The following is a 72089-nucleotide window of genomic DNA, read 5'->3' on the forward strand; positions in this document are numbered from 1 at the left end:
TAGCGATGGCGAGCGAGGAGAGCTAGAGAGATGTGCGAGCTCGGGTAGTGGAGGAAGAGAGGAGAGGGTGTCGGTTCCCTTTTATAGAGAGAGGAAGGGGAGATGGAGGGTCGGCCAGGGAGGTCATGGGGGCGCCACCGGGTCTTCATGGAGGACTTTAATGGTGCTGTCGTTTCCTGCTCGTAATGGGGAGAGGAGGAATGAGGGGAGGAATAAACGGACGCCTTGAACTTCATTAATGCGGTGGCGAACGGACGGCGAGCTTGGTCACGCGGCTGTGCATGGCGCGGGTCGGACTCGGTCTGGGCTCGCTCGGTGCGCGGCGGCTCTTGGTCGGTTGCTCGTCTCGGGGCAGGGCTCGGCCGGGGTCGCGTCTGGTGCGTGGGGAGGCCGGGGCAGGGCGCGGCTGTGTGAGTTGCAGACGCAGGGGCCACGGGCGTCGTGGCCTGGGAGGCGGTCGGGCCTTGGCGCGAGCGTGAGAGAGAGGAGAGAGAGGGGAGAGAGATGAGAGGAGAGAGAGATAGGATAGAGGAGGGGGTCACAGCAGGGAGTGGCGGTGGCTGGGAACTGGGAGCCAGGCGCGCGCGTAGGGTAGAATAGATAGGCCCCTAGTGGGCCGGTTAGGGTTAGGAAATTTGTTTTTTTTAATTGCAAAACTGAATTTCTAGAGGCTCAAAAATTTCCTAAAAATTCACCAAAGTTATTTATAAATACAATATTTATTTTTAGACTAATAATTTTTATATTATTTAATTATTATATTATTTACTAGGATTTTCTTTTAAAAAGAATTGATATTAAACATCTGATACTCAATCATGCGCATACAAAGAAAAATGATCAAAATACAAATAAATAATTATACACTTAAAAAAATGATTACCATATTTAATATAATAACCTAAATTTATTATTTGTTGTTGATGGCTTTATGGTGTTACAATTGGTTGCAATTTTACCCCCAGGAGTGGCTATCATGAATGACCCTTTTGTATGATAGAAAGGCAGTTGACATTTAGCACTGAACTTCTGGCTAATGAAACTATGAGATGCACCAGAATCAAACAGAATTAATGTAGGGTGATTAAAAACTAAAAAGATACCAGTCATGATAGGGGCTCTCTCAGGTAACTCCTCTAGAGTAGTGAAGTTGAGTTTCCCCTGCCTGACTTGCACCTTCTGCTTTCTTCCCTTGTCTTGATTTGGTGCTGGCATCTGCCTCTGCTGATTTCTTGGGCAATTCTTGGCATAGTGGCCCACATTGCCACAAGTGAAGCACTTGTTCCCATTGCCCTGGTGGAACTACTGCTGCTGTGGAGGCTGATTGTTCCTTGGAGTGGGAGCTGGAAAACGAGTGGGTGCCGGCTGCTGCTGCTGAGGTGGCCTGATCACCCATCTACCTGCCTGCTGCTGAAATCCCCTGCTCTTATTGTGAGAAACAATCCTGAACCTCTAGGCCTAAGCGGATGGTGCTGCCATTGGTGTCTTTCTCTTCTTCTCTGCCCGGTGAGCTACAATACAGTCCTCCTGGGAGATGGACAGGTTGACCAACTCATTGAAGCTATTAGCCCGGACAGTGTTGAGATGTTCCCGCAGCTTGGTATTGAGACCTCTGCAGAAGCGGCCTCTCTTCTTCTCGTCGGAATCAGCATGATAACATGCGTACTGGCACAGGTCGTTGAAGGCCTGAGCGTACTGCAATACCGTGCGGGTTCCCTTATTGAGTGCCAGAAACTCGTTCAGCTTGTGATCAAGAATTCCAGCTGGGATGTGGTGCCCTCTGAATGCAGTCTTAAATTCCTCCCAAGACACTTCATGACCATCAGGTAGCATAGCACGGAAGTGGTCCCACCAAGTCCGAGCAGGGCCACGAAGCTGCTGCGCGGTGAAGCGAGCCTTGGTATTATCAGGGCAGTCTCCCGCGAGGAGGGGAAACTTGGATTCCACGACTCGTAGCCACACGTCGGCATCCAACGGGTCCTCTACCTTGGTGAACAAGGGCGACTGCGTACTCAGGAACTCCTGGTAGGTAGCCGCTGTCGGAGGTCGCTGCAGCTGGCCTCCACCATACTGTAGAGGGTGGGGCTAGCGCTGCAAGAGCTGTCGCAGAATCTCGTTCTATTGGGCCATCAGCTCCTGCACTGTGAGAGCTGGAGGAGGTGGCGGGGGAACTTGCTCGTTTTTCCCGCGACGCTGCCTAGCTGCCATCTGAAAACAGAGATTGTCACCATTGTTATCTCAATTCACAAGTTCGAATGACATGCTATTATCTCATATGGAAAGAAATTGCCATAATCATAACATTAAGTTCGAATGAAGATAACATGGTTACAAACATCCCACAGATCTCAAAAGTTCACAAGGATTACATCATTTAGGGGAAAATACTCGTAAGCCTAGTCCAAAATCTGCCATCACTAAGCTTGCGTAGGTTTCTGTCCGCCTAAAGCGTCAAAGCGACTGATCAACCCTGAGCGGTGGAAGCGACACTGGATGCGGGTGAAGGGGGCATTGCGGAGGTAGTCCCATTGGCACCAGGGGCTGGTCCTAACTCCTCAGGAGCCTCTTCTCCCTCGCTTCCGGCCTCATTGGCCTCCATCTCTAAGTGGTGCATGTACAGGTGGTCATTAGCTTCTTTGAGTTCCCGCTGCACATCATAGAGCTGGTTTTCCAAGACATCAATAGTGTTGTCTCGGATCTCCACCTGCTGCTCCAAGGTGGTGATGCGCTGGCTCAGCCTTTCCACCTGTAGGTCCTTCTCCACCAACTCGGAGGACAAGTCGACCACAAAGTCTTCTCGGCTGTCGAGGGTGAGCTTGGTGGTCTGAGCGATGTTAGCAAGATGTGCCATAGCGTCGCTTTGCAGGGCCTGAAGGCGGTACAGCGCACTCATGCACTGAAAAGTGACCCTCCCAACCAAGTCGGGATACATCGCCCACACATCCTTCACATGGCTCGCACGGTTGCACCACATGGGGTCATCCTTCTTCTCAGCAGGGAAGAGTCCCAAGGGGTGCATCACCATCTCCAGGGGATGGTAGCCATAGAAGGTCGTCAGAGTCTTCATGGTTGCTGCTTCAGTGGTGTCGTCTGTCCTGAATCCAATCATCTCGGAGTCAAGAGAACGCCAACCCGGCTGAAGGGGATGAGCCTCCAAAGTCAGCCAGACTCGGCAACGTGGTACCCGATGCTCCTCGTACAGCTGCACCGTGTACAAAGGGGGCGTAGGGTAACCAGGGGAGTTAAGCACTTCCCACAAGATGGAAGGAAAGCCATCGTGAGAAAGGAAGTTAGAGCTAAAACGAGTGTCTCCTCCACTGGCGGGGGTGGGTGAGGTCATCTGCGGAAGGGTATCAGATGTAAAGATTATGGTGGAAGGAAGAAAATAAAAGAGCCTGGATGGTTAAAAAGGAAGAGGGTTAGCTCAAATTTTTACTTCTTTAGTTCCTAGTCCTTTTAGTTTTTATAATGCATGCATGCTGAAAATAATGTCTCCTCTCCGAAATAAAGGGTGCTCCTAGGGCATCCTTTAAAAAGTTAAGGACTGGCCCACAGGGCCTACTTACTTAGCCACATATTTTCCCTCTATTCCTAAGGCCTTTCGTCCTAGGTCTTGCTGTCTAGTCCTGACGAGTCATACTAGTTTCTAAGCAAGTTTTAGATTTTTGAAAATTGGTATTCATGGTTTATTGTGTTTCTCCGTGGTGGTATTTGCTCCAATACCAGCTGTGGCAGAACCGCCCGAATTATTCTAGCTTAAGTGTCCAAATCACGCCTCAGAGGCTGTAACACACTTAAATCGGAATAACCCGTCAGTCCCTCAGATCTAGTATGATAAAGCCACTTAACCAGGATCAAATACCACAAACTCACTCGAAGGTGAGTCATAGAAGAAATACAATAAAACAGGAAAAAACTCATTTTAAAGTACTGGAGTTATTACATAAATCAGAGTTTTCCATGTAGCTAGTAAAAGTTCACAAAATAAAATGCAGCGGATAATCGATATCGTCGGTAGCGAGGAATTAGGCAAGGCCTAGCCCACTACTCCTCCTGCTCCTCTCCTGCTGGAGCAGCATCCCACTCGACCGTCCAACCCGGTGGCAGGGTTGTAGGCCAAGTCACACCAACAACCATACCCTGAAGCGTACCTGCAAAAATTATGCCACAAGCAAGGCTGAGTATACTAATACTCAGCTAGACATACTCGGTGTGAGGAAACTACTCCTCTACCTCTAGACCAGGTCGCTGTTTGGCTGAGGGGTTTGGTTTGCCAAAAACACTAGCTGAGTCTAAAATCAAATTTTAGCCTTTCAATTTCTAGCATCATTATCTTAGCTAAGTTTGCTCCTTCTAAGCATACATGGTACCAAGCATTTAGTACAAACAACAAGTTGTCTCATGTAAACCTCATTTCACTTCTTACTCAATGTAGTACAAGGGGTCAAGCAGTCTCGTTAGCTGCGAGAAGCATATGGTTCGAATCGAGTTTTTATCCTTGCAAGGTAAACCTAAACACACGACATGACAGAGCACTCCGTCCCCGCACACGTCAACCGTCCCCATCGATTCCCCGTTCGCGGCCAGGGCTCACCGCCTTGGCATACAATGCTCCACTGACCCCGGCTCCGCCGTGCAATGACTGCACTTGTACCCACCATAGCTAGCATGGTGACCCAGTCTCAGGACAAGTGAGGGGAAAAGTTTGCGCCTGGCTTCACTCAGGTACTAGGTTTACCGGTTACCATATTTCCCGACATGTGTTTAGTACGTTTAAACGCTTGACTCAGGTATCCACACATTAATCCTTAGTTCCTTTTCCCATCTCATGGACAAGGCATCCTCCCTAGATCCAAGTCCATGGACCATCATAGATCCCGTTATCAAGATGAATACAATCAATTCCTGACCTCGCGCGAGTGCTAGAAAAATTACTCGACTTCTACCGAGATCCTGATTTAGCATAGCAGCTACTCGGCCTAGCATACTAGTATCCATCTTAGAAAGAGTTCATGCAACTAGGGGTTTCAAGCAACTCCTACACTTAAGTGCACATTACAAACCTACAAACAATAAGTGTAGTAAAGTAGCATATATAGATACGGTTATGCATAAAACTGGGGCTTGCCTTCAAATGCTGGGGCTGCGGGGAGATCCTCGATGGCAGTTTCGGGAGCTTGCTCCTGGTCTTCCTCGTGGACAGCTCCTTGCTTGGGGATGAGCACGTACTCTCCGTTAGCGATATTGCAATCTAATGAATGCAATGAGTAAGAGAAATGCATGGTATGATATGCAATTTAGCAATTAAACTTTGATGCTGAATGATCAAATTAGTGAGGTAGAGCTTAATCATGCTACTGAAGATTCTTGTGGTAAACTTAGCAAATTAGGGTCAAGCTTGGTTAAGCTAAGTGGTAAGTTTATTTTGGTGTTCCACTGATTTCTTTTTGATGTCTTAGTGAGAGTTTATTAAGGTTTCTAGCTAAATCATTAGAGTGAGATTTATTATTCCCTCTTTTCCTTCTTAATTCTTTTATGCTTTTAAGGTGGGTTTGAACTATAAGATAGCTTAATAAATTTCCAAAAATTCTGCAAAAATTATAGTGGCTTCTTACTAGTGTATAAGTCTCTGTCTCAAAATTTGGTGTTTAAAAAGTGAGGGGTTTTCTCTGCATAAAATTATCAAATATTAGGGCAGAGGGGGTGTTTCGAACTACAACCTTCTTTTGAAGTTTGGTAACTTTTTGCTTAAGGGAAAGGGGGTAGGAATGATTTGGATTAAATGGCCTTGTTCATGAAGTATTGGCAATGGGTATTATTTTGCAGCTTTAAAATTGGGTTTTGCATTTTTATCTGGTGGCCTACTTCATTACCTATCTGGTAAAAATTTATTTGCCCATTATTGCACTCTTTTTGGTTTTCTCATGATTTAATTGAAATATGGCTCAATATCAAGTTCTATTTGTTTACCCTACTTAAAATGATGGAATGGGTGTTTATCATTTTTGTAGTGGTATCTTAGTGGTTACAAGTCCACTAGATTTTTCTTAACAATTTTGAAATTGTTTTCATAATTCTAATAATTGTTTTTCTAGTTTGATTAATGCTTAATAAAACATTTCACCTAGAATCTGCTCTGGACTAGGGGTCCCTTTATTTTTCCTAGGTTCTCTATTACCTTAGTAGACTAGGAAAAATAATTACATTCACTGTTCATTATTTTCTAATACCTTTCTGATTTTCTTAAGTTTTGGGCAAAATGGCTTTTAATAGATAACCCTACTCAAATCTTCAATACTGGGGTGTTCAATATTTTTAAACAGTTTCCAAATGGGGTTTGAACTTCTACAAATCTTTCTTAAGTTCAGCACATAAGCATAACTAATTTTCTTCCTTTTTAAAAGGTTTGGTCAGTTTCTTTAATTAATTTCAAACTCTAAAAATCAAAACAGAAAGCATAGGGTTCAGTATTTTTATGTGATAGTTCATAACATTTTGAATCCAGCAAAATTGGTTTGGCTAAATTTGGTTGAATATAACTCAAGATATAAATTTTCTAAGTTCTCTGCTGAATTTAAAAAGTTTAACTAGAAATGGTTAAAGGAAAAACAGTTTTGCGCTGGGGTCCCTGGCGAAAGGTTTTGAATGAATTACAGATAGGTCCTCGGTGCACTATTCATATGAGTCTAGGACTCTGCAGAAAACCCCTTAGGGTTTTGCAAAATCGAACCCGCGGTCCTTCCCTAATGGAACAGTGGTCGCGGAGGAAGAAAGGGGCGGAGGGGCTTACCGGCGACGAGACTGCTCCAGTGAGGTGGTCGAGGATGTAGGGGAGGTCCTGAGGGTCACGGCGATGTGGGGTCGCCGTCAGGAATGGTCGGAGTCGGTCGGTCCACGTGCACAGGCGGAGATGCTCGTCGGCGGCGAGGAATCCGGCCTGCACACGGCGTGATTGTCCAAGTGAACCTGTCAGAGAGCTTCGCCAGAGGTCAAGAAGGATAGTGGTGCAAGGAATTAGAGAATGGCTCACCGGATTGCTTGGTCCACGCGCGGCGGCGGGCGATCGAAGTCCGGCGAGGGTGAATTCGCCTCTCCGGTGAGGCAATGCCTCGGCTCAAGCTTGAAGAAGCTTCATGGCTTCACGGGGAAGCGGTCCAGGGGTTGGGGCGAGGCTGGGGTTCAACAGAGGGGGTTGGCCACAACGGCCGTGCACGGGCAGAGATGGCGGGCAGTGGTGCTTGCTTTCCACGGCGAACTCTGGTGATCTCTGGCTCGGGCGAGGCTCTGGGTGCGCGAGTGCAAACAGCTAAGACCTCTGGAGGCATTTATAGGCGAGGGCGAGGTGCAGGCGCGCGGGGCGGGGCGACCACGCGCGGGGCGTGCGCTGCCGCGGCCGGTCCGCGCTCGACCGGCCTGACACGGCGTCAAGCTCGTGGCTCTTTGCTTCTGCCCGAGTTCAAACGCTCATAGGTTGGAGATCTTCGCGTATTTGGGCATGATTACTGCACAAGATTTGCTCTCCCAACAGAGCTTTTTCGTTTATGTGTGGAAGTCGAGCGATTTGGGGCTGTGTACAGAGAGTTGTCGTGTCGCTAATTAAGGTGGCAGTGTCACAAGGTCGAGTCCCGAGGTAAATCCATGTCAAGATCGTGTAAAACGGTGGAGAGAGGTTTCCAAACTTTGTCATGGTGTGTTCCAGGAAATTTGGCGCCACTTTGCTATTTGGACTTGTTTGATTTAAGTTTTGAAAAACAGAGAACGTGGTTGATCTTTGGAAAGGGGCTGAAATTCAGATTTCTGAATTTCTGAATTTTTCCCAAGTGCATTATTTTAGGGGTTGATTTAGGGATTCTGAAAAATTCAAATGGCAAAACTTTCTTACTATATTTTGTTGGTTATTTAGTGTACTAAAACTTTGTTATTTGGTTTTTACCAAAATTTGTATTTTTCTCCCAAATCTTTTCCCAAATGCCCTTTATGGGCTTAAATGGTCCACTAAGATTAATTAGGGTTTGAGAGTTCTTCCTACCTTGAGGTTCATGACATGATTAAGGAGAATTTCTTAAGATAAAAAGACTTACTGCAACCTTTGTTATTAATTTTTTTCTTTTTTTTGTTTGATGATCAACCCTTTATTTGGTTTACATGTGATAATGGTTTGGGTTAGCTTAAGGAAGAAACCCTAGGTGACACTGGGGTGTCACATGAATTACCTCTGATCGAAGGTTGCCAAGAGCTATCGTGCAACTTTCATCCTCCGCATTCTTTTGAGCCCTCAGGGCGTTGCTCAGAATTAAGCCCTGTGAAAAAGAAGGATAAAGGTTTAGCATGAGAATAAAAACTTTATTCCAAAATTCTTAAACTTTAAGTTTACAATTTCTGTACCTTCAGGCTGTTGTATGCAAGGCTGTCCGCGAGGTCATCCTTTGACATGGCGGAAAGGCCAACCTCGAGCTTTGGAAATCCCATACTTTTAGCCATCTCCCGACAGACAGATATCTCTTTGTTGTCCGGGAGACAGTATAAGAAATCATCTTCATCTGTACCATTGAACACCAAGGCCCCTTTTGGGTATTTCAGTTTTTGGGCATAACGATAGGCCTCTGCAATCTCTCCTTCAGATAACCTTTTTCCCGAAGCATGATGAATAATAAAATTAAGATTCTCGGATAGAGCTTCGGGACTAGGAGATTTAGCTTCTTCGGCAATTTCTTTCTCCATAGTTATTCCAAACCCTAGAGATTCTTGTTCAGCCCCTTCCTCATTTGCAGCGGGCTTCATCTCAATAGACAGTGAAGGCACAACTTCGGCTTCAACCTCAGCCGTAGCAACTTCAGCAACTTTCTTCGCGGGAGCAGGAGTTAACGCTTTTGTGGTTTCTATGACAGCGTCTAGCACGCTGGCCATTCTCCTTCTCTTGGGAGTTGTGGCAGGAGCCTTTGTCACCTTCGGCAATTCTGCCTCTACCGGTGGGCTCAGAATTTTTGGCAGCATCACTGTTTTTTCCAACTCTGGCTCTTTGGCCACACCATCTTTGGCTTCGGCTGACCCGACTATAGGCATCTTTGGCACTGCAGTCGATCCTTCGGCTTCAGCCTCGGCGGGAGCAGCTTGTTTCGATTCGACAGTGGAGGAGGTCCCTTCACCAAATTCAGGCACTACGGTCATTTCAATATATCGTGGCCGGTGGGTCAAAACCTTCATTTTCTTGCCCTTTGGCAAAGCAGTGGTGGCCGAAGCGGCAATTTTTCTCTTTTTTCCTTACCTTCGCAATGGGTAGCAGTAATCAGGGTATATGAAGCCAATTGCATCAAAAACCCTGTTCAATCTTTTGTTGCCCCAACCCCCGAAGACCGAGGATAAAGCATCATCTTCGGCTCTGGTATATGCCCCAAGTAACTCGTCGCTAATAGCCTCAATACTTTTCAGCCAATTGTCATTTGGCTCATAAAACCGGTCCCTGAATCTGAAGGTATATTTCAGTCGAACTAATCCACCTTTGGTGGACCTGGCAGCAGTATCCTTCGGCATCTCCTAGCTATCTACAAGTGGCCACACTCTATAGGCTATGTGCTCTTGGATTATGTCTCTTGTGCCAATGAAAGCACAAACATTGCTGAAAGCCTTTTGGCATGCTTCAGCATCATTTTCAATCACCACCCTCGGTCTTCGAAGGCCGAAGCGAGACCAGATGGGGCGCTGGATAATTTCCGTAATGTCCTCCCTCTCAATCAGATTATTCTTAACATAAAACCATTCCTCCATCCAGGCTCCAGGCCACCTCTTCTGAAATGTTGGAACTGGGTAGCTTGCATTGGGACAAGCAATAAATCCATAACAACTGAAGTTGTTGTGATAGTGTTCTTTGCCAGTAGCCTTCGTCTCGTACAAAAGTTCGTGCATATTGCAGAAACACTTTGCGCTTGGTTCCAGCCCTTGGCTTCTTACAGCCCAAACAAACATCCCCATCCTAATTATAGCTTCGAGAGTAATTTGATGAAGAAAGATCTGGAATATCTTCAACACTTCAACCAGAAATTTGCTCAATGGGAACCGAAGGCCTGCCTTCAAAAAGCTTCGATAAACAACAACTTCATTTTCTTCAAGGGCAGGGGTGGTGCTGTCTCCTCCAACCCTCACAATAGACATGTCACGAAAGTATCTTCCTCTCATGGTGTCAATATGACTTTGCTTAATGGTCGACTTTCCGAAGATGGTACGGCTTGGTCGCCAGGGCCAGTCCTCAGAATCTTCATCCCCACTTTCCACATCATAATCACCGCTGTCGTCGGAATCTTCGGACAAATCCGCCATTATTTCCTTTGTGATCTTTTCTTTGTTTGTCTTTACCATAGATTTGTAAAACCCAGCAAGAAAAGGGTCCGCGACTTTCTTCTCCTCATACAGCTTCTCCTCCTCAGATATCTTCTTCTCCTCAGACATCTTCTTCTCCTCAGTCATCTTCTCTTCAAACATGAAGCAAGCACTTGTCTTTAAGCCGAAGCTCGAAAATCAGGCAAGGGCTGATAAGCAAGAGTTAAAAATTTGAGAAAATAACGCAAGCAGCACAAATGGCGTACCAAATGCTGCGCTGTGGGTTTCTATTTATACTCCTAGTGCTTTGCAACTTGGCGGGCCCCATTTGCCATTGACTTTCGCTATTCTAGCGAAGGGAAGGTGTTTTTTCGGACCTTCGGCTTAAGGCCTTCATTCACGTCGCACTCTGAATTCGTTGTTACAAGAACAAATTAATACTGCGAGGGGCTACTGTTGGGGGCCTTCATCTTCCGAAGGTCCTCAAAAACACGACTAACATGCTTTCCAAGTATAATATACTATCACAGGAACCTTCGGCTTTGAGATGAAGGTGTGCACGACATGAAGGGCGTGATCTGGGAGAAGGATGAATCAATTCCGAAGCTACAAGTGAAGAAGCTTTGGCTTAGCGCAAGGGCGGTGATGGAGAATGCAACCGACCTAAAGGGGAATATACTGCCAAGTCCTCGACTGATTACTCCTTAGTCAGTAGTAGGTGTCAAGGACATGGATGTAATTTTACCCAGGCTGTGTCCTGTGCCTATAAATAGATGAACAGTAACACCATACTGTTCACGCTGACCTGTATTCACTTGCATGTCACACTTAGATCCTTACCTTCTGTCAAGCCGAAGGTACAAATGTAACTCAATATCGTTAATATTTACTCATGGTTATTCAATAAGAATATAAATAATCTGATGATTTAAGATGATTATTCGTATTCTTTATATGTAACTCATGCTTCTGCTTTCCATTACATATTGAAATGATGACGGTATGCCCTTCACGACCTTCGTCTGAAGATCATTATATCCTGAGGGAGATAATGCTTCGGAGGACGTAGGCCTTTAACCATTAACATTTGTGTTGCCTTGTTCTTAACTCATAGCATTTGAGAACAAATCCCCAACACCTACTAATGCTAATTCTTTACCTTATGGTGGTACATGCTAAGATGCACGTCTATATTATTTCAATCAATCAAAGAAGTTCTTTGATTTTTGCGAACAGAGGAGCATTCAGATCAAGTATGCATCAGTGGCACACCCAAGAGCTAATGGGCAGGTGGAAAGAGCCAATGGGATGATACTTGATGCACTCAGGAAAAAGGTGTTCGACAAGAGTGAAAAGCTTGCAGGAAAATGGATCAGAGAGCAACCATATGTAGTCTAGAGCCTGCGAACCTAGCCAAGTCGGGCCTTACATGGAAACACCCTATTCTTCATGGTATATGGGTCGGAGGTAGTATTACCACCGGATTTGATCTTTCGAGCACCCAGGCTAACATTTAAAAGCATAGCTGAAGCTAAAGCAACCAGACTAGAAGATGTTGATATATTAGAGGAAGAACGTGTGAATGTTGTCATTCAATCGGCTAGATACCAGCAAACCCTGAGGTGCTACCACGACAAAGCAGTACAGCATCGATCATTCGTAGTAGGAGACCTAGTCCTCCACTGAGTGTTGACGGGAGAAGGACGACACAAATTGTCACCTCGATGGAAAGGGCCATTCATCATTGCAGAGGTTACCCGGCCAGGATCCTACTGACTTACCCAAATGGACGGAACCGAAGTGGGGAATTCGTGGAATATTGAACACCTGAGGAAATTCTATGCGTAGCAATACCTCAAAATTCTGGTGGGCAAGCTGTACTTTGTAAGCAAAAGGTCTCGTTATCAATAAAGCTTCTGTGTTTTACCGCATACAAACTCTCAAGTAGGTCTGAGTCGGAAACGATTTAAAACCGGCACAGCGTACCTGCACGGGTACATGACTAAGGGTGATTACTATACCCTACTAACGGAGGAATTAGCTTAAGTCGGAGACATCTTAAGTCGGTGCAACATGCTCACGCTTACATAACTTAGGGTTAATACTATACCCTACTAACGGAGCAATCAGCTTAAGTCAGAGACGTCTTAAGTCGGTGCGACATGCTCACGCTTACATAACTTAGGGTGATTACTATACCCTAATAACAGAGCAATCGGCTTAAGTCGGAGATGTCTTAAGTCGGTATGACATGCTCACGCTTACATGACTTAGGGTGATTACTATACCCTACTAACAGAGCAATCGGCTTAAGTCGGAGACGCCTGAAGACGGTACGACATGCTCACGCTTACATGACTTAGGGTGTCACTATACCCTACTAATGGAGCAATCAGCTTAAGTCGGATACACCTTAAGGCGGTGTGACATGCTCACGCTTACATGACTTAGGGTTATTAATATACCCTCCTAATGGAGCAATCGGCTTAAGTCGGAGAAGCCTTAAGATGGTGCGACATGCTCATGCTTACATGACTTAGGGTGATTAGTATACCCTACTAACGGAGCAATCAGCTTAAGTCGGAGACACCTTAAGACTGTACAACATGCTCACGCTTACATAATTTAGGGTGATTACTATACCCTACTATCGGAGCAATTGGCTTAAGTCGGAGACGTCTTAAGTCGGTGCGACATGCTCACTCTTACATAATTTAGGGTGATTACTATACCCTACTAACAGAGTAATCGACTTAAGTCGGAGACGTCTTAAGTCGGTGTGACATGCTCACACTTACACAATTTAGGGTGACTACTATACCATACCAGCAGAGCAATTGGCTTAAGTCGGAAACGCTTTAAGTCGGTACGATATGCTCACAATCGCATACTCGAGGGTGATCACAACACCCTATTAACGGAATAATCGACTTAAGTCGGCATAGCGTGCTCGTGCATACATGAACTCTATGATGCACCACCTCGACGAGAAATGCCAACTCGATGAAAAGTATTTTCTGTTCGAACGAATCAAAATTTGTCTTCATTACACAATCACTGTGCAGGAGCATTCTCGCAGGGGACCTTGCCAGCAGGATCACCAGAGGGAGAAGGCTTACTCACACCAGCGGACGCGGCAAGAACGTCAGCAACAATGTTGTCAGGCACCACAACACGAGGTCTTTTCATCAGGATTCAACCAGCACGAACAGCTTTGGCCATCGCTTTATCACACATCGGTTTCATGATACCATGGTCATGCTCTAAGACCTTAATGTGGCGACGAGCAATTTCCAACTCCTGCGAAACAAGTTTCTTCGAGGCGCGCAACTATTTGATGATGGAATCTTTTGAAGACAGTAACTTACTAAGACGCGACACTTCAGTCTAGAAAGCCCTCAGCTCAACCCTATGATGGTCAAGCTCTGACATAGTAAAGCGATGACTCCTCTCCAAAGTAGTAAGGGAACTGCTGGCATCACGATATAGTTTATCCAAACTGTCACGGGAATCAAGAAGTCTTCGCATCTCCTCCTACAGGCAAGAAGAGCACTAAACATCGAATTAAAGGCGCGAAACAAAGGCATCAGGAACAGTTAGAAAAATCTACCTCATAGGCTCTCTTATCTGAATCAAGCTGAGCGTTCAAGGAAGAGTTCAGGGTTTGGGCGCCATCCAAGAAAGCAGAAACCTGGTTCAGATCGGCTTGACTCTGAGCATACCTCTCCTCAGCATCAGAGCATCGTCGAGTCATAGCTGGTAAAGAAATAAGGAAAGAGTACAGGAGGTAAAATGAGAGAAGCAATGAGCAGCAAAGAAAGCTATCAATCCACTAACCGATGTTCGAGGCTTTTAGATCATCTATTTGCCTCTAAAGTAGGAGAGGATTCCACTGCAGCAAGGATAAACCGGATCGGGAATAGGGGCATCGCAAGACCTCAACTGGGCCGACACACAGCTCATAACATTCTGCGAACACAAGAATTAGCAAAGGAGCCTATTTGTCAACACAAGTAAAGCAGGGCAAAGGTCAGCTCACCTGAAGGTTAGAAAGGAAAAAGGGAAATCCCAGAGCCGGAGGCATCGACATGCTATCGGACGGTGGAGTACTAACTGAAGCAATATTGAGGGCAGACTCGAACCCCAAAGGAGGATTAGAGCTCACGCCCAAGGCAACACTCAGAGAGACCTCAGCTCCGACAGTAGGCAGTGGATTCCCAGCATTCGGGTCATTGACCTCTAAAATGACCGGACCAACAAGAGCAGTAGGAGGACTTGTCAACACTGGTTCCTCAGACTGAACCGGTGGCAATCCAGCATGAACGTCCATGGAAGCAACCAAGGAGGAGCCGAGCTTGGCACCCTTGGGGGTTGGGTTATCCTCAGCAGCACCCTCGGGGGCTGGGTTATCCTCAGTGACACCTTTAGGGGCTGAAGCACCCTCAATCGTACCCACAGGAGCTGAGAAACTCTGGCATGCAACATTAGGAACCGAGGTGTTCTCATGAATTAGGCCGCCCTCAAAGGTCGAAGAAGCATGGGAAATCGTCCGGGTTATTTCTTGCTCGACTGGATTACTAGCTGAGGGGGTGTCATCTGGGACCTCTGTACGGATGACAGCACCCTCATTTTCGGGAAGCTTCGATAAAAGATCTTCAGGGACAATCTCCTCCAGTGCATGGTCAATGGCAGACATCGTCAACCTCTGGAGACTAACCAGTCCTGAGAGAGCTTGAATTAGGACGTCATCGCTGTTTTTGCTACGACAATTCTCATGAATCAAAGGGGGACTTCCTCTTCATCCTCTTCGTCCTCGTCAGTCACACGTCCACCGACTCTGGTGCCACCACAATTCTCAATATCATCCTCGAGGTTGGCGCTCGCCGAGCCATGACCGAGGACTGGGGTGGTAGAGTCAGTCCCCAGCTCCAAGCCAGACGAACGTCGAAGTCTTTTCTTTCTTTTCTTCCCCTCGGCAGACACAGCTGGATGACCTGTTCGACGCAATCTTTTGCGACAAACACTTCCAGGACTGCAAGGTCCTTCATCCTTGCCGAAGACGTGCCTAGCTGCAGTGCTCGCCGACTCAGTACGGGTAGAGTAAGACGACTTGCCCGCTAGCATACTAAGAACAGCATTCACCTCAGCCTCATCAGTAGTCGTTTGCATCTAGAAATGGGTTTGTCTTTCTTCTTTAGGGAAATTTCGGTATGGAGCAATGAAGGCCTCAATATCTTCTGAAGAGGGTCACACTCTATGGCCTGGACTACCGTCTTGGACAGGCAGGTTGGATATGAACATGGAAATGGGCCTCTATGGGGGAAGATTCTAGGCAGAATACAAAAAGGGAGCACCAGCGTTCGAAACCTTGCCTCTCAACATCGAATCAACTCGACTCAACACGTCCTCCTCAGAAATTCGCTTGTTGGTAATTCGAGTAGGGTCATTAACACCAGTGTACAGATAGGCAGGGTACACTCTATCCTTCAAAGGTTGAATGTTCTTGAAAACAAAGTCAACAACAACAGCTTTAGCAGTCAAGCCTCTGTCCTTCAACGCACATATCTCTGCAAGTAGCACCCTGCACTCAGCAAGCTCTGAATCTGTGGGGACTCCTGCCCAGCTAGGCATTCGGACATCGGGTTGTGTCCCTGATCGAGCAGGAAGTGACTTGTTATGATTTTCCATAGTAAACCACTCGAAGTGCCATCCCTTAATACTGTATTTCAAGGGATGTCGATATACTCAGCTTTCCTGCCTCGGCGAAGTTCCAAGCTAGCACCTCCAACAAGCTGATGCTGCCCTCCAGCCATCCCGGGCCAACAATGGTAAAGGTACTTCCAAAGCCCAAAGTGTGGAATAATTCCAAGGAAAGCTTCGCAAAGATGAACAAACACAGCAATTTGAAGCACAGAATTGGGATTTAGATGAGTGAGGTTCAGAGAGTAAAAATCAAGAAGACCGCGAAAGAAGGGAGAAACTGGCAGGGCAGTCCCCGGATGAGAATAAGCATGAAGATAACCGCCTCATGAGTATCCTCAGTTGGGACAGTAACTCCGCGCTAGATCCGCCAAGAACATAATTCCTTCGGCGGTAGAACACCAATCTCAACAAGATGCAGAAGGTCAGCCTTAGAAACAACAGAAACATGGTTACCAGCGAAAGGGAGTTAGCTGTTGGGATCGATTGCAGGGATGTATAGGATAGTGGCACTCTGTTTTCTTTTCCTCGCCATCGTGATTTTTCAAACGACGCGAACGGAATCAGGAACTCAAAAAGCTAGAGAGCGGTGGAGGAAAAAACAAGAACTAGGGTTCAGAGCTCAAGAAGACGTCAACAGAAGTGTGGGTTGGCATGTTAAGTCGGGCGCAAAGTGGCAGGACGATAGCTCGGGAGAAGTCTTGGTCGCAGCAAAGCAAGCATCACTCGGGCATTACCTCTAAAATGCTAGTGAACCGTCAGATACAAGAGCACAATACGTAGCAACAGATTGGCACAAAAGCAGGGTTTTCATTCACAGGGGGGAGATCATTACAAAATTGAGACCGACTCATCATTAGTCGGCCTCCCACCCCTCGATCATTGCATTACATTACATTACTACTTAGACTACACTACACTACTAGCTAAACTACATTATTCTACTACTAACTACAACTACGCTATACTAATATTTAAGCTGGCAGCATTATGCCACCAGCCTTGCCGTCGTCGCCGTCGTCGCCTTTGCCGTCGTCGCCCTTGCCGTCGTCACCCTTGCCGTCGCTGTCGTCGCCGCCGCCTTCGACATCGTCGTGGTCGCCGCTGCCCTCGCCACCGTAGTCGCCACTACCCTTGTCGTCGTCATAGTCGCTGCTACTGTCGCCCTCGTCGTCACTCCACTCCTTGGAGTCAGAGGAGTCCTCCACCTCCTCCGAGGATGCCTCCTTCGAGTCGTCTGACCCACCAAGCCTGGCGCTCGATGGATCGCCAGTACGCCCGCGCTGCAACGGACAACCCCATGGAGTTGTCCGAGTCCTCGGAAGACGCCATGGGGGACGCGGGAGCAGGCGAGCGATCGTACTCGGAGGAAACTTCCTCCGAGTACTTTGAGTCCCCGAAGTCCTCCGAGGGAGGACTCAGGGGGCGCTTGCGCTTCCCATCAGCACGGTGACGCCCTCTCTTGCCCTTCTTGCTCCCTGCCATGGTCCACACAGAGGGAGGAGAAGTAAAGAAGAAGGAGAAGACAAGTGATCAAGAGCGAGTAAAGAAAGCAGCTGAGGCGGGCGGGCTATTTAAAGAGGCCGGGGGGCGAACGTCCACTTCCTGCCCCGCTCACCGAACAGTCATAAGAATTCAATAAGCAATTTAAATCGCCTGAAAATGAGTTAGGTGTCTGGCGTCGTTTCGTGTAACACGGCACCAGATGGAATCAAAAGTCAACCGTTCAGGCAAAGCATTACACCTTTCCGTCATGTCAAGTTACTACTTCAGGACAACGCGATAGACACCTTTTGCGGGGCAAACACCCTTTGGGCACACCCATTGGGTGTACCGCCGATTTTCTGAAGCAGCGATACCTGCAACATATACGCAATGAATATACCGCAACAAAGGGGAAGATTGGCTGAAATGGGAGGATGTCCAACTGCGGTTACCAAAGCACAAGTCCAATCAATAGAAGCATTAAAGTACGCGGCTGTGTGGTGTCCATCCAAGGGCTTCCTGTTTTGACCGACTGGATTTCCAACTCATCACCGATCAAATTGATTCCAGACCAAACAAGATACAGACAAATGTCGTCACCAGGTTATTCTAAAAAATCATTTTGAAAAAAGCATAAGATGAAGACATTTGAATTGATTATTCAAAATCAACTCAAAGCTCGGGGGCTACACCCATTGGCTTCGGTGCACCCAACGGATTCACAATAATTTGAAGCCAAGTGTTGATTTCAAAAGCATAAGATGAAGACCTTTGAATTGATTATTTCAAAATCAACTCAAAGCTTGGGGGCTACACCCATTGAGTGCACCTCCGGTGCACCCAACAGATTCACAATACTTTCAAGTCAAGTGCTAATTTCAAAAGCATAAGATGAAGACCTTTGAACTGATTATTTCAAAATCAACTCAAAGCTCGGGGCACACCCATTGGGTGCACCTCCGGTGCACCCAACGGACTCACAATACTTTGAGGCCAAGTGCTGGTTTCTAAAGCATAACATGAAGACGTTTGAATTGATTTTCTCAAAATCAACTCAAAGCTCGGGGGCTACACCCAATGGGTGCACCATCGGTGCACCCAACGGAGGTATAAACATTTCAAGTCATACTATGAGCCCACAAGCAGGGACCAGGAACCTTTGAATCGATTATTTCAAAATCAACTCAAAGATTGGGGGCTTATGGGGGACAGATATCCCTCGGGTCCACTCGGGGGTGAAACCTCTGCTTGGGGCCACATACCAGTCGCCCCACAGGAACGCCATGTCGTGTGCCGGGCAAAGAGAACGACGGAAATGGGCCGACCCAGGAGGCGATGGGCCCACGCCCGGATTACTCGTGGCTTGGGCGTGATTCCGTTGAAGTTGTTCGCTTTTTCCGCGCCCGACATCCTCAAACGCCGGAGATGGCTCGAAGCGGAGGCGTCGTTCATCACCTTACTTTTCGTGTCCATCTAGGACTGTTGGTTTATACATGGATCCTATTCTAGACTAGAATAGAACACGTATCTACGATTTTCCCATCCAAGTAAGCCATGGTGAAGGAAGGTTAAATCTTGTCTAATATATATAAACTTGACCTTTGTTGGTTCATACATACCTTTTCATTCCTGCTAGTAAGGCATTCCAGGTTTGATCAGTGCTTTTCTCGAGGAAGATCAAGATCCAGCTCTAACCATAGTCGGTTCTGCCGGTTTAAGTTTCAGGGCAAGTTTCTTGTGTGGGTGGATACGGTGTGTATATAACCAAGGGGGATCCCCATCACTATCATCTCAATTTAGCACCTCACCACTTGTAAACACCTCCCACATACAAAGTCATCACAGGAAGTAGGGTATTACGCTTCTCAAACAGCCCGAACCTGCTGAAACTCGCTCGACTCTCTTTTTTCTCGTGCCCCCGGCACGAATCATCGAGTTACAATCCACGACATCATCCTACCCAAAAGCACCATAAGGGTACCTCGGATGTGCGGTCGGACACTAAACGCCGATATATATGAGTTTAGATCGTATTTGAATAAGTATCACATTTATGTAATGCAATAGATAGAAACGGGTAGCAATGCACGATTTATGTTTAAAAACGATTTATGTTTAAAACCGAGTTGAGATGCACTGCGAAGACGAGAGATTGAAATGTTGATGGCCCTGTCCGAAAACATCCCAGTGAGACTGGCCGACGTGTCCAAGCTATAAGCCTATAATGACAGTGGCAGCTTCAAAATTTATATACGTATTGTTTCTTCCCTTTGAACTATAAATTGATCAACTAGTCTTCATTAAAGAAAAAACATAGAAAGGACAGTTGACCAACTGTACGACATACACGTCATACGGGGCGATCAAGTCCAAAAGTTAAGAACGGGCGAGACAAGGAAGCGTACATGGATGGTCCTGCCTAGCTTAGCAACTGGAGAAGAATTGGTGAACATCTCGTAAGGATTTTCTAGCAGTGTTATTTACTCGCAAAATACACAGCAAAAGAAAAAACCGCTGCATAAGCATAATTTGATTCCAGTACTAATATTCCCTACTCACAATCATTCAGGTCATCAAATCAGTGAGGCCATGTTCGTTTCTCCAGGAATGGTTGATCAAAACTTATATAAATTAGAAAAGCAATGTGACTCAGAATCGTTCTGGGTCACCAACCGAACGGCCCCTCCGCGATCTGGCAGCTGATGGCCGTCGTCTACAAAACTATGCTAGGCAGCTCTTGTGGGCCAACCAAACGACTGTTGGCCACCGTCGGCTCACCGTCACTCTCCACCCGGACAGGGCGGAGCAGCATCCCCTGTTAGCCGCACCAGATAGCTTTGCCCTGCCGGCTGCGAACTCACGTATCTCGTCGCAGCAGTTGCCGTTGTTACATCACTGGCACCGACGGATGGATGGTCCGGCTCGCTGGTCGACCGAAGATTGTTCAATGCACTCAGGTCCAGGTTGGGGAAGACGGAGCACCGGCACCGTGGGCACTTGACATTCAGCCGGAGCCACTGGTCGATGCACTCCACATGGAAATTGTGCGCGCATGGGAGCCCACGGACCTGCATGGACATGGATTGGGTTGGACCCATGAGGATAAGTAACTATTAAGAGCCTGTTTGAATCCATTAGTGCTAATAGTTAGCATAGCAGGTGGAGATCCAAATAGCTAATAGACCCGCTAACTATTAGCAAGTAAAGGTGCTCATAATTAGTTTCTTAGTAGCTGCTAATAGTTCATATATATCTCCAACTACTATCCATATACATAGATTTGATTATACATCTACATATAGCGTATATCTAATAAGTGCCTAGAAAAGCTAAAACAGCTTGCAATTTGGAGTAGAGGGAATATTTTTTAGCTGTTAGTTAACAACTAAGGCCCTGTTTGGAATTGTAGTATTTTTGCAGTTTTAAAATAATATTATGGTATTTGATGATACTATATAGTATTGGAGCTCAAAATGTGTTTCGTTTGTACAGTCAAAACTCAGTTTTAAATATCATGGTTTACCCAAAACTGTGGTATTTTTGGAGTTTTCGAAACTCCACTCAGGACCTCAGTTTTCTTCTCTTCTCTCTACATATACTTTGTTTTTCCAATAGAACCAAACAAATCTCGGTTTTAAGCAATACTGTAGTTTTACTGTGGTAAATCAATACCGTAGTATTTATGTCAGGTACAATTGTAAACTATGGTATCTTAAAACTACAGTATTTCAAAACTGCATTCCCAAACAGGCCGTAACAGCTTTCCAAAATGATACAAATTATGTTATTTTGTCTTTTCTAGGCACATAGTTTTGCTATACATAGTATATACAAAAACTATGTACCTAGAAAAGCCAAGACAACTTATAATCTATAACTGAGGAAAACTATTAGGGCTTGTTTGGATGTATGGGGATTGGAGGAGATTGAGGGGCATATAATCCCTTGGTAGTCAAATAATACACATGCATCCAAACAGGCCATTTTAGCGACTTGTAATCTCGAACTGAGTAAAACTATTAGCACTAGTGGATGCAAACAGGGCCTAAATTAGTTGATGTCGGAATAAGGCTATAGGAGTTCATTTTACCTCATTGCCAACATGAAATTCTTCAAGGCAGATGAGACACTCACTACAGTCCGTTGGAACAGCTTTCAGCCTGAACTTCGGAAGCTCTTGAATCAGTGCCTCAACTGCTTCTCTCTGCACAAAAAGGATCCCTCAAAATTCTATGTATAATCCATTGAAGGAAATTTTGGCTCTAACATAATGCTAGTATAAAATAGAGCAGATATAAGATGAGGTAAATGCTACTCTAATGGTGTTCTATAACTGTAATTACAAGAGTTTCAGTTTATTTCCCAAGGAATATCGAAGAGCAGTAGAAAATTCAAACATTCAAGCAAGGAGCTTCAGCATTGATCTTCTAGCCTTGAATGAAGGTCCTAATCAGGTACCCTGAACAATAGTAAATGTTCCACGAATCTCTAGCCCCTGAACGTTTCGGTCACTTTGTAGAATTACCACATTGCTCTTTTTCCATAGAATTACACAATTATCATTTCTAACAGCCAAGAAAATGCATAAATTTGCTCATCTAGACCAAACTGACAATTAAAAAGTCATGCCACCATTGAATCTTACAGCTAAGCTTATATGGAAATACTTTAGCCATAAAGTATAAACTTGTGCAAGAGCACCTGAATTAGTTCACCTGAGCTGCAGTTAAATAAAGACCAGGATGATATGCAGTATCTTGGCCCACTCTCATTTCCAGGCCAACAGCCTCAAATGCCCAGTCAGGAACACGGATCATATCAACCAAAACCTGCACAAACACCGAAATATATGACACCAGAAACACACTCAATTATGAAACATGTACATCCAACCAAAATACACAATATTGCGCAAGAAAACAGCAGCCTAGCCGTGGAAGAAAAGCAAAGCAACACTTCCGTGCACCAATAGCCAAAAAAATTCTTGCATTTGTACATTTAACCCCCAATAAATTTCATATAACTATGTTATGTAGCTATACTCTGAATAAAGTTGAAGTATGATGTGCACTAAAATATTATAGGGTGTATAAGTTGGACTTGATATGAAAACCAATGTTTTCAAGTCGTCCGATTAATCGCGACTAATTACCCAAGTCGGTTTGTACCAATCGCGATTAATTGTCAAGTCGTCTGACTAATCGTGATTAATCACCCAAGTCTCTAGAACTGACTAATCGCGATTAATTGTCAAATCGCGACTATTAAGTAGCTAGAACTGTTGGAATATAATAAGTGAATTGTCCGTCTCTTCCTATCAGCTTAAGATTTTGGGTTGAACTGATTTGCAACTTAATATGGTATCAAAGCCAGATGTATGAGTTTGAATGATGGTTAGTGCAATTAAAAAAAATTGTTCATCGCTCCTGTTCCACGTCTGCGACCCAAAAGAGGCTCGACGTGAAGGGGGTGTTGGAATATAATATAATGAATATAATATAAGTGAATTGTCCGCATCTTCCTATCAACTTAAGCTTTTTGGTTGAACTGGTTGGTGCATGCAACTTAATAAGAATGACAAGCAAATCGTCCGACTTGAAAACTTTGATGAAAACACTACCAAAAATGCACGAAAAGGTTTGATACTCTCCAACTGCAGTGCCAACAACTTATTTTATATTGAAACACGATGCATGGGAAATAGAGAAAAAGCATTACCCCATATTCAGAGACTGGAATTCCTTGTTGTGCTCTCTGTTGAAGTGCAATCCTTCGGTTTAACCACTACAAAATAATACACATAAATTGCATCTACCCAAATAATCCTCAGAATGATCAAAGCCACAGTAATAAAAAAAGTCAATAATGCCTCCATATGAGACACTTCTGCAGGAACATGCCTTTATCATATGTCACATTGCATAGTTAAATGTATAGTGAAAACTCAAACAAATAAACAACATCTATAGTATTTTTGTTAGTATGTGAGATACCGGCATCTACGTGTTGGACCCAAGTGACTACGCATATAAAGCATATCATTTTCGTTGAGTAGAAGATAATCATCAATATAGCAAGATTAAAGATTTTACACAACAGTGGATCGGTAACATCTCATCCTTCTAGTGAATCCAATGAAATTGTATCATTGTCAGCACAAAGTTCATCTAAGCACGGTTGTGCCCATTAGTATAGAGTCATCAGTGTGCCTTATGAGTATTGTTTGGAATGAGGCATGGTCTAGTCCTACCCTGTCCCCCCATCCCACCCCCTTGTAAAAAGACCCTAGTTGTAAAGGCTAAGGGCCAGTGCATAAACCAAATCATGATCATAATCGAAGTATGGTGTGTCCTATGTATGATCAGAGACCGTAGATGTGTAGAGCTCGTCAAGACGATTTTGATCGACTGATAGATTGTCTCGTTTGGGTTTCGAATCAATATTCAAAGTACCAAACGATTTGGGTCGTTGATGGTTAGGGTTGGGGGACTTTTCTTATTTTCTTTCTCCCTAAGTCGCTGCCCTCTGGTTTTCTTCCGTGAGTTCTTCACACACGAAGCACATTGTGCCTCTTCCTCTTTCACGTAACTAAGGGGGAAGTCGTCCCCCCTTCTATGAAGTATCTGAGTTTTGAAGTTAACTTGCTCATATTCTGTTGAAGATGATATTTGTTATGGATATAGAGTTATTCTCTATATATCATAAATTGGTTGTGAATTCCATTTCTGTTGGAAGAAAGATGATATACCATTGAAGTATGCGGTTTATTACATTCATTATATGCATTCTATTCTCCATTGTTATTGCATTGAAGTTATGTCATGACCTATGGTCTTGACCGTACCAGTATTGTATTTGTGTGATCCTGAAGCTATGTCAAGCCTTATGACTGGACCGTAGTGGTACTACATATACGTGATGAAGTTATTGCATTGAAGTTATGTCATGTCCTATGTCTTGACCATACCGGTACAGCATCTTCATGACATGGCTCCATAAATTACTAGGTATGAAGGTAGAAGAAAGCATACATCACACTCATATGCATTCATGTGGGGCATTTAAAGCGGATATGTATTTGTGGTTGTGAAGTTCTACCTTTTATCATGCAATGTAGTGTATATGCTTATAATTTAGTTGTAGTCTAATTCAATGGAAGAGGTGCATTATATATTTAATTATTCTGTAAGTACGAAGTTTACATGACTTGTTAACCAATTACTTGTTGAGATGTTTTCATCTCACCATTGCTTTATTTATTGTTTTCGGGTGTATGATGTTTGTCTTTGGGAAAATAGTAGCACATTTACACTTCACCGTTTAAACAATTTATGTTAATAATTCAACTATTTTCATGATAATAATAACTTTTTGGTGGATGTTTAAGCTTGGCATGATGGTATAGTTTATTTACTTTTAATATGGTCGATTTATATTTATAATAGTAGCTGAGTTGGTTCGGTGGTCTGAGTAGCACTCCTCAGGTCCTGGGTTCGACTCCCCGTGAGAGCGAATTTCAGGCTGAGGTTAATGAAGTCACCCATTGGTTCCCTTGGTCGGCATGGGCGAACTGGCCTATGGTGGGTGGGCCCATGTGTAAGGGGTTGTTCGTGTGGGTTGGGCCTCAAAGCACGGGTCGTGGGAAACCCTAATCTGATACCATGTAAGATTGTGTAATGCTTGATGTATTGCATAGAGAAGGGGTACATATATAGAGACACATCACCGGGCGGTGGTCGACGGGATGGTCCAGTACGCCGGCCGACTCTACTTACCGTCATCTTCACCGCTGCTTCAGGAGCTGCTGGCAGCTATGCACGCCGACGGCCACGAGGGGGTCCAGCGCACGCTGCATCGCCTTCGATGTAACACCCCAGGTGTTACTTAGGGTTTTTCACTCAAGACTATACAAGTAAGCCCATCATCACATGTGACTTAAGTTGGGAAAAAGTACACCAAATTTGGAGCTCAAGATCCTAAGTAAGTGCAACCTATCTTAGATGTCATGCCTTGGCTTACCATGTACATTGAAGGGGGAGAAATTGCCCAAAACCCTAATGCACCCCCTGTGCATAATTGGAGTACTATAGGTAAGTATGACCAAAAAGTTATGAAAACCACTTGATCATGTCTTGGGCCAATTATACAAGATGTAGTGCACTTAATACCGTACAAGTAATAGTAAGAAAGTAACCCCAAAAAGATTTCAAAAAAACCCCAAAAGATTCACAAAAGGGTTGAACATAAGAGAAAAATCAGAATTCTTCTAAGTCCAAAACCACCCCCTTTCCAAAGATCAAACATGTTCACCTTGATCCCAAACTCCACTTGGCCCAATTGACAAAGTGGCGCCAAAATACCTCTAGAACACCCTGGAAAAGTTTGAACCCAACCCTAAGTCGTTTGACACGACTTGGCACAAGATTTGTCTCGGTTTGGACAGCTAGGACAAAGACAACTTCCCACCCCCATATCTCTCTAACCCGACCACATCTCCCCTTGGAACTCACATGAACTAGGTAGCCCTAGGTGAAGGGAAGAGATCTCTCACAGGTCTTAGGGCAAGATTCGTACGTTTTGGCCGCTCAGCAGAGGGTAGAACAAGAACAGAAACAAAGAGCCACATGTTCGACGCGCTCTGAGCTCGCCAGAGCACGCCCGACGCACGCCCCCGCGTGCCCCGCGTCGCGCCAAAGCCGAGCCGGCGCCGTTGCCCGCGCCCGCGCCTATAAAGCCCCCAGAGACGTCGACCATACTCCTCCGCGCGCGCTCGACCTCACCGGAGCCAGAGATCACCGGCGTTTGCCCTGCAAACGGCGTGCCCGCGGCCACCCGAACCCCCGCCACCGTAGACCGGCCAGCAGAGCCTCTCTCAGCCGCGTCCGACCCTCGGAGTAGACCGTGCATGCCTCGGTGAAGCTCCCCGAGCAAGGAATTGGACCTTGCCTCGCCAGAGAAGCCAGTCCACGATCGCCGGGCTTCACCCGATCGCCGGTGAACGTAGACCGGTTAAGTCTCTGCACCATTTTCCGATTCCCTGCGCGCATAGCCTCTACGTCATCCCTTGGAGCTCATCGTGCCGTTTAATTGAACTAGATCGCCGTGGTTAGGCCGGAGCACTCGTCGCCGACGAGTTCACCCGCCTGCGCACGTGGACCGGTCGATTCCGGCCACCACCGCCGTCGAGCCGTACCTCGCTGTGACCGCCAGGACCTCCCGAAGCGAACCCCGCCCCTCGCCAGACCTCTCTCGCCGTCGGTAAACCGCGCCGCCCTTTTCCTTTCCGCGGTTACTGTTTACATAAGGGGAAGGACCTCGGGAGAGAAGAAGAAAAGGCCAGGGGGTTTTGTGCGCTGTCAGTGACTCAGGGGAATAGTGGCGCAGGGGTATAACTGAAGGAATTAGTTTAGTAAGAACCCAGGGTCTTCGATGCAAAGTAGTTTTCCAGGAAACCTTTTAAATATTCTGATTTAAATCCAAACATAACTTGAAAAATTCATAACTTCAGTTTGGTTTACCCAAATCGAGTCAAACCAATTTTGCCAGATCCTAAATAATGTAAACTACTTAGGAAAAATATAAAACCCCTAAGTGTTACAGAAAACTTTAAAGTTTTGATTTAAATGATTAACTGGTCAAAAGCTAAAAGAAATAAGGAAAAATAGCTACACTATTAGACTGGGGTTAAGAAAATTTAGAGAAATACTTAATCACTTCCTAACCTATTTAAAAAATAATAAACCCCTCTGTATACCAAGTTAAGGTAGAGTTAACCATTTAAATCATTTTTAGCCTTTTTAGCCTAAAGTTAGAGAAAATATTAAAGGTAGTTTAATATAAGAACCAGGGAGCACCCACATTTTTGTTAGCTCCCTTATTCAGTGTAATTCACTAGAAAATTTATTATACCCTTGTTTAGTGCAAAAGAAAGGAGATACCTTTTAATTTAGAAAAACCAGGAAACCCTAGAAAAATAACCCTGAGGAGAAAACACCTCAAACCTTGGGATAACTAATGTTTTGTTATTATGAACATAGGAAAAATATGAAATCTGTTGTTTGATATTTTTCAAATAACAAGTTAGTTATAAACACCTTTCTGGCATAAAACTTTAGAAATTCACAACTAAATATCCAGTAGGCCTTTTTCTGTGATTTTTAAGACAGAGGCCTAATATCACCTATGTATTTGGAAAAAAAATAAAATTTGGTACAGAAACCTTACTTAAATCACAGCTATAGTGTAAAGTGCCCTTTTAAAACTTGTTTTTGTTAATTTTGCACAAGTAATATCTTAATCAGTATCCACCTCAAATTTATAGGACAGACTGCAGTGACAAATAGTAACCCACTGTAATTTTTATAGAATTTTTGAGAAAAGTTAAATCACTGTTATAGTTCAAACCTACCCCAAAAGCATAAATAGAAAAAGAAAAAGAAATTAATAGTGGAGACTAATGTTACCCTAACTAAACCAGCAAAACCCCTTGAGTACCCACTAAAACATTTAAGGGGCATTCCAAGTCTCCATCCATTATGCTTAGGCAAGAAACTCAAACCTAAATTGATAGGCCTAAAACCCTAAGAGCCTCTTATAACAAGAAAACCCTAAATGATTAACCAACTTAGTTTTTCTACACTAAGGCATAATTGCTATTAAATTCTACATATCATAGCATGCATATATCTTATTCATTGCATTCGATAGATTGCAACCTCGCGGACGGAGAGTACATCCTCGTGCCAGAGCAAGGAGTTGCTCAGGAGGTAGCCCCGGATCCAGCACCAGAGCCTACCCCAGAGGATCTGCCTGTCCCAGCTTTGGAAGGCAAGCCCCGGTTTTATGCATAACCTGTTCTATACGATATTTTACTACACTTAATGTTTGTAGGCTTGTATTGTGCACTTAAGTGTAGGAGTTGATTGAAACCCTAGTTGCATGAACTCAGGAATCCTTGTTGAGATGGATACTAGTATGCTAGGTCGAGTAGCTGCTTTATTAATTAGGGATCTCGGTAGAAGTCGAGTGATTTTTCTAGCACTCGCGCGAGGTCAAGAATTGGTTGTATCCATTTTGATATCGTAATGATAATAGTCTGTGGACAACGGTCCATGGGGATGCGTTGTCTACGAGACGGGAATTGGAATAAGGATTAAGGTGTGGTATCGTGTGTCAAGCGTTTGAATGTACTAAGCACATGCCGAGAAATATGGTAAATCGGTAAGCCTAGTACCTGAGTGAACCTGGCAGTGGACATATCCCCTCACGCGACCTGAGACGTGGTCTCCCATTCCAGTTATGGTGGGTGCAAGTGCGGTCACTGCACGACGGCAGTCGAGGTCAGTGAGGCATTGCACGCCAAGGTGGTGAGCCCTGATCTGCTGACGGGGAATCGATGGGGACGGTTGATGTGTGTGGGGACGGAGTGCCTCGCCACGTCGTGTGTTTAGGTTTACCTTGCAAGGTTTAAAAACTCGATTCGAATTGTCTGCTTCTCGCAGCTAATGAGACTACTTGATCCATGCTGCTACATTGAGTAACAAGTGAAAATGAGATGACTTGGCAAAAGTTGTTGATTGCTAAATGTTTGATACCATGTATGATTAGATAGGTATACATTTAGTCTTAAGAGAGTCACACTAAAACTTGACAAAGCTAAAACTTGATTAATAAACTCAGCTAGTGCTTTTGGCAACCAAACCCCTCAGCCAAACAGCTGCATGTCTAGAGGTAGAGGAGTAGACTCCTCACACCGGGTAAGTCTAGCTGAGTATTAGTATACTCAGCCTTGCTTGTGGCATAATTTTACAGGTTCTCTGGAGGACATGGTTGTTGGAGTGACTTGGTCGTCCATCTTGCCACCGGGCTGGACAGTCGAGTGGGACCCTACCTCGGCTGAGGAGGAGCATGAGGAGTGATGGGACAGGCTTCCCCATCTCTCTGTTTATTTACCGTTAGTTTTATTCCGCTGCATTCCGAACAATGATGACTACTTTTGCAAAAACTCCGATGATAATGTAATAAATTTAATACTCCTTAATGTATGGTTTTATGTTTTATTGTATTTGCTCTGTGTCTCACCATCGAGTGAGTACGTGGTACTTGATCCTGTTGGTGGCCTCGTCGGACTAGATCCGAGGGATTGACGGGTTATTCCCATTTAAGTGTGGTCTAGCCTCTAAGGCGGGACTTAGGCACTTAAGTTGGAATAATTCGGGCGGTTCCGCCACATTCGACGCGACTTTCACTTTCCTAACATGAAGCAGGTGGTCCAAGACTATGTGCAGGAGTGCCCTACCTGCCAGTGCCACAAGTCCGAGCACCTACACCCGGCCGGGCTCCTACTTCCCCTTCCGATCCGGCAGGGAGTTTGGACAGACGTGGCGTTGGACTTCGTCGAAGCCCTGCCCCGAGTACGTGGCAAGTCCGTCATCTTGACAGTGGTGGACAGGTTCAGCAAGTACTGTCATTTTATTCCGCTGGCACACCCATATTCAGCGGAGTCCGTGGCTCAGGCGTTCTTCGCGGAAATTGTCCGCCTCCATGGGGTGTCGCAGTCCATGGTGTCGGACCGCGACATCGTGTTCACCTCCAAGTTCTGGCGGGAGCTCATGCGACTGATGGGGACCAACCTCCACATGACATCGGCCTTCCACCCTCAGTCGGACGGCCAATCCGAGTCGGCGAACAGAGTCATCACCATGTACTTGCGGTGCCTCACGGGTGATCGACCACGACAATGGCTGCAGTGGCTTCCGTGGGCAAAATACTTCTTCAACACCGCCTACCAGAGCTCCATCTGTGACACGCCATTCCGGATCGTCTACGGACGCGATCCTCCATCCATCCGGTCCTATGAGCCGGGGGACACACGTGTTGCTGTTGTGGCCAGGACCATGGAGGAACGCGAGGAGTTCCTCGCTGATGTGCGCCATCGTCTGGAGCAGGCTCAGGTCGTCCAAAAAAAGTACTATGACCAGGGACATCGCGCCGTCACATATCAGGTGGGCGAGTGGGTGCTGCTCTGCCTCCGCCACCGGTCCCCTGCCTCCCTCAACACCGACACCACCAGCAAGCTAAAGCCTCGGTTCTATGGGCCGTACCGAGTGTTGGAGATCATCAACGAGGTCGCTATCCGCCTAAAGCTACCGGCACGAGCCCGTATCCACGATGTATTTCACGTGGGCGTCCTCAAGAAGTACCAGGGCACTCCTCCACAAGCTACGCCACCACTGCCCCCGCTTCACCATGGAGCCGTCACCTTGGAGCCAGCCCGAGCCGTCAAGAACAGGATCGCCCGCGGAGTGCGCCAGGTACTCATTCAGTGGAAGGACCAGTCCCCAGCATCAGCGACTTGGGAGGATGTCGACACCTTCAGCGCCAAGTTCCCCACATTCCAGCTCGAGGACGAGCTGCCTCTCGAGGAGAGGAGAGATGTCATGTACGGGCACACGTACGCCAGGCGCAGAAGAGCCCGCGACGTGCGTCGTGCGGCTGAGCGAGCAGCAAGGGCGCAGGAGCAGCAGGCAATCAGCTAGGATGGAAAGTACCTAGCTGATTAATCATTTCCCCATTTTGAATTGGCTAGGATAGAAAGTATCTAGCTGATTAATCATTTCCCTATTTTGAATTGGCTAAGATAGAAAGTATCTAGCTGATTAGTCATTTCCCTATTTTGAATTGGCTAGGATAGAAAGTATCTAGCTGATTAGTCATTCCCTATTTTGATTAGTCCTACAATCAAGGAGGACCTTCTACATTTTGTAAGGCCACCGGCTATATAACCTAGTGCGGAGGCACCTTGAGGGGAAAGCAATATCATTACTTTCCAGCCCTCTCTCTATCTATCCCTCTAAGCCGGCGACTGGAGGATTCACCCAGTCGACGTTGAAGCTCGGCGTGGGGGCATAACCCTGCCGGCAACCACGGGCCAAGGCTATGAACTACGTAGCCGGGGTCCTCCTGCCTTGGGCACTAACGCCCTTGACATCTTCTTAGTCAAAATCCATGGGGCGGTCTTTCCCCCCACCATCGAAGTTTTTTATATTGGTTATGCTTTTGTTAGGTTCAATAACTGATTTATACATCGTAATACTCTCGATATGCTTAAGTTACAAAGGAGATAGTGTTAAAAAATTATATGTTTTCTTTCTGCTAGTTCTTAATGTTTGTTAGTTTGGGAGTTTAATAACATCCTGGAACTTCTGGAGGTTATAGGGTGTTACAGATAGGGAGGAAGATTTCCTCTTCCAATCTCCCCTATGAATACAACCCATGGGCCAAAGGCAAGGGGGATCTCACACCAAACCCTAGAGCATATCTCGTCTCTCTCCTGTTTGGGGTAGTCCCAAGTCCGAACACTAATACTAAGATTGTCTTTCTCATTGGTGATTGAGTTATTCTTCTATTTACAACCTGCTCTAGCCTCAACTTTTGAGGAATTGCAGTTGCTTCTGTAATCATGATGGTTTTATTATCTTTTTTCTGTTAATACAAAGAGGTACGTTGTACACAGCTTCTGTGTTCTAAGAACTAATACTATGATTGAAGCATATAACATTCATGCCTAAATTAGCTTAATATTTTTCTAGATGGTGAACAGACGGAAGCTAGCATAATATTATTCTAAATGTGAAAGCTAGTTGGATCCAAAAGCTTGGCTCTACTAACAGCCCCAATTCCGGGGATTTAGTGGGTAGTTATTTTTATCCTTTTATGGATCCATTCTTTGTGACGGCCCCTGGGCACTCCACTGGTGAGAAGACTGAAGGAGAGGCAGACGCGGATGCTGAAGAAGATGAGGCCGAGGCGTGAGTGTGTCATGTAAGTAGAGGGACTCTAACTCTCATCAAGAGGATGACACTATGAGTTGGGGCAATTTTCTGTTTATTTCCTCAAACACTACACAATGCCATACCCTTAGAGGGGTTGAGGACACATATTTATAGCCCTAGGGGCTGCACTACCACACCTTCTCACACACACTACACAACAGGATTGTCCTCTAGATGCTTCTAGATGCTAAAGAGACTACAGAGGACAGTCAAAAGCGACTGTTGTCCTCTAGATGCTAAAGCGACTACAGAGGACAGTCAAAAAGCGACTGTTGTCCTCTAGATGCTAAAGAGACTACAGAGGACAATCAAGTTGTTCTCTAGATGCTAAAGGACTACAGAGGACAGTCAAAAGCAGGTTGTCCTCTAGATGCTCAAGACTTATTCCATCATTCTCCCCCTAAGCCTTGGGCGTCGTCTTGTGAGAAAGTTGGGTCATCCCGGACCTGGAGCAAAGCTCAACAAACTTGATCTTCCCAAGGGGCTTGGTGAGCAGGTCTGCAAGCTGATCCTTGGTGTTGATGTAGCGCGCCTTGATGCTCCCTTCTGCCAAGCAGTCTCGGATGAAGTGGTATCTCAGCCGGATGTGCTTGCTCCGTTCATGGAACACGGGGTTCTTGGCCAATGCCAGAGCGGACTGGCTGTCCACCCTGAGTTCCACCGCTCCAGTGTCTCTCCCGAGGAGATCACCGAGCAGTTGAGCCAGCCAGAGAGCCTGAGTCGAAGCAGTGGACGCCGCTATGTACTCGGCCTCGCAGCTGGACATGGCCACCACCTGCTGCTTGACCGACTGCCAGCTGATGGGGCACTTGCCGAGGAAGAAGAGGATCCCGCTTGTGCTCTTGCTGGTGTCGATGTCGCCGGTGTGGTCGCTATCGCTGTACCCGACAAGGTGTGCCTCCCCAGGGCACCTCGGGTAGTAGAGACCGTGGTCGAGAGTCCCCGCAACATAGCGGATGATCCTCTTCACAGCCTGCTCATGCTCCGTCGTCGGTCGCTGCAGAAACCGACTAACGTAGCCGACGGAGTATGCCAAGTCAGGCCGTGTGTGGACGAGGTAGCGAAGGCTCCCCACAAGACGCTGGTACTGTGTAGCGTCCACCTCCTCCGTCGTGCTGTCGCGACTCAGCTTCAGCCTCTCCTCCATCGGAGTGAGAGCTGGGTTGCAGTCGGTGAGCCCAGCCAGCTCAACAATGCGCTTGGCGTAGGCGGTCTGGCGAAGTGTGATCCCGGAGTCCCCTTGGTGCACCTCAATCCCCAGGTAGAAGGAGAGGTGCCCCAGGTCACTCATTTGGAAGGTGGCCTTCATCTCTTCCTTGAACGCTGCCACCTCTGCATCCTTGGCGCCGGTGATCACCAAGTCGTCGACGTAGACACCCACCAGCAGAGCATTTTCTCCATTGCCCCGCTGATAGATGGCTGCCTCGTGCGGGCTTGGCGTGAAACCCATTCCTTTGAGCGTGGAATCCAGCTTGGCATTCCACGCCCTCGGTACCTGTCGCAGGCCATAGAGAGCCTTGCGCAGGCGCAACACCTTGCCCTCCTTGCCAGGGATCGCAAAACCTGGCGGCTGGTGTACGTAGACCTCCTCCTTTAAGTAGCCGTTGAGAAACGCCGACTTGACGTCCATGTGATGAACGTGCCAGCCCTGCTGGGCTGACAGCGCAAGGAGGAGTCGCATGGATTCCATCCGTGCCACGGGGGCGAAAGCATCGTCCAAGTCGATCCCCTCCTGCTGTAGGAAACCGTGTGCCACCAAGCGAGCCTTGTGCTTGACGATGGCGCCGGCTTCATCCCTCTTCAGTTTGAACACCCATTTAAGGGTGATCGCGCGATGACCATGAGGGAGATCAGCGAGCTCCCAGGTGCGGTTCGTCTCAACCGCGTCCATCTCCGACTGCATCGCGGCACGCCAAGCCGCATGTTTCTCGGCCTCCGCGAAAGACCGAGGCTCACCATCGTCGCATGCAAGATGCAACTCTCCTGCCAGAATGCGAGATGCAGGGCCTGGCACCGACGGGTCGATGAGAAGGCCCTCCACCCTTCGATACCGCAACGGCTCGCCGTCGTAGCACGTGTCGACGCGCTCCTCGTCGCGGGACAGAGGGGTCATGAGCTCCACTGGGTCGTGCTCGACACGAGCTGGTGTCGGAGAGGACGTTCCCGGAGAGGGTACCGTTGGTGCTGGAGTACGTGGTGGCGAAGAGCTCGCTGTAGCCAGAGTCGTGGCTGGAGTGCGTGGTGGTGAAGAGATCGTTGTAGCAGGAGCTGGAGAGTTTGGCGCTGGAGTCGGTGGAGACTTGGGGGCTGGGGTAGACCTGCTCGGAGAAGAGTTGCCTACTCCCCCAGCTCCCTCAATGTGGACGTACTCGATGGTGAAGTCGTACGTCGGAGTCGTGTCGTCGTCCACCGCCTTGTCCCACGCCCATCCTCGCCCTTCGTCGAACACTACGTCGTGCGCCGTGCGCACACGCTGTGTTCTTGGGTCAAGGATGCGGTAGGCCTTCGAGCCCTCCGCGTAGCCAATGAACACCCCCGGGGTGCTCCTATCATCGAGCTTGCTGATGTGGCCAAGCTCCTTGGTGAACGCGAGGCAACCGAAGACCCGTAGGTGAGAGACCGCCGGCTTGCGCCCATGCCAAGCCTCGTACGGTGTCATCCCGTTGAGAGCCTTGGTGGGCGAGCGGTTGAGGATGTAAACCGCTGTCACCACCGCCTCTCCCCAGAAGACAGCTAGCATTCCTCTCTGCTTGAGGAGAGCTCGAGCCATCCCCACAACCGTCTGGTTGCGCCGCTCGACGACGCCGTTCTGCTGCGGGCTGTACGGCGCAGAGTAGTGGCGCTGAACGCCCTCATCCGCGCAGTACGACGCGAACTCAGCCGCCGTGAATTCGCCGTCGTTGTCGGTGCGCAGCACGCGCAGCTTGCGGCCGCACTCCGCCTCCGCAGGGACTTGCACACGCCTGATGGCGTTCGCAGCCTCTCCCTTACTGCCAAGGATCATCACCCACATGTAGCGGGAGAGATCGTCGACGAGCAGCAAGAAGTAGCGTCGTCCTCCTGGTGTGGCTGGTGTCACTGGGCCACACAAGTCCCCATGCACGAGCTCGAGCCTCTCCTTGGCTCGGAAGCTCGACTGTTGGGGAAAGGGGAGCCGTCTCTGCTTTGTCAACACGCAGACATCGCAGAATTGCTCCACATGGTCAAGGCACGGCAGGCCTCGTACCATCTCCTTGGCACTGAGCCGCTTCAGGGCCTCGAAGTTAAGGTGCCCGAAGCGCTCGTGCCACTGCCATGCCCCGTCGTCTCGACGAGCAGCAAGGCAGCAAGGTTGTGCCACCTTCACATTGAGGATGTATAGCCGATTTGAACTCCTGTGTACCTTGGCAAGAAGGCGACGAGAGGGATCCCAGATCCTCATGACTCCGTGCTCGACCTCCATGCGCGAACCGTTCTCATCCAGCTGTCCCAAGCTGATGATAGAGTTCCTCAACGCGGGGATGTAGTAGACTCCGGTGAGCAGCCTGTGCTCACCAGACGCGGCGGTGAAGACGACTGAGCCGGCGCCCTTGATCTCTACGCCGGAGGCGTCCCCAAACTTGACGGAGCCTCGGACGCTAGAGTCAAGCTCGGTGAAGAACTCCCGTCGGCCGGTCATGTGATGAGTGGCGCCGGTGTCGAGGCACCATCCTTTGATCATGTCCTTGTTAGAGCCGTCGCCGAGGAAAGTGCGTGCTTTCGACTCATCAAGGTGGAGGAGTGCTGCTGCGGCCGGTGCCGCTGGAGATGGCTCGATGCTTGCATATGCCAGGAGCAGGGCCTCCTCCTCCGCCTCCGCCTGTGCGACGTTGGCCTGGCCACGCCGTGGCTGCCGACAATCCCTGGCCCAGTGGCCAAGCTTGCCGCAGTTGTGGCAGCCGTCGTCTCGTGCCGGCTTCTTGTTGCCGACGGCGCCGCCTTGGGCACCTCCACGTGCACCACCCTCAGCATGTCCTCGCGCCCCGGCCTGGGCGCCTCCACGCGCCTTGCGCGGCTTGCCGCGTTTGCGGCCTCGTGTCGAGGAGGAGTCCCCCTTCTTCTTGTCACCCTGGCAGGCCTCCCACTGCTCCCGAGTGAGATGTAGCTTCCCGCCGATAGTGATAGGCCCAGAGAGAGCCTGTGGTTCGTCGCCGTCGACCACCTTGAGGCGACCAATCGCCTCTTCGATCGTCATCGTGGAGAGGTCTAGCAGAGACTCGATCGAGCGAGCAATCTGCCTGTACTTCTCGGGGATGCAACGGAAGAGCTTCTCCACAGCTCTCTCCTCATCGTAGGTGTCGTCGCCGAACTACACCATCTTCTGCAACAGAGTGTTGAGGCGGAGAGCAAAGTCATCAACATCCTCACCTGGCTTGAAGGCCAGGTTCTCCCACTCCTTGCGAAGTGCCTGCAGTGTGGTCTTGCGGGCACGATCGCTGCCGATGCGGGTCGCAGCGATGGCGTCCCAGGCCTCCTTGGCAGTCCGCTTCTGGGAAAGCGAAAACTGCATCTCGAGCGGGACTGCAGCAATGAGGGCATCCAGCGCCCGCCGATCCTCCTGGTAGTCGACGTCGTCGTAACGAACTGCTTCCCACATGTGGCGAACCTGGAGCCGTACCCTCATCACCGCGGCTCACTCGACGTAGTTGGTCTTGGTGAGGGTAGGCCACCCACCGCCGGGACCGATGTCCCTGACAATGGCCTGGGCCATGCGGCGACCATGGTACCGATCCGGGGAGGGAGAACCGCGCCGCCTGTAGAGGCCGCGATCTCCGTCGACTCGATCGCTGCCGCCGGGAGCACCGCCGGCGCGTCTACTCCCGTCTGGGCTGCCGCCGCGTGCGCCCCCGCCTGGAGCGCCGTCAGCGCGTCGGCGCCTATCCGGGCTGCCGCCACGCGCGCCCCCATGGGGATGCGCGGCTGCCCACTGTGTCGCCTGCTCTCGCGCTGCTTCCCTGGCCAGCCTGAGCTCTTCGTCGGTGTTGTCGTCGACAGAAGCAGAGCTGCCAGCTCTACTGCCGCGCAGAACCTCGAGCTCTGTTGCCGCCGCACGTGCAGCATCCGTCGCCTCCGCTGCTTCTACTTCCGCTCTCGCCGCTGCCAGTTCCGCCGCCGCCAACCGTGCTGCCCTCGCCGCTGTCGCTGCTGCTGCTCGCTCGCGTTCTTGTGCCGCGGCGACCTCGGCCTCCTGCTGGCGCCGCGCACTCGAAGTGGTCGAGCGTAGGGACATGGTGGGCTAGTGAGGGGTCGCTGCGTGTGGAAGAGGCTGTCTCAGACGAAAGGCTGCTCGTCTGAGCAGGGGAGGAAGGAACAGTTGGAGCTCTTGCTGCCGACTGAGTGTGGGGAGAGGCTCGGGAAGGAGATGAGCACGAGATGTTTAGGCTGCAGGATAGTTTGGCTCTGATACCAATTGTAAGTAGAGGGACTCTAACTCTCATCAAGAGGATGACACTATGAGTTGGGGCAATTTTCTGTTTATTTCCTCAAACACTACACAATGTCATACCCTTAGAGGGGTTGAGGACACATATTTATATCCCTAGGGGCTGCACTACCACACCTTCTCACACACACTACACAACAGGATTGTCCTCTAGATGCTAAAGAGACTACAGAGGACAGTCAAAAGCGACTGTTGTCCTCTAGATGCTAAAGCGGCTACAGAGGACAGTCAAAAAGCGACAGTTGTCCTCTAGATGCTAAAGAGACTACAGAGGACAGTCAAGTTGTTCTCTAGATGCTAAAGGACTACAGAGGACAGTCAAAAGCAGGCTGTCCTCTAGATGCTCAAGACTTATTCCATCATGTCATCAGTGTTATGTGGTGTGTGGGCCGAACTGTGGGGCGTCTATGGCTGTGACCCAACCCAGGTTCACGAGTATAAGGAAAGTGTATTCGAACTATTCTCCAAGAAATGAAATAATCGTGAACAGAATTCTACCTACCCAGCATCGCACGACATTGTCGTTGGTGTTCCACGATCACATCCCGACGAGACCCTCGTCGACGGCCATGGGCCATTACAATCTTGTACCAAAGCCACTCTCCTCGGCGTGGGGTCGGCAACAGAGAAGGACGGAGGTAGTTGGAGTCATCCGCAACGGCGCCAACTCCAAAACCCTCGTCAGACATAGCTCGTCCTAGAGGCCATGTCGACTAAGGAGAAAAAGGATGTGGATCGGTGGGAGAGGTTGATGATGAAGATGGATCGGTTGTCGAAGAAGGTGATGGGGATGGAGGAGGTGTAGCAGCAGCTGTTGGCGCAAGCGAGTTTGGCGGCAACGGTGGTGCAGAAGGCGACGGAGGAGTGTGTCTTGCTTGCGCAACAGTGGGAGAGGACGGATAAGGCGGTCACCAAGATGAGGTTGGAGCAAATGGCTCGAGACATGGAATCGCTAGATCTGATAGCTAGAGGAAGAAGTTGGGGAGGAGGCACAAGGTCTGGACAACCCGAGCTGGCAAGGAGGTATGAAGAACAAATCGCACATCCTAATCGTGAATTTGGGGAGAGGCATATGGGGGATCTAGAGGTACCGGTGTCTACGCTACCTCGGCAACCTTTTCCAAGGTTTGAAGGGGAGGGACCTCGAGTATGGTTGGAGAAATGTGTGGACTACTTCACCTTGTATCGAGTGCCAGAGTGGATTTGGGTGATCACGACGTCGTTGAGTATGAAAGGTAATGCCTCAAGGTGGTTTCAACTGTTCAAGAATTAGAATGGACTGGGATCGTGGAATGAGTTTGGTAGGGCGGTGTTGCAACGTTCTGGTGAGGAGTATCCCCAGGCCATGAGAGCTCTACTGAATCTGTACCAGGCAGGATCTGTGGAGGAGTATGTTAAGCATTTCGAAGAGGCTCGAAGTGTAACATCAGTTCACAATCATACACTGGATGATACATTCTATGTGGCTCAGTTCATCAAGGGACTAAAGCATGAGTTGCAAGGCTCAGTTCAGTCACATTTGCCTTCTTCAGTGAATCGAGCTATGGTGTTGGCTCAGGTGCAGCACAGAATTTTGGAGAAACAACGCCAAAAATCGTTGAGGGTAGCTGGTCCAAGTTTGGAGGTATGGGATCGAAGTCAGAGGTGAGAGGAGCACAAAATATGCCTGACATGTCCAAGCAACGACTGGTGAAAGAGTATAGGAGACAGAATGGATTGTGTTTTACATGTGGCGAAAAGTTCAAACCGGGACATCAGGCTCGTTGTTCTAAGGTTCAGCAGCAGTTACATGCATTGCTACTGAGAAGTTGGAAATGACTTTAACCGAGATGCTGGAATAGATTACATTAGAAGAGGAGAATTTTTATTTGTCGTTGCATGCCATTAGTGGCACTACAAATCAGGAGTGTATGAGAGTAAGAGCTTTGATTGGCAACCAAACTCTATTACTTTTGATTGATTCTAGGAGTTCAGCAACTTTTGTGAACAAGGAGTTAGTGGAGAGGTTAGGCCTGGAGACGCAGAGTTGTACTCCTGTCAAGGTTAAGGTGACGAATGGGGAGGTGATGAGGAGTGATTAGGTGGTTCGAGCATTGGAGTGGTGGTCTAATGGTCACTCTTATAGAGATGACATGAAGGTGTTGGAATTGGGAGCATATGATGCGATTTTGGCTACGAATGGTTACATAATCACAGTCCGATGTATTGTGATTGGAAGGAAAGGGTCGTCACTTTTGAAGATAAGGGAAAGTTAGTACAGCTGATAGGAGATGGGGAGCAAGTAGAAGTCTGGGAGGTGTCTACTGTCCAACTCGACAAGTGGTTAAAAGGTAATGAAGTCTGGGTGTGTGCATTACTGGAAGAAAAGCCCAAGGAGCAAGAAGAGGTGATTAGTGCTAACCTGAAACAGTTGCTTGAGAAGTTTCAGGACTTGTTTGCAGTACCCTCTCAGTTACCATCGCAACGTCCATTTGACCACCACATACCGCTGATACCCGGATCCATATCGGTTAACTCAAGGCCATACAAATATCCCCCTGCCCATAAGTCAGAAATTGAGAGATAGGTTCAGAAGTTATTAGCAGCTGGGTTGATCACCCCAAGTGTGAGTCCTTTTGCCTCAGTCGTGTTATTGCTGCAAAAAAAAGATGGTGCCTGGCGCTTTTGTGTTGATTACCGGAAACTGAACAATATGACGATCAAAACCGGTTTCCAATGCCAGTTGTCGAAGAGATTTTAGATGAGTTAGCGGGAACACAAGTCTTTTCAAGCCTGGACATGACTTCCGGATACCATCAAATTCGTATGGGGAGGCAGAAGAGTATAAGACCACGTTTAAAATGCATCATGGACATTACCAGTTCTGGGTCATGCCTTTTGGGCTGACGAATGCACCGGTAACATTTCAATGTGTGATGAATTTGGTGTTAGCTCCGTATCTTCGCAAATTTGCGATGGTCTTTCTCGACGACATCCTAGTTTATAGTCCAAATTGGCAAGAACATTTGGAGCACCTGGCCACCTGCAGTTGGTCTTTTCTGCCCTTCGACAGCATCAATTCTTTCTCAAGATGAAAAGGTGTGCTTTTGGCCGTCCGCAGTTAACTTGGGACATATTATATCATCAGATGGGGTTGCCACCAATCCACAGAAGACGATTGCAATGTGTAACTGACCTCAGCCTACTAATGTTACTGAGCTTCGTGGGTTTCTCGGGCTGACGGGGTATTACTGATGATTCGTGAAGGATTATGGCACTATGGCTCGGCCTTTAACCAAATTGTTGCAAAAGGGTGTGTTTCAATGGACTGATGAAGCTACTCAAGCCTTTCAACAACTAAAGAATGCCATGGTGACCACACCGGTCTTGGCTTTGCCTGACTTTCAGTTGCCATTTGCAGTTGAAACCGACGGCTGTGATTCTGGGGTCGAGGCGGTTTTGAGGCAGCAAGGTCGACCTTTGGCACATTTGAGCAAGGCACTTGGAGTCAAGAATCAAAAGTTATCAATCTATGAAAAGGAATTTATTGCATTGATTATGGCCATTGATCGGTGGAGGTACTTGCAGAGGGGTGAGTTTGAAATTCACACAGATCATCATGCTCTCAACTTTTTGGGCAATCAAGTCGGAGCTTCAACGTAAAGCTATGTCGAAGCTGATGGGCTTGCAATTTAAGGTTATTTACAAACAGGGCAAGGAGAACAAGGTGGTTGATGCTCTCTCGGGTGGGATATTGTATGGCAGTCACTGTAGTTAGTGCAGTGCAATCGGTCTGGCTCCAAGAGGTGGTTAACTCATATACTACAGATCAGGAAGCACAGAATCTGTTGGCACGTTTGTGTCTCCACAGCCCAGATGAGCATGATTATACTTTGTCACAAGGTGTGATCAGGTAAGACAACAAGATATGGGTTAGCAACAACTCAGCCTTGCGTACTGAACTTATATCCATGTTGCACGACAGTGCGATCGGTGGTCACTCAGGAATGCATGCTACATATCGTCGTCTTAAAAAGCTGTTCTAGTGGAAGGGTATGAAATAGGAGGTGGAAGACTTTGTCCGACAATGCCAAACCTGTCCGGAGGCTAATGGGGATCGAGTTCATCCGGTTGGGTTATTGTAACCTCTGTCGATACCACAAGGGGCCTGGCAGCACATTACGATGGACTTCATCGAGAAATTGCCAAAGTCCGAGGGATATGATACTATATTGGTTGTGGTGGGTCGCTTTTCAAAGTATGCTCATTTTTACCTCTGAACCACTCGTTTACAGCTGCTCAGGTTACTCAGGTTTTACTGGATCAAGTGGTGAAGTTACATGGCCTGCCACAATCTATTGTCAGTGATCATGACAAAGTGTTTACGAGTGCATTTTGGACTCAGTTGTTTAAGTTGTTGGGAACTAAACTAAGCCTGAGCAATGCATAACATCGGCAAACAGACGGGCAAAGTGAGCGCATGAACCAATGTGTCGAGATGTACCTACGGTGTGTTGTACATGCTCAACCCCATAAGTGGAAGACCTGGCTTTCCTTGGCCGAGTTCGGGTACAATACGTCCTACCATACTTCTTTGGCTTGTTCTCCGTTGAAGGTGTTATATGGCTACGATCCTCCATTTGCTGCGGCTCTTGTTGTTCCCTCTGGTACTGACATTACTATGGCTCAGATGTTAGCTGAATATGACCAGTTTACTGAACTCCTCAAAGAATAGCTTGTTGTTGCCTAGAACCGTATGAAGCCTAAGGCTGATAAGTTGAGGTCAGAGCGGCAGTTTCAGGTCCGCGAAATGGTTCTTCTCAACGTTCAACCATATGCTCAACACTCGGTTGTCAGCAGGCCCTGTCCCAAGTTGGCATTCAAGTTTTTTGGACCTTATAAAGTTCTGGAACATATTGGATCAGTGGCATATCACTTGGAATTGCCAGACTCAGCTCAAGTCCATCCGGTGTTTCACGTTTCCAGCTCAAGTTGTTTACTGCTAACTATTCTCCGAGTGTTTTCTACTATTCCTCCTAGCTCTGATCTTAGCAAACATGAAGTGGAACCTGTCGAAGTCATGGAAAGACGCTTGGTGAAGAAGGGCAGACGAGCTATTCCTCAGGTGCTGGTCCACTAGAGTAATCTACCCAAGGATGTTGCGACATGGGAGGATTATCACGTCCTCCGGCAGCGATTCCCGCAAGCACTTGCTTGGGGGCAAGCAAGTTCTGCAGGGGGCAGGTGTGATGGCTCCTGGGCACTCCACGTGTGAGAAGACTGAAGGAGGGGCGTGTTGAGCTCAAGAAGTGGCCTCGCGGACGGTCCACGGTGGTGGCGCGGACGGTCCGCACGTGCGCAGAGTCAGTTAGGGTTCCGAGTTTCTCGCGGTATTTGTTACCTAAAACCGCGGGATTAGCTCGGGAAACAACTTGTAGCGGATCCAGACCTCCCCCTTTATATAGATGAAGGGCTACGACCGATTAAACCCCCCACAATCGATCAAATCAAGTCTATTTCTCGTTTTACTTATGCATTAGGAGTAGTTCTAGTTTAGCTCTAGGTTAGTCTTTCCCTACCCCAAATTCTTCGCTTCTCTTCGGCTCTACGTCGATTAGAGGTGTCTAGGGTGGCCTGCCGACCCTAGACGAAGCCTAGGATCTCTCCTCCCCGACGGGGTCCCTCCCGGGAGCGAGATTTAGGCACCACCGGCGAACTCCGCCGCCCCTGCGCACGCGCGGACCGTTCGGCCTCTAGGCGCAGACCGCCTGACCCGTCAGGCAGGGAACCTGAGCCATGCGCCAGGTCGCGGATCGTCCGGCCCCTGGCCGCGAACCGTCCGCGCCTGTGCAGAGAGCACCGCCGCAGGTTCTCAACCTAGTGATTGGCGCCCGGATCGGCGCCAACACACTTTTTGGCGACTCCGCTGGAGAAAGGTGTCTAGATCTACTAAAAATTAGGCCCTCAAATGGCCAGTTCTAAAGATCACACTGATATCTCCCCAGACAATATCCTGAAGCCAACTGTTGAAAGTCTAACGGCCGATGAGCAACAACAATACGAGGACTACATGTGTCAAGCGAAGGAGAAATTCTTATCATAATACACGGTAGATCGCCACCAAAAAGTTGTCAAACATAGAGAGACCGACGTCACATCTCTTCTATCTTCGCTTCAAGTCCCCAACGTACGTAAACCCGACGACATCCAATCTATTAAACAGTATGTAGATCATCAGCAGAATCAAATAAAACAACAGATTGAAGGGTTAGAAGAATCAATTAGAAAATTAACGCGTACGTTGGAGAAGTCTGTTGCTCCTAATTTTCTATCATATGAAACTAGTAACAGGATATCTATGTCTAATACATCGGCAACAAATGAGGATTCGCAGCCCCAGCCATTATATGGTATGCCGATGAACTCATATCCAGGGCAAATACCACCACCGTTGTTCCTGCGTGGCAGATCGGCGCCCCTGGACACGGTTGGACCGTCCGAGCTTTTGCCCGGACCGTCCGGCCCTTACGCAGAACATCCGGCTTTCCCTGCCGCACAGCCCGGGACCGCACCAGGGCTACCGTGTGGCGCCCCAATAAAAGCGAACACAACCGGCCAGTTCAGATGTACCACCGGACAGACCGGATACGCATACGCAGAACCTATTGTTGCACACTACGCACCAAATTATTACACACCACAGCAGCAGTACGTTCCGTCCCCTACATATTTAAACCACAACACGCCATACGATCACAGGTCGATCAACATTATCGATCGGTCACGGCAAGAAGGTCGGCATAACAATGACCGACCGAATGAACCCCACAGCCTAGGGTCCGATGGTCTGCCACGGGCGCAATGGAGAAAATTAGAGAAGAAATGGCTGAGCTATTCCGAGATAGGCTCGGAGTTAGTGTAGCTAGAGTGGGGCAATCATATCAGAAGCCATATGATCACTGGTTTGACACTGTCCCATATCCACAAAGGGCAAGGATACCGGAGTTTTCTAAGTTTTCTGATGAAAATGGGAGAAGCACACACGAACATATAGGCCAATTCCTGGCACACCTAGACGAATTGGCCGACGGGGAAGCATTTTGTGTTCGTTTATTTTCTTTATCCCTTACTGGTACCGCTTTTGCATGGTACGCCGTCCTGCCTCCTAATTACATTAATTCCTGAAATGATTTAAAGAGTAAATTTCATGAACATTTCTTTTCCAGGGAATATGAATTGGGACTAGCTGATTTAGCTTCAGTCCGACAGGGACACGAAGAATCGGTTAACTATTATATCCGGAGGTTCCGGGACACTAGAAACCGATGCTTTCGGATCCATGTCGCAGACAAAGAGCTAGCAGGGCTAGCTTTTAATGGGTTGATATCCTACTTAAGAGACAAATTAGATGGGACCCAGTTCTTTTCAATAGCTCAGCTACATCAGCGGGCTTTAGCTTGTGAAAGCCGATTTAAAGAGACATCAAAATCGGCCGCCCGTACTATACATCTAGTAGAGCATGATAATTAAGATGATGAATCCACAGATGTATATACCGCTGAGTTTGTTTGGCCAACAAAGGCCAAATCTTCTACATGTTCTTCCTTACAGCCGGTTCAAAAGAATCGGCAAGAAGAGATTAAATTTACATTTAATGTTGCCAAATGCGATAGGATATTTGACGAACTACTTAAAAATGGCAACATTAAATTAACTCATATTATTCCTCCTATGGAAGAATTAAAGAGACGTGTTTATTGTAAGTGACAATTCTTTTTCTCATGCCACCAATGATTGTAATGTTTTCCGTCGACAGATACAATCGGCCATAAATGAGGGCTGGTTGGTTTTTCAGGAGATGCAAGTGGACACGCAGCCATTTCCTGTCAATACCATAGAACCCACATGCGAAGAGGTCTTGGTTCGGCCCGAAGTGGCCGATAAAGGCAAAGGCGAAAACATCGTCATTAGCGATCCCCGCACGTCAAATATATCACAAGAAGAGATTGCTCGGAAGGCTCTGGACAAGAAGACCAGCAAGTCCGGAGGCGCCGGGGGCAGACTCAATTGAGGAGCCAAGCACGACAGGCTGACCCGAGCATCGCGGACGGTCCGACACCTACGTGCGGACGGTCTGGTGTTCAGACAGACGGTCCAGCTGACTCAGCCAGACAGTCCGCCCATGGCCAGAGGCGTCAGCGTCCACACAAAGCAAGGAAAGAGACGCAAGGGCAAAGCCAACATGACGCACATGGTCGGCTGGTAAAAGCCAGCCCTACTTTCGATCAATTGCTAGCCAAATATGCTGGCAAGAAGGTCGTTCTATGCGATCGGCCAACAAAGAAACCCCGGTCACCCACTAAAACAAAATGGCCGAGTAAAACAGTCCGAAAGACGACGCAACAAGCATCGCCTGTTCATCCTGTCATGCCAGGATGCTTCCCACCCACCTACTCATCGTCGATGTATTGTCCTATTCAAATATGGAATGGTACGACGATGAACCCATGGTACATGTGTACTCCCTTTGTCTATTTAGGCTAGGGGGCACCTCCATTCTATTCCTTTTGATCCATTGATCAAATGGTCACGGCCGAGAAATATGCAATCCTAAACAGCCTTTATGCATTATGGCTATATTGAATGATCACCATATTGAATTGAAAAAGCTGGTGGCTTGCATCAGGCTTAGTTCATATGCTTTTGGTTCGTCAACCTCCACCAAAAGGCAGGGGGGCATATGTTGAGCTCAAGAAGTGGCCTCGCGGACATTCCGCGCGTGCGTAGAGTCAGTTAGGGTTCCGAGTTTCTCGCGGGATTTGTTACCTAAAACCGCGGGATTAGCTCGGGAAACAACTTGTAGCGGATCCAGACCTCCCCCTTTATATAGATGAAGGGCTACGGCCGATTAAACCCCCCACAATCGATCAAATCAAGTCTATTTCTCGTTTTACTTATGCATTAGGAGTAGTTCTAGTTTAGCTCTAGGTTAGCCTTTCCCTACCCCAAATTCTTCGCTTCTCTTCGGCTCTACGTCGATTAGAGGTGTCTAGGGTGGCCTGCCGACCCTAGATGAAGCCTAGGATCTTTCCTCCCCGACGGGGTCCCTCCCGGGAGCAAGATTCAGGCGCCACCGACGAACTTCGTCGCCCCTACGCACGCGCGGACCATCCAGCCTCTAGGCGCGGACCGTCCAGCCTTTAGGCGCGGACCGCCCGGCCCGTCAGGCAGGGAACCCGAGCCCTGCGCCAGGTCGCGGACCGTCCGGCCCCTGGCCGCAGACCGTCCGCGCCTATGCAGAGAGCATCGCCGCAGGTTCTCAACGCAGTGATTGGCGCCCGGATCGGCGCCAACAGGACGGACGCGGATGCTGAAGAAGAAGATGAGGCCGAGGCGTGAGTGTGTTGGATAGGAAACAGTGTTATGTGGTGTGTGGGCCGTGTGTGGGTCGAACTGTGGGGCGCCTATGGCTGCGACATGGTCTAGGTTCACGAGTATAAGGGAAGTGTATTCGAACTATTCTCCAAGAAAGGAAATAATCGTGAATAGAATTCCACCTACCCAGCATTGCATGACGTCGTCGTTGGTGTTCCACACTCACGTCCCGGCGAGACCCTCGTCGACAGCCACAGGCCATTACAATCTGGTATGAAGAAGATGAGGCCGAGGCGTGAGCGTGTCGGATAAGAAACAGCGCTATGTGGTGTGTGGGCCGACCTATGGGGCGTCTATGGCTGTGACCTAGCCTAGGTTCACGGGTATAAGGAAAGTGTATTCAAACTATTCTCCAAGAAATGAAATAATCATGAATAGAATTCCACCTACCCAGCATCGCATGACGCCGTCGTCGGTGTTCCACGCTCACATCCCGGCGAGACCCTCGGCGGCGGCCACGGCCCACGGGACATTACATTCTTGTATATTTGTTTTTAGACACCGTAAGGTACCTTTTGTTCTTGGTCTTTTTCTGGACTTTTATTCTATTTAATATAGTGATGTGCACATCTCTTGCGCGTTCGAGAAAAACAAAAGATGTTAATACATCAAGACTAAATAAAAGTTTACTCTTATGGTCAGCATTTGGGGCTGATGTTATGTGGTTCCTAGGATCGCGAGTATTGTTCAATGGATGGGGTTGTGAGGGTTAGAGGGCGGTGGCTAGGGTTAGAGGGCGACACCTAGGGTTAGGGGCGTTGGGGAGGCCGGCAGGGCTTTGCCCACTGCCGGCAAGAGAGAAGGGATTTCTAAACCTACGATATTTCGGTTTGAGAATTTCTGGCTTGAATTGGATGGTTTCATGAACCTTTTTCAAGCTACTTGGAATGGGATCCCTAGCATTCCCGACAAGGCCAAGAATCTGACTGCCAAGTTCAAAATTGTTAGGAAAGTTCTGAAAGATTGGCAGAGATCGCTGCCAAAAATAGATATAACGGTGAAGAACATTAAGTTGCTAATTGAGCTTATTGACATCATGGAAGAGCACCGGGATCTTTCTGTTGAGGAATGGAACTTCAGGGAAATCCTGCAACAAAAGGTGGCTGAGTTGCTTAATATTCAAAAAATTTATTGGAAGCAGCGTGCGGCTATTCGGTGGGTTACTGAGGGAGACATTTGCTCTCGCTTCTTTCACGCCCATGCCACCATTAAACACAGGAAAAATTCAATCTCTGCTTTGACTGATGACAATGGGACCATATTCTTTGAACATGAACATAAGTCTAATCTTCTCTGGGAGGCTTTCAAATGCAGACTGGGGTCGTCCGACTTTTCTGATATTGGGTTTGACCTATCAGAAATTTTAACTTCCAATGAGCAATTACAGGGGCTAGATCATCCATTTTCTAAGCTGGAAATTGATAGCATCATAAAGCTCCTACCTTCAGATAAATCCCCAGGGCCAGATGGTTTTAATACAAACTTCATCAAAAAGTGCTGGCATGTCATTGCCCCCGATTTCTATGATCTGTGTGACAAATTCTTTCATGACCAGGCTTGCCTCAGAAGTATCAATGGATCATTCATTGTCTTGATTCCAAAGATTGAGAGTCCTATGAAGGTGGGGGATTACAGGCCAATTTCTCTTCTAAACAATAGTATGAAAATCTTAATGAAGCTATTGGCAAATCGTCTGCAACCGTTCATGCCCCGGTTAGTTCACAAAAATCAGTATGGTTTCATCAAGGGGAGGTCCATTCAAGACTGCTTGGCATGGGCCTTGGAATATATTCACCTTTGTCACTCCTCAAAAAAAGAGATCATTGTACTCAAGCTTGATTTCGAGAAAGCCTTTGACATGATTGAGCATGAGTTGATTATCCAGGTTCTAATCCACAAAGGTTTCAGCCCTAAGTGGATCAACTGGATCCGGAGCATTCTTCACTCTGGCACTTCCTCAGTGTTACTTAATGGAGTCCCTGGTAAGCCTTTTCATTGCAGGAGAGGGGTGAGGCAGGGCGACCCTCTTTCACCCCTGTTGTTTGTCCTGGCAGCTGACCTTCTTCAGAGCATCATCAATAAAGCTAGGATGCGGAATCTTCTCAAGCTACCATTGCCTGACATTGGTGAACAGGATTTCCCGATTATTCAATATGCAGACGACACTCTTCTGATTTTGGAAGCATGCCCTAAGCAACTTTTTTCCTCAAGGCAATCCTCAACTCTTTTGCCTCTTCTACTGGCCTGAAGGTTAACTACAACAAGTCAAATATGTTCCCTATTAACGTGTCTCCGGATAAAATGGTGATCTTATCCCGTACCTTCAATTGTCAGATTGGCGAGATGCCATTCACCTATCTTGGCTTGCCTTTGGGCCTGGTGAGACCTAGAAAGGAACACTACTTACCTCTTATTCAAAGGATTCAGAGGAGGCTGTCTTGCTCTTCAAATTTTTTGTCCCAGGCTGGGCGCCTGGAATTGGTAAATTCGGTCTTCTCAGCCTTACCAATGTTCTTCATGTGCACGCTCAAGATTCCTAAAACCATCATTAAGGAAATTGATATTTTCAGAAAGCACTGCCTGTGGAGAGGAAATGACATCAACTCCAAGAGGCCACCTTTGATTGCTTGGAATTCGGTCACTCAGAGGAAAGTGAATGGTGGCCTGGGTGTTCTTCGCTTAGAAACGCAGAACGAGGCTCTTCTAATTAAATTTTTGCATAAATTTTTCAACCACAGCGACTTACCTTGGGTCCATCTGATCTGGAACAATTACTATCTTACTCGAGGTCTCCCTGGTAATAGAAGCGTTGGATCTTTCTGGTGGAAGAGCATTGTAAAGCTTCTGCCAAACTTCAAAGGACTGGCTACCCCCGTCATTGGCAATGGCAGATCAATTTCATTCTGGGATGATCAGTGGAGTCAGGGCATCCCGAGGCATATTTTCCCACAGCTCTTCTCCTTTGCCAAGAACTCAAAAATGACTATCAAAGAGGTCAACGATCAAGAGCAGTTTCATGATCTTTTTCATTTACCTGTCTCTGATCAAGCGTTTGATCAATTTCTGGTACTCAAGGGGTCTTGGGAGCAAATTGTTCTTAATGATGTTCACGACCGCTGGAAGTACATTTGGGGATCGGACAAATTCTCGTCCCAAAAAGCTTACAGATCTTTCATGGGCCAGATGCAGACTCATCCTATCTACAAACTAGTTTGGAAAAGTGTCAGCCTAAGCATAGAGTCTTCTATTGGCTGTGGCTTAAGAACAGGCTAAACACCAGAAATATGTTGAGAAGGAGAAACATGGAGCTAGATTCCTATTCTTGCGAAAACTGCCTTTGGCAAAGAGAGGAGACCCTTTATCATCTTTTCCTCAGATGCAACTTCGCGAAAGCCTGCTGGAACTCAATTGGCATTACCCCACCCAGAATTTCCAACCCTGAAGAGGCATCTGTGAACCTCAAACACCAGCTCAACGTTCCCTTCTCTATGGAGATCACTATTCTTATGACTTGGAGCATCTGGAAAAGCCGAAACGAGTGGCTGTTTTCAAACAGAGATCCCTCCGTGCTCCGCTATACTCAGGAATTTAGTAGAGAATTGCGACTAATCATTCACAGAGCACGGGGAGAATTCGACACCTCAATCCCGAACTGGCTAAATTTGTGGCAAATATAGAAATAGCTCTTCCTTTTTCTTTCTTTTTCTCTTCTTTTATTGCTTGTAAAAGGACCAGGGCCTAACCTTTACTTTTCGCTTTCTAATAAAATGCGCAGTAGGGGTTTCCCCCTCCTGATCCTTCAAAAAAAAGAGAGAAGGGATTTCCTTTTAATCTCTTGCTTACCTTAAATTGATACAATCCTTCTCCTTATATAGAGAGGGTTACTTGACCTCTAAGCACTAGATCTAATCTTATCTCTAATTCTAATCTTATCCCAAACTAGTCTTATCTTTATCTAACCTACCTGAGGGGCCCTGACATTTACACACACTGAAATCGATCTTAACAACTTCACTCCAGGACTCCGTGGAAGAATAAGTCACAACATGCTTGTACACTTCAGTTATGATGGCCAGCAAATCTAACTCCACTAACAACATCACCATATAGCATATGTGGCATGGCTGTTGGGTACTCATTTTTAAAATGTATCAAGAACTTCATAGTATTACTATTACCTTCCCAATAGCTACAAAAGCAATACAGGCAAGCCCGCAGTAACTGAAAAGAAGCCATATCAAGAAGCCCCACTTTTGCCCTTCCTCCGGCAACTATAAAGGGAAAATCATTTAGTAGAATTTACTGCTTACAGTAATACAAGTAGTACTAGTACCTAAATCGAGAATAAGAGAACTCACGCAGCCCCTTGCAGTGCTAAACCACAATGTTCCAATCACAGTCCAAACCCAGAGAAAGGGGTAGAGAAGTAGTACAAGAACTGAGAGGACAATTATTCTTCCACAAAAACGAGCATATCTTTGTTGCCATCCGAGATCTCTACAATTTTTCCAAAAAAAAAGATATATAATAGAAGAAACTGACAGCCATGCTTTTGCAAAGTTCAGTTCATCATTGGTTGTGGGGCAAGCAAACAAGACATGAAGACAAAGCTTAGAAATCTAAGACAACTGTATGAGAATGGCAAACATAAAGTAGCAAAAAATATGGTAGGAAAATGGAAGGTCAAGAAACTCCTATGCACCAAGATACATTACAGATGGCCCAGTTATCATTACTTTTATCGTAAGAATACAGTCAGTCAGTCACATTGAAATTCAAACCTTAGAATCATGCATTTCAGAAGTAATCATCTGCCATTGTATGCCAGTAACAAGTTTCATTTCAGTTTCCAACATCATAAATAAAAAAACTGAGATCTAAATTAGACTATTTCATTAGCTGATGGAAAATTGAGAGTAGTTTGGACAAAGAAAAATTGAGACTGCAAACCCAATATTTTTTATTGACTGCCATTTTTCCTATGTTTTTCCCCTACTCTGTATTTTTCACTTCTTATATCTAATAATCTAATACATAAAGATCAGTAGGGGAGGACAGGCCTAGAACAGTGGTGAAAAGTCTTTCCACTGAGCCAAAGGTCTTGGGTTTAACACAGCCTCTCTGCAAAATTACAAGATGAGGATTTCCTCGGTTATTCCTTCCCTAGGCCCCACTCATGTGGGAGCCGCCTGCACTAGATCTGTCTTTTTTATACAAATCAAGAGGGGGGCCTGGCCCTCCGGTGGCTTAATGGCATGACCATAAGCTGTAATATTATCCACTGGATTGCAGTATAGCATGCCATGTTCCTATATAAACTCATCAAGTAGTAAATCACACACAACAAAAGGTACCCATATAGCATATGCATCTCAATAATCTTAGGCCATGTTTGGTTTCTTTAGTCTAGAGACTAAAGTTTAGTTAGGGGACTAATGTTTAGTCCCTAACATGTTTGGTTTTAGGGACTAAAATTAGTAAGAATATACTAAATGACTCATAAGAAGACTAAAATGGCCTTTAACATTCTCCTGCTATTAGTACAATTGAACTAAATGAGGGGCAAATGTGGAATTAATATGGTTTAGTCCCTTTTAGCCACATCTTGAGGGACTAGGGACTAAAGCAGTTTAGTCCCTGTTTTAGTCCTACCGTTTGGCAATTTAGGAACTAAATGGGACTAAAATGGAGGGACTAATCTTTAGTCCCTCAAACCAAACGGGGCCTTATTATCATTAAGGGTTGACGTAGAAGTAGAGCCAACAATTTGATTAGTTTAAACAGAAACATGACCAAGGTTGCAATCAGGTGACTGCTGGTAATTCATGTTGGTGAGGTCATTAAGAACAACAACTTGCTTTTCTAGACTCAATCAAGGGGAGGGATGTCTCCTTGACTTCGTCTTAAAGTAGGGGCCTACTGAACTGGAAAGCAGGCAGGAACCTCACAAGCACTCGCTTCTTTGGCGACCAGTCCCATCTGCAGTATCACAAACCAGGGAGATGGGCATACGACCTATGCAGCAGCAGGGCTCGAACCCGGGCGGGGAGCGCTGCAACTGGGTGCTCAACCATCGTGCTATTAGCACGCCTGCTGACAACTCGTTTTTCCATTTAGCTTTTTCGGTCGCTTAAGCAGTTAGATCATGAATATGATGCTCAAATTTTGGCTAAGGTCAGCAAAGAACTGTTTTGCATACATAAATACAACATGCTAAATTGCAGAGCAATTAGTTTGTAACGCAATACTTTGCCAAATTAAGCAAAGAAACTAGAAGTAAGGTAGAATGGACTTAAAGTGACTTACAATCCCATTCCTGCAGCCAGACCATTATCAAGAAACATTAGGAGGCGGAAGATGAAGACAACATTAGGAGGCGGAAGATGAAGACAGTGGTGTAGTCCACCTGTTGCAGGCAGGCAGTTGAAGCAATGAATGACAGCAGAAGCGATCTTCAAACTAGTAGTCCTAATGTCTTCCACTGATGACAGGAATGAGTTTTTTCCTATGTATCTAGAAAGAGTACTAAGGAAGAACAGGGGCAGGGAAGGGATCTAACCACTATCCAAATGTGGAGCGGGTGAGCACAGAGGTGATACCTCTTCCAGTTAATGGAAACGATTATTCTAATCATGCATTATTATCAAGGAATTGCATTTAGCAATAAAATAATACAAGTACCCAAATAATAAATATAGATGAAGTTGGTAAGGGATTATCGGGTGGAGTAGGATACACGCTAGTGGCCAGCATGGAGAGGAAGAACCCATCATACCTGCAATGAATCCCAAACCCAGCCTCTCAATCAATCAACCTTTGAGTCATTATAGAAGAATGGATCTTCAAATTAAAAGGGGGGCGAGTTAGGGAAGAAACGGCGAGACGAGAGGGTGCAGACGCACCACTTGAAATCGACGCCACGCATCGGCATGGTCTTCGTTCTCTTGTTAAGGGCCGAACTGAAGAACAAAAAATCAAGAGTAGAACTTCAATTGGCAGTTCAAAATTGAATAAATAAAATGGGAAAATACATCCGTCAATCCCACGACCGCATCGCACGAACCCGAAAATCCACACTGCTCACCTGAGTCCAGCCAGCAGGCGGAAGCACTGCGGGGGCAGGGGAGGGGTTCGCCGCTGACAGCGCAAGCTCGCCACCCCGATGCGACCGAAGGCTTGCCGGGGAGACAGGGAACGAGGAGGCAAGGGAGATACTGTGGTGATTCTGCTCATCGCCGGGGAGTGAGCTTCTCGCCGCCTCCGCAGCATCTCATTGCAACGCCTTCCGATTTCCGAACCGGTCCACGAAAGCAAACGGGACGGAATTGGAGACAGCAAGCGCTCCCGCACGGCAGCACCGAACGGACTCGGCCTGCGTAGCCAGCTAGCCTACTAGCCTAGTGCCCAACTCGGTGAGCGAACCGAGCGGCTCTCGCCTCCCGCAGTCCCGCTTGCGTGACGGCCGGGCCCAAGAATGTGTATTTTAAAGATAATTTCTTATTTTGACGTTAGTAAAATTTCTGGTTTATTTATTTACTCTCAAAATATAAGAGATGAAGTTTATCTCTACCACATCAAATGATAATTTCTACTTCTATACTACTCTATTAAAAACTCAAAGTAGGTGTGTACATAGTGTACTTGCCTCCGCCTCCCGAAGCCCGCGAGGTTGTGATCGCTGCCCCCTTTCAACATCGATGTGTCCTTTCATCGGTGGCGTCCACCTTCGATCCTCGCACATCGTCGGTGATCCACATGTGGAGCTTCCATCATCGGCTCTCCCCTTCCATAATCGGCGACTAGGTGTGACCCTGCGGTCGAGGGATCTGGTGGCACGATGGCCGTGCCGAACCATGAGTTCAACCAGTTCATACATCTCATCTCATCGACCCTACCAACTCCACCACCTATCTAATCGGTGGCGCGAGCAAGAGGACTCTGCCCGGCCGTGGCATCGGCGGGAACTTGGGCTTCGCTACATCTCCTCTCCTCGCTCTCCCCATTTCTCTGGTACACATTATCTCTCCTTCCCAAGCTGCATTCTCTCGACATCTAATTTTGTTTTCGAGGTGCATAGTGTTTCTAGGTAGATCTGGTACATATGGATGGATAAAGTGGTTTTAATTTCTATTCCATAGTTCTTTAGTAGGGACGTGTATGCATATCAGCATATGCACGTCCTTTTGATACGACGTTTTGCCTACTTCTGTTGGGTATTTGGACCATCGTGTTGAGTCGGAGATAGAGAGCAAACTGCTTTGCTGCGACCTCACTCCAGAGTTTCTTTATTTATGGACCTTTAGATGTTTCTTTTCGCCCATGTTGGTCACTTGTTCTCAAATATTATGAGTTAAGAACAAGGCAACACAAATGTTAATGGTTAAAGGCCTTCGTCCTTCGAAGCATTATCTCCCTTAGGATATAATGATCTTCAAACGAAGGTTACGAAGGACAACCCTTCATCATCTCAATATGTAATAATGAAAAGCAAGAACATATAAGACATATAAAGAACATGAATAATCATATTAAATCATTAGATTATCTATACTCTCATTATATGATCATGAACAAACATTAATGGTATTGAATTACATTTATACCTTCGGCTTGACAGAAGGTAAAAATCCAAGAGTGACGTGTGAGTGATTACAAGTCAGCGTGAATAGTACAGTGTTACTGTTCATCTATTTATATGCACAGGACGCGGCCTGGGTAAAATTACATCTAAGTCCTTGACATTTACTATTGACTAAGGAGTAATCTGTCAAGGACTAAGCAGTCTTTTCCCCTTTAGGTCGGTTTCATTCTCCATCATTGTCTTTGCGCTAAGCTGAAGCTTCTTCATCCATAGCTTCGGAACTGATTCATCCTTCTTTCAGACCGCTCCTTTCATACCGTGCGCACCTTCATATCAAAGCCGAAGGTTCCTGTAACAATATATTATACTTGGAAAACATGTTAGTCGTGTTTTTGAGGATCTTCGGAAGACGAAGGCCCCCAACAGTATCCCCTCGCAGTATTAATTTGTTCTTGTATCTAACAAATTCAGACTGCGACGTGAACTAAGGCCTTTAACGGAAGGTCCGAAAAAACACCTTCCCTTCGCTAGAATAGCTAAAGTCAATGACAAATGGGGCCCGCTAAGTTGTAATGCGCTAGGCATATAAATAGAAACCCACAGCGACAGCATTTGCTACGCCATTTCTGTCGCTTGCGTTATTTTCTCAAATTTTTAACTCTTGCTTATCAGCTCTCGCTTGATTTTCGAGCTTCATGATATAGACAAGTGCTTATTCCATGTCTGAAGAGAAGAAGATGTCTGAGGAGAAGAAGATATCTGAGGAGAAGAAGATGTCTGAGGAGGAGAAAGTTGTGGACCCTTTTCTTGCTGGGTTTTACGAATCTATGGCAAAAACAAATACAGAGAAGATCACAAAGGAAATAATGGCGAATTTGTCTGAAGATTCTGACGATAATGATGACTATGATGTGGAAAGTGGGGATGAAGATTCTGAGGACCCGCCCTAGCGGCCAAGCCATACCATCTTCGAAAAGTCGACCATTAAGCAAAGTCAAATTGACGCCGTGAAAGGAAGATACTTTTGTGATATGTCTATTGTGAGGGTTGGAGGAGACAGCACCGCCCCTGCTCCTGAAGAAAATGAGGTTGTTGTCTACAGAAGCTTTATGAAGGCGGGTCTTCGGTTCCCATTAAGCAGATTTTTGGTTGAAGTGTTGAAGATATTTCAGATCTTTCTTCATCAACTTACTTCTGAAGCTATAATCAGAATGGGTTTGTTTGTTTGGGCTGTGAGAAGCTAAGGGCTGGAACCGAGCACGAAGTGTTTTTGCAGTATGCACGAACTGTTGTGCGAAACAAAGGTCACTGGCAAAGAGCAGTATCACAACAACTTCGGTTGTTATGGATTCATTGCTCGTTCTAATGCAAGCTACCCGGTTCCAACATTTTGGAAAACATGGCATGGGTCCTGGATGGAGGAATGGTTTTATGTTAAGAATAATTTGATTGAAAGGGAGGACATAAAGGGGATCATCCAATGCCCCATCTGGTCTCGCTTCGGCCTTCGAAGGCCAACCATGGCGATTGAAAATGATGCCGAAGCATGTCAAAAGGCTTTTAGCAATGTCTGTGCATTCATTGGTACAAGAGACCTGATCCAAGAGCACATAGCCTATAGAGTATGGCCACTTGTGGATAACTAGGAGATGCCGAAGGAGACTGCTGTCGAGTCCAGTGAAGGTGGATTAATTCATTTGAAATATACCTTCAGATACAGAGACCAATTTGACAAACCAAATGACGACTGGCTAAAATGTATTGAGGTTACTAGCGACGAGTTACTTGGGGCATATACCAGAGCCGAAGATGATGCTTTATCCTCAGCCTTCGTGGGTCGGGGCAAGAAAAGATTGAACAGGGTTTTTGAAAGTCGCCTAGAGGGGGGTGGATAGGCGGAAACTGAAATTTACAACTTTAAACACACTACAAGCCGAGGTTAGCGTTAGAATAAAATCCAAGTCCGGGAGAGAGGGGAAAACAAATCAACCAAAATAAAGCGGATGACACGGTGATTTGTTTTACTGAGGTTCAGTTCTAAAGAACCTAGTCCCCGTTGAGGTGGTCACAAAGACCGGGTCTCTTTCAACCCTTTCCCTCTCTCAAACGGTCACTTAGACCGAGTGAGCTTTCTTCCTTGATTTCTCGGGTCACTTAGACCCCGCAAGGACCACCACACAATTGGTGTCTCTTCCTTCGCTCATAAGGCTTTGAGAGTAAGAATGAGAGAAAGAAGAAAGCCAACCAAGCAACAAGAGCAACAAAGAAACACAAGAACGATCCTCTCACATGTCCTAAAACACTAGAATTGAATCGGGGACTTTGATCGGATCGATGACTTTGATTTGTGTCTTGGAGTGTTGCACTTTGCTCTTGTATTGAATGGAGAGTGATGAATGCTTGGATGGTTGGAGTGGAGGTGGTTGGGGGTATTTATAGCCCTCAACCACCAAAACAACCGTTGGGGTTGGCTGCTGTCGATGGGCGCACCGGACAGTCCGGTGCGCCAGCCACGTCACCCAACCGTTAGGGTTCGGGCGCAGACGACCGTTGGAGCTTTGTCTTCTTGTGGCGGCGGACAATCCAGTGCCGCACCGGACAGGTACTATGCACTGTCCGGTGCGCCTCTGGTGGCTGCTCTGACTTCTGTGCGCACTGTCCGCGCACTGTAGCGTTTGCAGGTGTCCGTTGCAGTCGACCATTGCACTGGCAGTCGTTGCTCCGCTGGTGCACCGGACAGTCCAGTGGCACACCGGATAGTCCAGTGAATTATAGCGGGGCGGCGCTGGAGAAACCCGAAGGTGAAGAGTTCGGAGTTGTACGGTCCTGGTGCACCAGACACTGTCCGGTGGCACACCGGACAGTCCAATGCGCCAGACCAGGGCACACTTGGGTTTCTTTGCTCCTTTCTTTTTGAACCCTAACTTTGATCTTTTATTAGTTTGTATTCAACCTTTATGCACTTGTAGAATATATAATCTATAGCAAACTAGTTAGTCCAATTATTTATGTTGGGCATTCAACCACCAAAATTATTTATGGGAAACGGTTAAACCCTATTTCCCTTTCAATCTCGCCCTTTTTGGTGATTGATGCCAACACAAACCAAAGCAAATATATAAGTGCAGAATTGAACTAGTTTGCATAATGTAAGTGTATAGGTTTCTTGGAATTAAACCAATTTATAGTTTCACTAGATATGCATGGTTTGCTTTCTTTTATTTAACATTTTGGACCACGCTTGCACCACTTGTTTTGTTTTTGCAAATTCTTTTGGAAAGTCTTTTCAAAATCTTTTTGCAAATAGTCAAAGGTATATGAATAAGATTGCGAGAAGCATTTTCAAGATTTGAAATTTCTCCCCCTATTTCAAATGATTTTCCTTTGACTTAAACAAAACTCCCCCTGAATGAAATTCTCCTCTTAGCTTTCAAGAGGGTTTTAATAGATATCAATTGGAAATATATTGAGATGCTAATTTTGAAAATATACCAATTGAAAATCACACCATTTGAAATATATTAATTAAAAATTTTGAAAGGTGGTGGTGCGGTCCTTTTGCTTTGGGCTATTACTTTCTCCCCCTTTGGCATTAATCGCCAAAAACGGAGACTTTTGTGAGCCCTATTAAACTTTTCTCCCCATTGGTACAAGTAAATAAGAGTGAAGGATTATACCAATTTTGGAGTGTGGAGTAACGACGAAGAATAAAAGATACCGGTAGAGTGGAGTGGAAGCCTTGTTGTCGTCGAGTACTCCATTTCCCTTTTAATCTATGACTTAGTATAGAGATTCACTTGAAAACACATTAGTCGTAGACATAAAGAGATATGATCAAAGGTATATAAATGAGCTATGTGTGCAATGTTTCAATCAAAATTCCGAGAATCAAGTATATTTAGCTCATTCCTAAGTTTGCTAAAAGTTTTCTCATCTAAAGGCTTGGTAAAGATATCGGCTAATTGTTCTTTGGTGCTAACATAAGAAATCTCGATATCCCCCCTTTGTTGGTGACCCTTAGAAAGTGATACTGAATGTCTATGTGCTTAGTGTGGCTGTGTTCAACGGGATTATCCGCCATGCGGATTGCACTCTCATTATCACATAGGAGAGGGACTTTGCTCAATTTGTAGCCATAGTCCCTGAGGGTTTGCCTCATCCAAAGTAATTGCGCACAACAATGGCATGCGACAATATACTCGGCTTCGGCAGTAGAAAGAGCTACTGAGTTTTGTTTCTTTGAAGCCCAAGACACCAGGGATCTTCCCAGAAACTGACAAGTCCCTGATGTGCTCATTCTATCTATTTTACACCCTGTCCAATCAGCATCTGAATAACCTATTAAATCAAAAGTGGATCCCTTGGGGTACCAAAGACCAAATTTAGGAGTGTAAACTAAATATATCATGATACTTTTCATGGCCCTAAGGTGAACTTCCTTAGGATCGGCTTGGAACCTTGCACACATGCATATGGAAAGCATAATATCCGGTCGAGATGAACATAAATAGAGTAAAGATCCTATCATCGACCGGTATACCTTTTGATCTATGGACTTACCTCCCGTGTCGAGGTCGAGATGTGGGCTTGATGGGCTTGGCATCCTTCATTCCAAACTTGGTAAGTATGTCTTGAATGTACTTTGTTTGGCTGATGAAGGTGCCTTATTGGAGTTGCTTGGCTTGAAATCCTAGGAAATACTTCAACTCCCCCATCATAGACATCTCAAATTTTTGAATCATGATCCTACTAAACTCTTCACAAGTGGATTTGTTAGTAGACCCAAATATGATATCATCAACATAAATTTAGCATACAAACAAATCTTTTACAATAGTTTTAGTAAAGAGTGTAGGATCGGCTTTACCGACTTTGAAGCCATTAGTGATAAGGAAATCTCGCAGGCATTCATACCATGCTCTTGGGGCTTGCTTGAGCCCATAAAGCGCCTTTGAGAGTTTATAAACATGATTAGGGTACTCACTATCTTCAAAGCCGGGAGGTTGCTCAACATAGACCTCTTCCTTGATTGGTCCATTGAGGAAGGCACTTTTCACGTCCATTTGATAAAGCTTAAAGCCATGGTAAGTAGCATAGGCAAGTAATATGCGAATTGACTCAAGCCTAGCTACGGCTGCATAGGTTTCACCAAAATCCAAACCTTCGACTTATGAATATCCCTTAGCCATAAGTCGGGCTTTGTTCCTTGTCACCACACCATGCTCATCTTGCTTGTTGCGGAATACCCATTTGGTACCTACAACATTTTGATTAGGACGTGGAACTAAATGACATACCTCATTCCTCGTGAATTTGTTGAGCTCCTCTTGCATTGCCAACACCCAATCTGAATCTCTTAGTGCATCCTCCACCATGTATGGCTCAATAGAGGACACAAAAGAGTAATGTTCACATAAATGAGCAACTCGAGATCTAGTGGTTACCCCCTTATGAATATCGCCAAGGATGGAGTTCACGAGGTGATCTCTTTGAATTGCTTGGTGGACTCTTGGGTGTGGCGGTCTTTGACCCTGAATCTCTTGCTCATCTTCCTTGTCTTTATTGGCTTCATCTCCCCTTTGATCATTGTCCTCCTCTTAAGGTGGCTCATCCTGTTGATCTTCATTTTCATCATCTTGAGCTTGATCCTCATCTTGAGTTGGTGGAGATGCTTGCATGGAAGATGATGGTTGATCTTGTGTTTGTGGAGGCTCTTCGGATTCCTTAGGACACACATCCCCAATGGACATGTTCCTTAGCGCGACGCACAGAGCCTCTTCATCATCTAATTCATCAAGATCAACTTGCTCCACTTGGGAGCCATTAGTCTCATCAAACACAATGTCACAAGAAAGCTCAACTAATCCAGTGATTTGTTGAAGACTCTATATGCCCTTGTGTTTGAGTCATAACCAAGTAAAAAAGCCTTCTACAGCCTTAGGAGCAATTTTCTACCTCTTTTAACAAGAATAAAACATTTGCTACCAAAGACTCTAAAATATGAAACATTGGGCTTTTTACCGGTAAGGAGTTCATATGATGTCTTCTTGAGGATTCGGTGGAGGTAGAGCCGGTTGATGGAGTAGCAGTCGATGTTAATTGCCTCAGCCCAAAACTGGTCCGGAGTCTTGTACTCATCAAGCATAGTCCTCGCCATGTCCAATAGAGTTCTATTCTTCCTCTCCACTACACCATTTTGTTGAGGTGTGCAGGGAGAAGAGAACTCATGCTTGATGCTCTTATCCTTAAGGAAGCCTTCTATTTGAGAGTTCTTGAACTCCGTTCAATTATCGCTTCTTATTTTCTTGATCCTTAATCCGAACTCATTTTGAGCTCGTCTCAAGAATCCCTTTAAGGTCTCTTGGGTTTGTGATTTTTCCTGCAAAAAGAATACCCAAGTGAAGCGAGAATAATCATCCACAATTACAAGACAGTACTTACTCCCGCCGATGCTTATGTAAGCGATCGGGCCGAATAAATCCATGTGGAGTAGCTCAAGCGGCCTATCAGTCGTCATGATGTTTTTGTGTGGATGATGGATACCAACTTGCTTTCTTGCTTGGCATGCGCTACAAACCCTATCTTTCTCAAAATGAACATTGGTTAGTCCCAAAATGTGTTCTCCCTTTAGAAGCTTGTGAAGATTCTTCATTCCAACATGGGCTAGTCGGCGATGCCAGAGCCAACCCATATTAGTCTTAGCAATTAAACAAGTGTTGAGTTCAGCTGTGTTTTCATTAAAATCAAATAAATATAGCTAACCCTCTAACACTCCCTTAAATGCTATTGAATCATCACTTCTTCTAAAGACAGTAACACCTAAATCCGTAAAAAGACAGTTGTAGCCCATTTTGCATAATTGAGAAACATAAAGCAAATTGTAATCTAAAGAATCTACAAGAAAAACATTGAAAATGGAATGGTCAGGTGATATAGCAATTTTACCAAGTCCTTTGACCAAACCTAGATTTCCATCCCCGAATGTGATAGCTCATTGGGGATCTTCGTTTTTCTCGTAGGAGGAGAACATTCTTTTCTCCCCTGTCATGTGGTTTCTGCACCCGCTATCAATTATCCAACTTGAGCCCCCAGATGCATAAACCTACAAAACAATTTAGGCCTTGTTCTTAAGTAGCCAAACGGTCTTGGGTCCTTTCACATTAGAAACAAGCACCTTGGGTACCCAAACACAAGTCTTTGATCCCTTGTATTTGTCCCCAACATATTTGGCAACTACTTTGCCTGATTTGTTAGTTAAAACATAAGATGCATCAAAAGTCTTAAATGAAATGTTAGGTTCATTTGATGCAGTAGGAGTTTTCTTTTTAGGCAATTTAACATGGGTTGATTGCCTAGAGCTAGAAGCCTCATTCTTATACATAAATGCATGGTGAGAAATAGAATGAGTTTTCTTAGCATGAATTCTCCTAATCTTGCGCTCAGGATAATTGGCAGGATATAAAATGTAACCCTCATTATCCTGAACCATGGGAGCTTTGCCCTTAACAAAGTTAGACAATTTTTTAGGGGCATTAAGATTGACATTGCTTCCCTGTTGGAAACCAATTCCATCCTTAATGCTAGGGCGTCTCCCACTATAGAGCATGCTTCTAGAAAATTTAAATTTTTCATTTTCAATTTCATGCTCATTGATTTTAGTAGTTAATTGAGCTATATGATCATTTTGTTGTTTAATTAAAGCAAGGTGATCATGAATAGCATCAACATTAACATCTGTACATCTAGTACAAATAGTAACATGATCAACAATAGATGTAGATGGTTTGCAAACATTTAATTCATCTATCTTAGATTTTAGCATGGCATTTTCATCTCTAAGACATGAAATTGAATCATTGCAAACATTTAAATCTTTAGCCTTGGAAATTAAACTATCATTTTCAGTTCTAAGGCTAGAAATTGATTCATTCAATTTATCAATCTTAGCAATTAAACTAGCATTCTCATTTCTAAGATTGGTAATTGAATCATCACAAGCATTTAATTTTTCAACCTTGGTAATTAAACTAGTGTTCTCAGCTTTAAGGTTGGAAATAGTGTCATGGCAAGTGCTAAGCTCTTTAGTCGAGTTTTCACATTTTTCTATTTACTGAGCATAAGCATTTTTAACTTTAACATGCCTTTTGTTTTCCTTAATAAGGAATTCCTCTTGGCTATCCATGAGTTCATCCTTCTCATGAATAGCACCTATCAATTCATTTAATTTTTCTTTCTGTTGCATGTTAAGATTGGCAAAAAGGGTAATCAAATTATCCTCATCTTCACTAGAGCTACCCTCATCACTAGATGTTGTATATTTGGTGGAGGCTCTAGATTTTACCTTATTCCTTTTGTCGTCCTTTACCATGAGGCACTTTTGGCCGACATTGGGGAAGAGAAGACCCTTGTTGACGGCGATGTTGGCGGCATCCTCGTCGGAGGAGGAGTCGGTGGAGCTCTCGTCGGAGTCCCATTCCCGACACATGTGGGCATCGCCGCCCTTCTTCTTGTAGTACTTCTTCTTTTCCTTCCTCTTTCCCCTCTTATCGTTGCCCCTATCACTGTCACTTGACATATGACATTTATCTATAAAGTGACCGGGCTTACCAAATTTATAGCACACACTTTTGGAGTAGGGTTTGTAGTCCTTCCCCTTCTTTGTTTGAGGATTTGGCGGAAGCTCTTGATGATGAGCGCCATCTCCTCGTTGTCGAGCTTGGAGGCGTCGATGGGGAGCCTACTTGATGTAGACTCTTCTTTCTTCTCTTCCGTTGCTTTGAATGCGACGGGTTGCACCTTGGGTGTGGAGGTACCGCCTTGCTCCAAGTTGATGATTTGTTTGGAGCCTTTGATCATCAATTCAAAGCTCACAAACTTTCCTATAACCTCCTCGAGAGACATTAGCATATATCTAGGATCACCACGTATTAATTGAACTTGCGTAGGATTACGAAAAACGAGTGATCTTAGAATAACCTTGACCATTTCATGGTCATCCCATTTGGTGCTCCCGAGGTTGCGCACTTGATTCACCAAGGTCTTGAATCGGTTGTACATAGCTTGTGGCTCCTCTCCTTGGCTGAAGACGAAACGACCGAGCTCCCCCTCGATCGTCTCCCGTTTGGTGATCTTGGTCACCTCATCTCCCTCGTGCGCGGTCTTGAGCACATCCCAAATCTCCTTGGCGCTCTTCAACTCTTGCACTTTATTATACTCCTCTCGACATAGAGAGTCGATGAGTATAATAGTGGCTTGGGAGTTGAAGTGCCGGATTTGGGCGACCTCGTCCGAGCGTAGCCTTCGTCCCCCACGGATGGTACATGCGCTCCAAACTCAACAATATCCCATATACTTGTGTGGAGTGAGGTTAGGTGATGCCTCATTTTATCACTCCACATACAATAGTCCTCCCCATCAAAAAACGATGGTTTGCCTAATGGGACGGAAAGTAAAGGAGCGCGCTTTGAAATACGGGGATAGCAAAGTGGCATCTTACTATACTTCGTGCGCTCATGGCGCTTAGAAGTGACGGACGCGGCGTCGGATCCGGAGGTGGAGGGCGACGAAGAATCGGTCTTGTAGTAGACCACTTTCTTCATCTTCTTCTTCTTATCGTGTAATACTCAAAATTGAATAAAAGGATTGGATAGTAAATTCTTCATTTTATGTGCCTTATTTGCATCATAAAAAGAGCATATATATAATTAAGGGTTATTAGTTAAAATAAATGATAAAAAAGAGAATATGCATCATGTTGGATATTTTTGTTTGCTTGTGCATTTAAATAACAATAACAATAATAGTGGAAACAAAAGAATGACTTGGAATGTAGAATCAACCCCAATTTAGACTTAGGGTTAAAATTAGAGAGAGAAGAGAGAAATACTATACAAATATAAGGAATATATATATATAATTAAATGCACCTGTTCATGATGGTGCTTGAATTTGAGCAATTCACCTAAGCATGAACTTCACAACAACATTTGAATTCAAATTGAAACTAGGTATATGCCCGTGCGTTGCCACGGGAGTTAAAACAGTGAACCTGCACTTTATAAAGACAACATCAACGACCACACAAAGTAAACTTAAAAGAATATGTGATGTAGGCAACAAACATCCAATTGATAGATCCAACCAAACACATTCATAAACCAATCACAACAGCAGAGCTAGTTACTATTAAATTCACAATGACTACACACTACATGTGCCGCCCCCATAGCCACAATGGACTGCAATGCAAAAACACACTACATCGGTTAAAAAACAAAAAGCGTTCTACATCTAGTTGTTACAAGACATTGGTGAAACCCTTTACGAAAGAGAAAGAGCTATTGTCGATGACAAACCAGAGAACACCATAACATGCCCTGAAAATCAAACGAGCCAATTTAGTATAAGATTAAATACCAGAGATAAACAAAAGACACCAAAGAGAGCATAGTAACAAGAACCTATTAATAATAAAACAAACTTAAAAATACAAAAAAAAACAAACAAGCAAGTAATGTGGCCAACCATAAATATCTCATAAGCTTATCGCTAAAGCTTCTTAGAGGTACAATACTAGTTGGCACATGTGATATGGTCATCTTCTGACACAAAGTTGGTACATGGTAACCTATTTGATGTATAGATGATAGGACACAACACAACTAAAACAACAAATCACCAAAATTGACGTAGTTCATAAGTGCATATTCCTCCAACACTTCGAACAATGGAAGAGTAATAAGTCCCTCCCACTAATTATAAAATGCAATGAAAGGGTTGAATAATTTTGTCACCTTCGAACACAGGCCTGGCACATCAAAAAGTCGAGTCTGCTGTGAGAGTGACTACAACAGTAAGATGCAGGGTAACTACGCAAGAGCGTAACCTTCTTATGGCGAGTCCACCGAGAACCTTATAGCAGACGACTCAGCCTGGGCAATAGCGCAGAGCCCACAGTTGTTCACCTCTACAAACAGCTCAACGACACCCTGTTCAGGGGATTCTTGTGCACTGGAGTTATCACCTTGAGCAATAAGTGGAGTTATCGAACGAGTTTTTTTATTTCTTGCTGCAATGACTGTTTTACACCAAAAGTTGAGGACGCCAATAAAACAGCCAGTAATCTTGAGAACCTTACCAGTCCTATGCACCGGCCGACCCATGGACAGTGATGATCAAACCGCTCCACATAGTTATTGCAAAACAGACAACTTCATTAATGCTCAACATCATCAATTTTTGTAGAGTTTTTATCACACCGACAAACACTATAACACTCGACGCTTGTAATTCTGATAATAAAACTCATCCGCCATACAACATGGAAACTATATGGTAGTCTTAGAAAACCTTTTCCAAACGTGCATAATCATCCAAAACCTTACACATGCACAAGACAAGACTGTCATGGAATTGTACCTAAAGCTCCTAGTTTTAAAAATAACAGACTTGACCTAAACCACATACAAATGATCTCACGGTTACTTGCTATGAATATAGAAACTACAGTAAATTTCGGATCATTTAAATGAGTCCCCTCCAGCTTCCATGAGCTATAGTTAATCAAACTATACCCTTTTGACACTATAAGCACGTCAGTTACAACAAACAAATTGGCTGCCAGAGGAACGGTGAATTGTGAAAAGAAGAGCAAATGTAAGCTAAATGGCAAGCATCAACAAAGAAGTCACAAATCTACACGATAGGAGGGTTCATCACATCCGGCAAAGATTATCGCTCCAAAAGATGCATATCATTTTCATACAAAAGTAATGCCTAGCAGAAATTACCTGAGTCAAACGAAAAATGTTGTCAATAAACAGAAGCACATCTTGTCCTTCAGCATCACGAAAATGTTTAGCAACTGTCAAACAAGTCAATCCAACATGAGCACCCGGTGGGCACATTCATCTACCCATAAACAAGAGCACACTTTCTTTCACTCTGCCACAAAAGCCAAAATATGAGAAAGGGGTCAGCCCTGATATGCTGAGTTCACAATGAAATTACGACATCACAAGAATTACCTGCTTGTCACCTAGCTTAATGACAACACTTTCAATAATTTCCTTGTACAGATCATTACCTTCACGGGTACGTTCTCCAACACCAGCAAATACAGAGAAAGCCACCTACATAGAAACAAAGAAGCTATCAAAATTAGCATATCCAACAAGAAACTGATCCAAATTGACTGTCCTATGATTAGATTCATAAAAGGTCATGGCATTCTTTCTGGCTTCTTCTGCCCTGAGGCACAAGGCTAATTTCTTCTTCCTTCCTCTGCATGTTTCAGTGTTTGGCTTTGGTGGCAGAACAATAATTATTAACTATTATCCTTATCTTTAGTCACCCACCTCTTGTAGAAGAGTTCATCATGTGAAGAAAAGCCTGCATTTTGGATCAAAGAATAATTTAAATAAACCCAATAAGGAATTAAATCTGATGTGTCAAACACAAAAAAACCGACATGTATCATCATATGCCTGAGTGTCATGCTGCATTGATTGAGGCAAAGAAATATTGTAGATCTCACTTTGAATATACGTAGTTGGAGGATCTAAAAAAGTCCCCGACCTAAATACCTACAAAAGAAATCTCATGTAACTATAGATCTCAGCTTTACTTACTGATATGATAACCAACAGTAATATAGGTGGTTGTAAAAAAGGAGAGAAGTCGAGTCTTACTAAATTCTCCACAAAAAGTAGAACACAAAATCCTATTAGGCTACCAAAGAGAAGGCTCGTACAAGACCACAGTTGGCACAGAGAACAACTGAAGAAGAGTATAAACACCAAGACAATCAACACAATGAAGTAATAGAAATAATAGAAAAGGACACAGTTCTAAAAGATTACTAAAGAAGAGTAGAGAAGTTAAAAAACATTCATTATAGTAACTACAGTATTCAAATTCATTACCACAGCTGCTGAAGAAAAGATGTATGTTAGCCGACCGTTATCCTGTTCCATTCCTCCCAAACTTTTAGAACACTGCCTAGATGTAGTATGAACCAAGCACTAAACAACAATACTAATTATAATCGACACTAAATAATATAGGCAAACAACAGTATGCTATCTTGAGACTAAGTCTTCACCCCTAACAATCCTAAAAATTGAATAAAGCACACATTATAATAGTAGAGAAATGTTTGGGAAGAATGGTGCCAAACATCTTTATGGTGCCCAACATAAAAATTAAATCTTTATGGCTGTATTATAATAGTAGAGAAATGTGGTCAAAACTTAGAACGTCATGTGCTCTAATACAAAGTTTATAATAGGCTACTCTTTTTGTGGAAAGCACACAGAATAAAGCACGCCTCATACTCTAATGATGGATTATATAAGCACCCTATATTTGCACACAATGATTTATCAAGAGAGATGCTTTATATAGTACTCGATTAGAAGCACCAGGAGCTGAAGCAGTAAAACAATGCAGAGGAGGTGACAAGAAAATAATTTTAGCTTTCCGATAGCAACACTGAACTAAGCAAAATCTTCAACCTAAAAGAACTCTAGCAACATTTGCATAATTCATTTATGTCAAGATATACAAAACTCGAGTGGGCAAACTATATAAGGCTGCTTACTTATCTTGTCCCATCTGGATGGCACCATGCTCTATCACTGATTAGCGCTGCTCTTGCCTGTTCTAGTCTTCCTCCTTAGCAATCCTCACCAAGCAGTGCTGCAGGCGTCGGAGTTCTGTCCAGCTCATCAGCAATCTTCCTCTGCATATCAGCTGGGAGGGATGGATACTGCTCGCAGAGATCACCATCTATCACATCCTGTAACAGACAAACACATCGGTAACAACATGTTTCAAACTGCATGTGCAGTTCAGCTGTAACAACGAACAAACAAACATATCAAATTGTGAATGAGCAGCAGCCACCTCTTGTTGTCTCCTGCTTGATCTGGCCTTCCCCCTTGCTGTAGTCCTGTGTTGCGCTCTTCTGTCCTCCAATCTTCGTGTCTCCACTGGTAAAACAAAACTGGGAAGGAAGACAACCCAAAACCCGTGATAAATATGTCAGTCCAGGATCCATTAAGTCTGTGCATCCTAGGAGTAAGTGGGACGATCATCAATAGATCTTAATAACATGGGCGGTAAAGTTGAGGTAAATTACTCAGCTTTCGGACTCTTCTTTTTTCTAACTGATTCTCCATTTCTCTCCTTCCTGATCAAAAGAATAAACAACCATGAAACTGAACTTTTAGAACAGTTCAGGAAAGAACATGCTTGGTATCAATGGACAGATATGCCCGAGGGGGAGCAGGTCACCGCGGCGATGGATGAGTAAGCAGCGGCATCGGGGCACTCAATGGCCAGATCTGGCTACTGTCTCCGCGGAGGCCCGCTCGGCGTCGAGCTCGTGCCGCAGCCCTCGCGTGGCGTCCTTCGCGGCCTCCTTCTCCCCGCGTCGCCGCCGCCTAGGCGTCCTGTGTACCCGTCTCTTGCCGTTGTGCGGCCACGAACATCCTCCTGAGCCCACGCATCATGGCGGAGAAGAAATGGGGGCAGTGGGGAGTTCAGGCAGGCAATGAGCTAGCAAGTTGCCCTTATGATGTAGTAGAGATAAAGGAACTCATATAGAACTTAAGCACCAACTTACTGCTTAAGCACTAAGAAATGAGCTAGCAAGCTGCTTACAATATTTTAGAAAACTGCTACTAACTAATTGACAACCTAGAAAATAGTCCATGCTTTTCAAATTATAAAACATTTTGGCTTTTTCTACAAACGTAGATTTTTTCTATTAACATAGCTATACAATATTTCTAAAAACATATTTAAAATAATGTATCTAGAAAAGAGAGAAATGTCTTATAATTTGAAAGAGAGAGAATAATATGTAACTCATAAGACAACCTGACTGTCAAAAACGTTGAACTTCATGTAGGCCAAAAAAGATTATTGACACCAAAAGAGTGTTTTGAAATTTTTTCATGTGTGTGCAGGAAAGAAATCATGTTTAGTAACCAGAACTTTCTTTTCACATTATACGCAGAAGACTTTACCTTATATTAAAGGAAAGAAGGCTAATATTATCACATCATAGTCCTAATTGGTCAAACCTGATTTTTGCATATTGTTTCCTCGTCCATGCTTGCCATGTATACCCCCACGCCGAGCCTCGTGGTAGTATTTAACCAAAAGGTTAACACAGTCAGCCTGAACAAAGCAAGTTTCGGATGAAAAATACCCAAAATTGGAGATGGTTGAGATGCAACATAGTATAGGAAAGAAAGCAAACCTTAAGCATATCAATGCATCCATTTCACAATGAAGTTTCTGTCCGGTAACCCGCCATAATTTTCACAAGACGATTTCTCAACCTATCAGAAGCAGGAGTGAACACTCGAACCAAGGAATGAAATGGTTGGATTAAGGATCATGGCAGATCATTTCGAGCATTTTTGCCAAGGTTTCAGCCATGCAAGATTTTTTTTAGCTTATAGTTTTTTTTTGCGATAAATTTTGATGGAAGCATACCGAGTTATTTATAAACCATCAGGAACCAAACTGACAATGTACAGAGGATCAAGATTGCCAACTGTATGTTCCAATAGATTCCTTACCTGCCCAACATACATAGAAATTGAACAAAGAAACATGAGATGACTCAGTCTAAGAAAGATTATGCACCATTTATTTCAGTTACCATTTCAAGCTTCTGGAGGCATTGTCTAATCAGTTCTTCCCATAGTTCATCATCATGATGCTCCATAAATCCAACAATCTGTATGCATTTTCAAGAGTTATGTTACTGTTCATCATATATACCAAACGTTGGCTAATATAGATCAGGATGTCTCATAAATGGTAATATAATCGATAGGAAAGTTCATAAATATACCTAGCAATGACAATACAAAAGACCGTATGAACCAAGAACTTATACTAATTCTTCCCTAAAATAAAAGGCATTGAACACTTCATTTTCTTAAAATAATTTAAAAAGAAAGAAATTCAGTGAGATTTTTGTAGGTATACTTCATCTGGCTTACATAAGATATTTCAGTTGTTTTAAACAACAACATACTCATGATACAATTAAAATTAGGCATCCACGAGTGCAGGATTAGCAAAATGCGGTTGGGCTGATGGTCTCTCCGGTCTGGCTTTCATAATAAGCGAATAGCGAACATCATGCACATACCTGTCCTAGAACAAGTTGGTGACGTAGCTCCAAACGATGACATTGACCGGAAGAACCGTCAGGCCAAGAACTGCCAGAAAAATTGCCACGGTGCTAGTTGTTCACTTAAAATAGAACGTGGTCACG

General features: G+C 45.7%; 1 pseudogene; it reads right to left on the reverse strand.

Annotated features, from left to right (window-relative positions):
• Nucleotides 1-20002: 20002 nt before the first annotated feature.
• Nucleotides 20003-55378, reverse strand: LOC103635247 (E3 ubiquitin-protein ligase SIS3-like; annotated as a pseudogene).
• Nucleotides 55379-72089: the final 16711 nt, after the last annotated feature.

The sequence above is a fragment of the Zea mays genome, chromosome 8 (genome assembly GCF_902167145.1).
Source record: "Zea mays cultivar B73 chromosome 8, Zm-B73-REFERENCE-NAM-5.0, whole genome shotgun sequence".
In the NCBI taxonomy this organism is placed as follows: Eukaryota; Viridiplantae; Streptophyta; class Magnoliopsida; order Poales; family Poaceae; genus Zea; species Zea mays.